The sequence below is a fragment of the Drosophila navojoa genome, chromosome 5, assembly GCF_054131105.1.
Source record: "Drosophila navojoa isolate 15081-1374.11 chromosome 5, UAZ_NAV_1.0, whole genome shotgun sequence".
In the NCBI taxonomy this organism is placed as follows: domain Eukaryota; kingdom Metazoa; phylum Arthropoda; class Insecta; order Diptera; family Drosophilidae; genus Drosophila; species Drosophila navojoa.
The window spans coordinates 5,177,468-5,249,556 of record NC_142893.1 but is presented as its reverse complement, the minus strand read 5'-3'; the positions used below and the strand labels follow the sequence as shown (position 1 = coordinate 5,249,556).

Sequence of the window (72,089 nt, the reverse complement as noted above, 5' to 3'; positions counted from 1 at the left end):
GGCTGAGCCAGAGCTGACTGTGCTGACTGCCTGTTTTCACGTCCAGTTTAGCCCTTGGCTGATTTTTGATGAAAAGTTTTCAGTTTCACATTATTCAAGCGCACTAAGGCGGCCCCGCCCCCTCCAACTTTTGTTGTTGTTTGTGGCAGCTTTGCGGCTGAATGGAGCTTGCATTTGTTGTTGCCTTTATTTTCTCTCCCTTTTTTTTTGTAAACAGAATTTTTGTTGTATTTTAATTTAGCCGCAAATGGAAAATAATAATCAAGACAAATAATAATAAAATGGACGCAGGCGAAAAAGGTGTTGGCACTGTCTAACAAATATGTATATATACTTGGCTATGGAGTGTGGGCGTGGCATTGACGACGACGCACGACAAACGACCCCGCTGTGGCAGCTGGGGGGAGGCGGTTGGTGGGGGGCACTGTGCCCGCAGCAGCTCTTGGCTTTGTTTCGACTGATACTCAACAAAGCGCAGCGCACTTAATTCTCTTTACGCACACACACACACACGCACACATATGTCGCACTGGGCTGGCAGACATGGTATGACAGGCTTTTTATGCCTAAGTATCTTAAGTTGTCAGCTTGGCAGAAGGCACAAGAAATCCTTTAATTTGCAGTAAAATGCAAAATGTCTATTTGTGTGTGTGTGTCGGTGTGTGTGTGTGTGCGAGGCAACAAGTCAGCGTGCATTGGACTTTGCCACTTGCTGCCATAGCGGGCAAGCCCCAGCTCGAGTCGCCTCAAGGTATGCAGTAAATTAAAATGCACTGACATTTCAGCGAGCCAGCCAAATGACATAAGTGTGTGTGTATGTGTATGTGTGTGTGTGTGTCTGCACTTTCTTTGCACTTTTCACATTAAAAAGTTTTGCCCGCAAGCTAGCTAGCTAAGAAACACAGCTCGGTTTTGACAGCACACACACACACACACATACACACACACACACATATGCACACACAATGCAATGCATTGAGCCATAAATGCATGACTCTGATTCAACTTGAGCTGTTTGAAAAGTTTGTCAACAAATTGTTATCTAGACGGGGCAAAGTCTTGTGACCACCCTCGCATGGCACTGTTTTGCATATGAATAGCTGGCAGGCAGCTCAGCTTGGCTCGAGTTGGCCGGGCGTGTGGCCAACGCTTATGGCCACGTTAATGGCAAACTAAACTGCAAACTTTTGCTGCCGCCAACGACGCACGCATACGTAATAAAAGGTGTAAATGAGCAAAAGAGCAAAATGTGTGGACGAGGACATGGGCACGGGCGGAGGGGTGGACAGGCGGACGGGCGGACGGGCGGGGGTGGTGAAGAGGTGGCCTGCCACTGCCCTGGGGTTGGCAGTCAGGCGTATAGGCGCACGCGGACAGGTGAACTGTGAGCGTAGGGCTATGGACTTACGCCTTGAGCCATTATAGGGGCCACTTGCTGGGGCCACATGCGAGGCGTGGCAGTTGAGCTATTTATATTGCACATGCACAGTGGGGCAAGATCCATTGTGTAAAGCTGGCACCCTATTTTTTTTAGCTTTGTTTGAAGTGGCCGAGAGCGGAAATTTGTAGAGCCACTAGAAGCTAACTGGAAGGTAATGTGAGTGGAGTTGGATAACTAAGTTGGACAATAGCTAGATTGGAACTCGTGTGAACAGCTCTGGCAATGTTGGAGTGGAATTTATTTGTTTAGAAGGGAGTGAAGCTGTTTATAAATAAAACAAAAATTTAATTATTTGATACATATTTTTAATTGATATTTTCTGTTGTAATTAGATAATAAATTCATTCTCTATGAACCTATTAAAATACTGTCAGTAATCATATTACATTAATGTATTATTCAAGAGAGGTATTTAATTTATTTTAGACCATGTTTAATAAACATGGTAAATATTTGCAAAAATGGGAAAAAATATTTATTTAATTTTATTATTTTGGTTTTTACTGATTATAATTATCATTTATATTTTGTTTATATTTTTTAATTTTTTTTTAATATTATAGGAATTTTTAAATTGTGTATTATACAAATTTTGTCATCGTGATATTTTAAATATTTGTTTTATTATTAAAAATTTGTAATATATTGTGTAATACATATGTAAATTACACAGTCCATTGTATATATACATATATTTATTTATTTAAAATTTATAATTATTTCAACATTATTTCATTATTTATTATAATTATAATCTATATTTTTTATACATTTTAATTTTTTAAATTTGTATTATTTTATATTTTATTTACTTTTAATGTTTTAAACTTTTTTTGATAATAAAAAATGTACAGTAATACAAAAAATCATAAAACAATTATTTATTTAAAATACTACGAATAGAGTCATTCTACATTCATTTAAAATTAGTTATTAGTGTACAATATATTTATTGTTGGTAATTATATTCTTTATATTATAATTATTATTAATTTATTATTATTTTTACCATTTATTATCGCGCATTTTTGGATTACTAAAACTTAAGCTAATCCCCCTATCACAACATTTCTTTCTTATCTTAAGCACCTCGCATTTAATAATCTTATTATCTGGCTGTTTTGGCCCTAAACTAGTTGCGAATTACAGCACAACACGCGTTGAAAAAAAACTGCTAAATTATACAAAAATGAGCTTTTATTTCATTTCGCCGCAAGCAGAAGTCGGAAAATGTTCTATTCCACAGTGGGTTTTCATGTGTATTAAACTAAATTTAGCGTCACTTTGAATTACGGCCGGGCGGCGACGTCTAGTGGAGAGCCGTGTGGCAGGCTATTATAATACAAGTAGTGCTGCCACCTGCCACCTGCCACCTGCCACAAGCCACCTGGCTGCATGCAGCAAACCTAACAAATTATATATATATATACATTATATATGTATGTGAAACATGATGTTTGCAAATTTATGTAGTTGTAAGTCGCTGCTGCAGGAAATGCCATACAAAAAAAAAGCGTTGGCAGCGCAGCGTTGGCGAAGGCGAATGGAAAATAAGAGGCGAAACTGTGAAAAGCGCCAGCAAATTTGTACGGGCCCGTCAACTGCGAGAAGCGAGCGCGGCACGATGCGGATGCGAAGCGTTGCCCGTTGACAAGCTTGGACGCGTTTAAAGTGCAATTAGCGCACGTAATTGTAATCGAGTTGCCCCGCCAGCGGCAACAGTGCCACATACTAAGCCTCAAGGTGGTCGGCATGGGGCATGGGGCATGGGGCGTGACGCCGGTGGCAGCTGCCGGCATAAGCCGCTAGCCCGCTGGGGGGCTTTGCCCAAAAAAAAAGGAGTTTTGCATTTATACGTATTTCGTTTTTAAAGTCAACCAGGGAGCAGTAAATAAATTTGACACTTAATCATATTTACGGATTTGTTTGGCGCATTTATTTATGTGTCCCACTGTGGGTGCGGGTGTATGTGTGAGTGAGTGTGTGTGTGTGTGCAGTCGCATCTTGACGCCGGACCGTTTACCACTTAAGGATTTTGACAACGGGCACTTTTGCTTTTTTCTCGTTTTTTTCCATTTTTTAGCTGCTGGCTCCTGCCTTCCGGTCGCAGCGGAAGTGCAGTCGCAGCGCACTGTGGCTCAAGTGTGGGCGTGGTTCATGAGACCACAAAACCCGCCAATTTGCGCTATTTCAAGTGTGCCAAACAACAACAACAACAACAACAGCAGCAGCAGCAGCATTTGCCTAATTATGCGTTCTGCCTTTGTTATTTATAGTGGCCGAAGCATTCGGCCTTTCTATGCGCTTCTCATGACGCCTGTTTGCCTGTTTGTTGGATTTTGGGGCCGTTTTGATGCTGCCCACGAGGCTAATTAGGCCTAAAGCACGCCCATTGTGCACACCGTTAGCCAACATTGTTATACCCAACACCAAGAAGCACACACACACCCGCACACACACACACACACCCGTACCGACTCATACTTGGACACTTTCTGCTTGGCTGATGGACCGCATTTCCGCTTAGCTGCGCTTTGGAGTTCATTAATAATTTTGTATATAAAAGGACTCGCCTCACACGCCCTGAAAAAACCCGGTGCGTTCACACAAAATGTCAACAGTTGAGGTTGCTTTACAGTTAAAGCATTTCGATTCGTTTCGATTTGATTTACTTTGATTTGATTGGATTTGCATTCATTTGAGTCCAGAATTATTTGCCACTCGAGTGCGATTTGGTAAACATGAATATCAAACAGTTTACTGGCAAATGTTGTTGCTATTAACATATATGTATATGCATTAAATATGTACCCTGTAATTGGCAGCTGGAAGTGAGAGGGTGTTTAAGACTATGTTTTATTAATATTTTTTTTTTAAGTGAATCGATGCTATCTTAATGCTATTGAGTATATTACAATACAATTTAACAAAGCATACAAAAAAGTTCTCAACCAAATCCTTCAAACTTTAGTTTGATTATCAAGGATTGAACTAGCTAAGGAGCTAACGAACTAAAGAATATAAACTATGATCAGAAAAAGATTTTTTCTATATCATATTTTTTCTGCATGAAATCCTAGTCATAAAAAGATCTACGCCAAGAGCCACTCAAAGTAAAAATCTAGTAGAAGAGCTCGATAAACTCGAGTAGAAGACAAAGCTTTTATTTTGTAAAGTGCAATTTGAAACATATTTGATATGTGTTTTTCTCCTATTCCTTGTATGTCCTAGATATAAAAAGATAATGGAAATATGAAATTCTTTGCTTTTTTTAAATGTATATAAATATAACTTAAAAGATGTCGAACTTGTAGATATTGAATTTTATAGTTGTATTTAGGTAGAGAATAGAGGTATATTGAAAGTCTAGTAAGTCCTTAGCTGTATACATAACCGATTAAATGTTATTTTTGTGCAATTCGGACTATATCTGGATGCGTAATGCAATTTGAGTAAGTGTTCCACTATCACAAACAAAACTAACTTGTTTTATGCTTAATATAACCCAATTAGCAAAGGCATTTAATGGAAGTGAATATCATAAACATACATAGATATATTTATATTAATATAAAATGTATATATTTATTTGAATATATGTATATGTATGTTTATAATCTGAGTTTCTGTTGCAAATTCATTAGCAGAGATTGCATTGAAGTAGAAGTTGAATGAAATTGATATCTCCATGGATAACTTGTTATATGACAGCAGATGTAAGCTACAGTTGTTGTTGTTGTTGCAATTGTTGCTGTTGATTACGATTATTGTTAAGTGCAGGTGGAAAACTGTCAGGCGCAACACTTGAATGCATTTTCATTACACCTCATTACATTTCACTTCATTGCAATTGTGCGTTGTTCTTGATGATTTTTCGTTATTTGTTTGTTGTTGTTTGTTGTTGTTCGTTGTTGTTGTTGTTGCCGTTTGTTTGTTTGCTCGTAAGTCCTATGAATGGATCGAGGCACTCGTTTACATAGATGCGCATGTTTTTGCATGTAAAATGTTTTTAATTGAAAACAATAAAGTTTCTGGCTTTGGCTTTTGCTGCGCATTGCCAGCGGCATGGCGCCTCCATCTCCATCTTGCTCGTTGCCTATCCATCTCCCGTCCCGCTCTCATCTCCTCAGATATATATAATGCATAAAATATTCCATAGAATTATGAAATGGCCCAGCGAAATGAACAGCTTTTCCTAGTAATAGAGCTTGCTAGGCATAACGACTGCGGAATACACTTATTTTTTCTTTCAAAAGGGAAATTTGATTCGCTCCAGAAAGTATGCTGAGTATTATTACACCTCTCCATATTATATTCTATATTCTATATTCAATATTTTATATTTTATATTTTATATATATTTTATATATTTGTTGAGATTTATTTTTTGATATATTATATTTTATATGTGAGATATGTTTAGATTTTATATTTCCTAGTTTATATTTTATTTGTATGGTGTATGTTATGTATTGGATATTTTATATTTTATATGTTATATGGTATAGGGTATAGTGTGTATATTTTATATTTTATATTTTATATTTTATATTTTATATTTTATATTTTGTATTTGATATTTTATATTTTATATATTTTATATTCTATATTTTATATTTTATATTTTATATTTTATATTTTATATTTTATATTTTATATTTTATATTTTATATATTATATTTTATATTTTATATTTTATTTTTCATATTTTATATTTTATATTTTATATTTTATATTTTATATTTTATAATTCATATTTTATATTCTATATTCTATATTCTATACAGTCCATAGAGTCAAAGAACTTGACTTAATTGTGGTACTCGACTTTAATTTTGTTGGTGAGTGTAAATACACTTGGCAAAGCTAAAAGCTGAGCATTCACGGATTGTGTTTCTTTGTTCCAGGCGTGAAAGCGAGCTGAATGAAAATGGAAATGGAAAAAGGCGCTTGATACCCAAGCGATAGATAGATGCAGATACAAATGCAGCTGTGTGTGTATGTGTGTGTGTGTGTGAAATGCGAAAGTGATAATTAAAAATCGCGCTATAGACTTGCAGTTGTTGTGCTATATATATTTACATTTATATATGCATGTATGTGTGTGTGTGTGTGTGTGTGTGTGTGTTGCCTGGTTATTGTGTTGCATCTGAAGTGGGATATTGCAATCAGGCAACATGGGGCAAGATGGATGTGGCAACATGCATGAAGTGATCAATGTGCCTAACAATGATTGACGGCATTTCAATGAAGTGCTAGAGCTGGAGAGGGAGGGAGGGGGAGAGTCAGTCAGCCTGCTCTGTGAGAGAGAGAAAGAGGGGAGAGAGAGGGAGGGAGACACTGGCTGCTGATGACAAACAATTATGCAGAATTTTGCAGGCGTGCGCAATTTTGTGCAAAAAATTAATTTTGCATTTTTAATTTTGCATAGATTGCTCGACGTGTGTGTGTTTGTGTGAGTGAGAGGTTGGCTTGGTGTGCGAGCGCTTAAAGACTCACAGCGAGTCTTTAAAAACGCAGAGCGTTACCCCTCTGATTAATTGCTGAGCCAGCAAACAAAGCCCTGCCGGCTGCTATCACAAAGGATTGATAAGTGCTCGACTTCGAGCTGGCATCAGGCGAGCCGCCTCGACCAATAATCTCTCAATAGTGCTCGCAATGCGGCCAGAGGGCCACGTGTCCATTGTAGCCAACCATGGGCGATGAGCTGATGCTGCCGTTGCCTCTGCTTCGGCTGCTGCTGCCTCTGCTGCTGTTGCTCAGCTCATTCGCAGCGCGCTGCCCGATCACTAAAGATGTTGACCAGCAGCAGCTCCAGCTACAGCAACAGCAACTGTTCCAGCGCCAGTTCCAGCTCCAGCGCCAGCTCCTCCTGTGTCCAGGTCAGCCGGGATGTGCAGCAGCAGCTGGTGCTGCTGCGCCTCCTGCCGGACTCGCCCGGCTTGCAGTTTCCGGAGATTTGGCTGCGCGACAATTGCCAGTGCAGCACGTGCTACATGCAACAGACGCGCAGCCGCCTGCCGCAGGGCTGGAACTATCTGGATCCCTCGGTGCGGCTGCAGCAGCTCAGCTGGTGTGCGGAGCGCCAGAGCCTGCAGATCAGTTGGAGCGATGGCCACAAGTCCAGCTTCCCCTTGAGCTGGCTGAAGGAGCGCGATTTCTCGCCGGCGAATCGCGCGCTTTACTTACGCGATACCTATCGGCCGGAGCAGCGGCTCTGGGGCGGCACGGAGTTCCAGCGCATACAGCGTGAGTTTCTCTACGACGAGCTGCTGCACAATGATGAGGCGCTGCTGCAGTGGCTGCACCAGCTGGCCGTCTACGGCCTGGCGCTGGTCAAGCAGGCGCCGCTGGACTCGAATGTGCTGCGCAATCTGTGCAATCGCGTGGGCTTCATGCGCAGCACCACCTACGGCGATGAGTGGAGCGTCAAGGCGCAGCCAGGTGCCAGCAACTATGCCTACCTGGCCGCACCGCTGCCCCTGCACACAGACATGCCGTACTTTGAGTACAAGCCGAGCATCACGCTGCTCCACACGCTGCAGCAGTCGGAGTCACCGGGCGGCTGGAATCTGCTCAGCGATGCTTTCCATGTGGCGGATCTGCTGCGTCAGCGTTATCCGGGCGCCTTCAAGGTGCTCAGCGAGACGCCCGTCGACTGGGCGGACATTGGCAGCGAGAAGAATCTGAGATTCCACAACATCTGGCGGGCGCCAGTTATCAAGTGAGTGAGGCAAAGCTGTGATGATTCTCTTATACTAATCTCTCTCTCTATCTCTGTCTCTCTCTGTTTGTCAGCTTGGATGCCAATGGCCGTTACGTGCGCATCAACCTGAGCATTCCGCAGCGAGACAGCCATTTCAGTGTGCCCGCCGAGCAGGTGCGTCCCTGGTACGAGGCCATGGCATTGTTTATGCGGCTGGCCAACGAGCAGGCATGCACGTTTAAGACAACGCCAGGTGATGTTCTTACCTTTGACAATGTGCGCATGGTGCACGGCCGGACGGGCTACGATGACACCGAGCAGAATATTCGGCATATTGTGGGCGCATTTCTGGACTGGGACATTGCCTATTCGCGTTGGCGTGTGCTCAAGAATGATTTGGGTCATTACAATAAATAGCCTTTATTAGCCGCCTTATCAGTAAGCATGTAAATAATTAACAAACCCACACATAAATAGTTCCCCCTTTGTGCCTGACCCACACCGCCTCTGACACTGCCCAGCAACTGGTTTAATCAGCTTGAAACATTGTATTCAAATAACATGGGAATAAAGATTATAATGTATATAATTACACATTAAATCGAATGCAGTGTTTATTTATTAATTAAATCATTATTATTTTTTTTTGCTGATAACAAATAACATAATAAAAACCCGTTCGTTAATTAATGCAATGCATGAGAGCAGGGGATTGGCAAGTCAACAAACCAGAGCGTGGATTGTGGATATTGTCTGTGTGGAAGATAATTTACTCATTCTAATTGATCCCGTTACAATTTGTCGTACGCCTGCTAGGGCAACACTCAGCTGCGCGTTGCTTGTTGTTAGTGTGAGTGTGGAATTCTAGATGATTCCGTTACAATGTGTCGCTAGCACTGCAACAGAGAGGGAGCATCGTGTTTGGTGTGAGTTCGAGGGAGAGAGCTAATAAGGCTCTGATTTACTTTTCGCATATTGGAAATGGTATGAAGCAAAAGAGTTGTATTGGAAAGGAAGAGCTAGCTTAAATACAGAAAGAGCAATTAGTCAGTGAGCGCCAGTTCTGTTGGTCGGATGTGTTCCTTGTTCGTTTTTATGTTTCGTTGCTAAATTAATAATTTGGTGTCTAATGCAAATATTTCAATAATTATCTTAGTTTTTTTTTATGTGTATAAATATGTACATACTTACATGTGTAGAATTATTTTTTTTTCTGTGAGTTAAAGTTTGTGGATACATACAACATAACTATAATATAATTTTATCATGCTCGCAAAGGTAAGATCAATACATTACGATTCTATATATATGTATGTACATACATATGTACATATCTACATACATATGTGCATATACATATGTAATTATCATAATAATTACTTATGTATGTACATATGTATTAATTATCTATTTACAGTTGCTATTATAGCACGTAATAAGTTTGTCTTTTCTCTTCTTACTTACATGTAGTTATTCTCGTTTTGCCTTACACTTTAAGTGCTACTTCGTAAATTTGCATTGGCAGCTTAACTTTGTTTGTATGATGAGTGTGAATGTCTTTTGACAGCTCATTCGCATAAATACCGTTTCTGATTGTAGGCACAGCAGAGAACACGTGTTGGGATATGAGCGAGAGTAGGAAGGGTAATATGCTTTTGATCCCATAGCAAAAAGCGTACATAGGAAATGGCATGGAGCGTGAGAATATTAAACCGTTGCATGCTCATTGCTTCTGTTGTTTGAGTGAGAATGTTAGTTTAGCGAAGACACAAATCTAATAAATGAATTGTAATCCACTTCCAGTGGAAGTATAAGAAGAGAGTGAGCTACATACGAATAGAGATTCTCAAACGCATATTTGAATTTGCTCTTTAATTAATTTCTTTTAATGAGGCTATTATGAATTGGTACTAAAATATTGAGTCTTATTATAATTATGTTTATATATAGTCAATGCTATTTACAGAAATAATTAACAGGGCATCTGCTTGTACATACAGCGAATGTTGTTTATTAATTCGATGATTAAGAAGGGAACGCATGATTTGAAGTGAAAGTCTAAGACACGTCATTGTTTACGCGCAGCTCAAAAACTGTAAATGACTGGCGGTTATTTGGGGTGCTGTTATCAGTAGAAATGAATGAATGTTTTTGCCGTTTGTCTGTATGATTTCTGTTCTGTTATACTTTGGCATACGCGATTAGCTGTTTATCAATTTATGGCCAGAGCCAGAGACAAGCATTGACCTGGCTGAGCTTTTAGTGTCAGCGTAAATCACACAGCTGTGCTTGTGTGTGTGTGTGGGTGTGTGGGTGAGTGAGAGTGTGCTGAACCCTTTAAAACAAGCAACAAACCAAGTGCGGACAGGGGGCTGGAGTGGGCGGGGTAGTTGGTATTTTTACGGCACATTTTGACGGCACCTTTTGGTAGAGCCGGAAGCTGTTGCTTGTTGGTTTTGCTTCGTTTTTTTTTTTCTTTTTGTGTGTGTTTGGTGTGGTTACCCAGTGGCAAATCCTTGGCAAATCTTTTTATTTATGTCATTGATGCTACACACACACACACACACACACACTAAAATACACTGGCAGACACATGAGAAACACACATCTACAGCATGTGATTTTGGTAGCAGTGCAATACTTGCTAGCCAAGTAAATCCCTCTAATAATCCACATAATAAGCAGCTAGAGAGTCCGCTGAAGCAGCAGCAGCAACAGTAACAGCTGACAGCAAAAAAGGGTTGCAGCCACGCCCAACCTGCCTCCCACCCTACCTGTCGCATGTTTATAAGTTCATAAAACTGAACGAGCTGAGCTTTGAGTGGGGTTTGAGGCTTGGTCTGTTGCACATAAAAGCGAAGTAAAAATAAGAGAAGAGTCGCAAATCCAATTTCTGTTTGTGGTTTGGGCCAAGTCTTTTACTGCTACCACGGCCATAATGTGTAATTGAAAACCCTGCGCTCAACTATTGCACTCCCGGGGCCCACTCCATAGCCAATGTGTGTATGCGATCTGCTCTCTAAAAACTAATTGGCACAGTTGTGGCCAGCCAAAAAGAAGAAGTGAAAGAAGAGGGGAAAAAAAAGCGAGAAACATAGAGATAGATAGAGGTTTATACGCTGTGACACTGACACCGCTGGCCATTATGTAAACAAGGCCAAGAGCCAGACCGAATGGCCAACCCTTTGGCCAAAGGAGCAACTGGGCTGCAAATAATGCGCTCAATTTGTAGACACTTTCGGCAGACGGCAGCCAGGACAGACAATCGCCAAACTAAAATGCTTATATACAATTTCCGCTAACCGCCCCCTCATTACACACATACACAGAGAGAGTGAGAGAGAGAGAGAGAGAGAGCGAGTTAGATAAAGGGTTTTGGCTATGGCCCAGTTTTTGCTTGTGCCAACTTTTGGTCTACCAACGTCTTTTTCCTCTGCTTCTTCTCCGTTGCAAAACTGTCACAATGATAAACATGCGGCAATTGACGCAATCATTGTCTGTCCATGAATTGAATTAAATCAACTCAAGTGCGACAATCCACAGCGACCCATCCCCCAGTGCTGGCAGCAACCATCCTTCAAGACATATGGATAACGTTCACTCTATGCCCAATTTGGACTTTTTATATACACTAACTCAGCGAGTTTAATGAAATTCGCATTGCAGGCAAATGTATATGGATAATAGATATATTTTATTTATTTGAGGAATTTAAGTTGAAATGATTGGAATATAATCTAAAATTAAGACTAGCTAATGAATTAAATACTGGCCACTGCGGCCTACGGCTTATATTATTTATATAAACAAGAATTTATATCATTTGAGATAGATTTTCTATAATGTAATGTCTTCATGTTTTATTTATTTATTAATTATTAATTTTGTTTTTTAATTCTTATAATTTTTAATCATTTTTAATGTTAACCCTCCTCACTAGAAATTATATTATTAGATATAAATATTATATTTTTGTATATAATATTATATTAGGTATATTTTTTCACTTATGAATGAAATAAATATTAAAAATCTTCTATAATTACAAACATACATAAGAAATATATTCCATTAATATGTTCGCATATTTTGCGCATAACTTTCTCAAGCCAACTTGTTAGTGTATTTGCTATTCGCTCAACTATGCATCTATCCCTATCTGATTTCATGTCCTTTCTCCTGCAAATGAATGGTTTCGTGTCATGCACGCGTAGACATTGAAATCAAACTAAAATAAGTATATAGAGTGTCTGTATCAAATCATATCATACAAATGATAGTCAACCCTTTTGTATAACGATGCTGCACACACTCACACACGCACATTAATACACATATCCATGCATATGTATATGTATTTGTATATGTTACATGTATATTTGTGGTAGGGGCGTATGCGTAATGCGGCCTGTAATTCCGTTTGATTTCGCTGCAGGACATTAGCGCGGGCTCAACCTCGCATTTCGCTTATTAGAATTCGCTTGTGCCGCTGGAGTGTAATAAATTTTGGAAGCTGTTGCTGGCTGCCACACAGGCTGCCACATAGCATACGCACACACACGTGCTACATTCTCTCTCTCACACACACATACAGTCAAGCAGCAATTTCGATGTTTATCACCAAAGCGTCTGCAGCTCTCGCGCTCTCTCTCTCCCACTCTCTCTCTTTCTCTGTCTCTCTCTCTGTCTCTGTCTCGCTGTTGTCTGCACGTCTGCTGTGGTTATGTGAAATCACATCGTAAAAATGTCCAAGTCCAAATGCTGTGCACCAAAGCTCATAAGTCCTGCTGGTGCTCCCCCTACCCCTGCCCCGGCCACAGTGCTGCCAACTCCTGCCACCACTTCAGCTTGCTGCTTGCTGTTTTTCTTGTGCCGTTTCACCTGTCGCCTGGAATTGGCATTAGCGCACACAACCCTTTACTTGTATAGGTCTTCTCTTCTTCTGGTCTTTCAATTTATAGATGGCGCGCATATAAATATTTATTTCCATGTGCAGATGCCTACACTTGGCTCTGGCGCCACCAAGCACCACCAAAACACCACTAACACCACCTCAACCACCGCAACCACCTCGACCAGCATCGCATGCCATGCCTTGGCATCATTATTATTTTTATGATGGCCTTAAAAGCATCTACCTGGGCGATCAATAAACATTCATGTCTGACATGTCTCGACTTGCAGTTTTCAATGTTTTTCAATAAGCGAAAGTGCCTGGCCCCAAAAGCATAACGGCTGTTGCAAGTTCAGCATGCGTGTGTGTGTGTGTGTGTCTGTGTGTGTGTACCATCAAATAATTAAAGGTCAACCAAGCTCAAACTGGCTGAGATCAGCCGCAATTCCTCTCTCACCCCCCTGTACCCTTAGCTCTGTGCGCCTATCATTTTTATCGCCAAGTAATTTATTTTTTTTTTATTATTGTCATTAGCTGACATAAAAAACATATAACAATGCAAATACGTGCCACACGTGGCGTACAATTTTAATTAGGCTAAAAAAAAATGCAGCTGCTGCTGCTGCTGCTGCTGTCTGCCTCATGCTGTTGCAACGCTTTGTGGCAGCTGTGTGACTCTCCACAAATTGATGCAACATATGTGCAAGTAATATTGATGCACATGTATTCCATAATCTATATACAAAATGAAATTCGAGTTTTCGTGCCACAAAATTATTTATGCTGCTGTCAAATGCAACTAGGTTAATATTGTATTATTATTATTTTTTTTTTAAGTGCATTTCAATAATTTTCATATTTCATATTTCACTGTTTTTCCCCCATTTAATACTTTTTTTTTTTAAATTTATTTAAATATTGTGTCTTTGTGGCTTTTTGTAATTATTTAACTTTTGTTATTTATGAACAAAAAAAAAAAATGCTACAGTAATAGCTTATGAAATTATCATTATAATAATATTGTTAATTATTTAAATGAAATATACATATATTATAATTGATCGGGTTTTTTTTATGTTTGCCGTAACTGAAGAAAATATGTGAAAACTTTTTTTGGTATTGACTGATGAAATATTTAAATGCAATGAAATAAATAAAATCAATATTCTAAGATACTTTTAATTTTATATTGAATTAAATATGTTTGTCTGATTGAAAAATGTGTTTAATTAAAAAAGGGGTTTTTTTTATGGGCTGCTGAAATATTTAAAAATTAATACAACTAATTTAGTGAAATTTTGTTAGATTATATAACTTTAAAAATGTATTACAAATGTTTTAAAAATTAGGAAATAAAAAAAAAGGAATACAAAAAAATAAATAAATAAAATAAAATAAAAATGAATAAATATGAAAAAAAAAAATAAATAAATAATAATAATAAAATAATAAATAATAATAATAAATAAAAATAAATAATAAATAATATAAAATTTAAAAATATATATTTTGTTAAAATTGCCTCCATATTATACGATAAAAGACATATGCATGACATATTTGTAGAGTATTCCCCTTTCGTTCATAATTACATATTTCCCATGCACAATTTAGCGTAGCATACTTTTGAGTGCTTAGGCTCGAATGAATATAATAGATGTATGTATGTATGTATGTATGTATGTGTATATATACACATATATTCATGTCCAATTCAGGTTAATGGCTACAACAATTTTGCTGGAAATGCCAAATTAGGCAATATGCATATGGAAACAGAGCGGAAAATGTAACAGAGAACAGCAACAGCAACAACAACAAGGATAATTATAGCAAAGATAATAAGCGCATAAATTGAGTGACATTTTGAATTAATAATATTTCCGGTATTGCAATTATAGAATGAGATATGCGAAGGAGACCGAGAGACAAAGAGAGATAGAGTGAGGGAGAGAGAGATAGATAAATGGAGATAAACATGGGGAGGGCAAGCTTACAGATATTTCAGCTGCACAATGCATGGCTGCCTGTATGCAAACAAATCCTTGGCAAATCTCATAATGAAGTTAAGAACAGAGCAGAACAGAAATTTGTTTAGCTAAATGTGGTAAAAGAATGTAAAGGAAGGAGAAGAGCAGGAAAGGGTGGTAGGAGACGCTTGGTAGCTACAATTGGCCCTGCGGTCAGCCTCTGCTCCATTTGCTGCAACCAATTGTGGAAAATTGATTAGATGTTGTTACCGGTTGTTGCTGGTTCTAGCTGCTTGCAGCACAACTTGCCACAAGCCAATTTGCAGCTCTCTACCCATGTCTCTGTGTGTCTCCCTCTCTCTCTGTCTCTTTCTCTCCCACTGTTTGCTGCCCTAAACAGGTGTTGATGTTTGCTAAGTGGCCGGCTAGGTGCCACCCCTAGTTGTTGTTGTTGTTGTTGCTTCAGCTGCTGCAGCTTCTGTTGCTTCTGCTGCTGCTGCTTCTGCTGCTTGGTTGCATGCTTGCATGCACATTGCTTTGATTATTTTGTATTTTGCAACAAATTGCATGCAAATAGCTGCGGCCGGTTCACGTTTCAATTTCGGTTTTCGATTTTAGGTTTTTGCCAAAGACATTTAATATTTTACAGCTCCAGCCACAATATTGACTTTTCACTTTACTAAAAATGTTTCTCTCTGCATGTGTGTGTGCGTGTGTGTGCTATTTGTCTGCCAGAGGCAAAATGCGGGTCGCACACTCTGCCCTAACCTCTGTAGAAAAGGCAACGTATTAGCCAAATATCGAAGTTGGGCAATATTCAGGTGCTTTAATTAAGGCCGCATTTGATTAAGCATAAACGAGCTGAGCATGTGTGTGTGAGTGTGTGTTCGTGTGTGTATGTATGAGTGTTTGCTGCAATTGGCAATTAGATTTGCAACTTGCGACTTGCCACCTGCCGCCAGCTGTTGCCTGCTAGCCAATAAACAGCAATTTGGTTAATTGCTTTATGACTCTATACACATATACATATATGTATGTATGTGTGTGTGTGTGTGTGTGTGTGTGTAGGTGTTGTGTGTGACTTCTATAAATTCATATGTGTCAAAGTATTTGCAGCTGGCTCAAAATTAGTCGAAAGCGTATTTTATGAACTTAATAGCCAATAAGCCTAGACGTGAGTGTGTATGTGTGTGTGTGTGTGTGTGTGAGCTGTCAACCCTTTGGCTGAAAGGGCTGCTGCTGCTTGCCTCATTAGAGGACGACAACAATATTTACGCATTCATGTTGCGAATAAAAATTCAAAGTTTTTTTTTTTATGCGCGCTCGTAAACACAATTGAATTGCTTTCAGTGTGTGTGTGTCAGCTATTGTGTGTGAATATGTGTGTGTGTGTGTGTGTCATACACTTGGTTGCCTTTTTAATAGTTAACGAGGCTGGCTTGCCTACGCTTGCCTTTGGCAAACTTTTTGTCAGGCCTTTGTGTTTTCTTTTCGGCGCATATCCTGTCAATCTACGAAAGAGCGACAGAGATGGAGCTAAAAGGGATTCTTGACAAGAGAAACTGTATGAAAATATGGTCAAGTTCTGGGCTAGGCTGGCCTGGCGTGGCCCGGCCGCTGCCGTTTGGCTCATTGTGTGCGGCATTGTTGCAAGTTTGGCTTTTATGGGCGCATAAAAATGGCAACACCGGAAATTACAAATGTCCATATAATGTCAATACAAGTGCAGATTAGTGGCTGTCATGTGGCTCATTTTGACTAGCTAACGGTGCCGGCTGTTGTGTTGTTGTAGGCGTGGGCGTGTCACCAACTGATTTTGGCAATTGTGTTAAAATTTAAGACTCAAATTGTCAGCGTAGAGGCCTAGGGATGGGCCTGCTAGATAGTTTACATTTTGTATTCCACATCCAATGCAAGTGAAGTGGGGGAGGGAGAATGTGAATCGCGTCCAACTCGACTGTCTAATGCGCGCTCATAGCTCATATTTTTGTGGGCTTATCAGAATATAGATATGTTTATCTATGTTATTGCTATGTTAGCAGGCAACATAATGTTAACTCTTTATTTCTTGTTTCAAAGGAATTTTTTATCTCAAATTTGTTGACTGGAAAAAAAAGCATGTGCTTAAATTTCTTATAATATAAAATACCAAAATATATATACAAAATATTTTAAAAATATAAAATAATATAAAATAAAAATTTAAAAAAATATAAAATAATAATAAAAAATATATATAACATAAAATAAAATTAAAATAAATAAAATATAAAATAATAATAAAAAAAAATATATAACATAAAATAATATAATATAGAATTAAAAAGAAAAATGTATCATAAAATTGATGGCTGGAAAACTGTTCAGAAATTTTCACTTATAATATATATTTTGTCATTTAATTTAAATTTATAATTTTTTTTTCATAATTTTGTTGTAAAACAGCAAAGCTTGATTTCAAAATAGCTCTTCCTAACAATTTGCCAAACATTTGCTTAATTTCTGTTAACTGATTTAGTACTCGTAATTGTTCGTGTCACGAAAGAAAGCACGGCACGCAACCATTGCTAAGCCTAAGTGCTTAGCTACACGCCTTTTATATCCCGTCTCTCTGCCCTTTGCTGGCTGTACTTATTTGCTTTAAACAAACAACTGACAAATGCCGGAAGTCATTTGCATGCACAGCGCTGCTGCTGCTATGTGTGTGTGTGTGTGTGTCGCCTGGGCATGTGCATGTGCATGTTTAGATGGATTTGTCGATTTGTGGCCGGACTGCAAATGCATTAAATGCCAGCGTAAACACTGAAACTTGGTAATCCTGCATAGCAGCAGCAGCAGCAGCAGACAGACGGCTCTGTGCCACGCCCCCAAAGTGCGTGTGCGTGTGTGTGTGTGTGTGTGTGTGTGTGTGTGTGTGTGTGTGTGTGTGTGTGTGTGTGTGTGTGTGTGTGTGTGTGTGTGTGCTGCTGTTGCCGTTGTTTTGGCATTTTGTGTTAATTTCATGCCAAGCGGCGAGGACGTTGTTATGCAACACACACACACACACGCATACTGAGGCAGACTTATTGTGGTCTCTGTGCGTCTCTGAATTATGTTTTTGATTTTAGTTGACAATAAGCGGGCACAAATTTATTGTCTACAACTGCAAAATCGAAGCGTTGACAACAACAACAACAGCAGGAGTAGCAGGAGCAGCTGTAGATGCAACTGCAATTGCAGCCGTAGCAGCAGCAGCAACAGCAGCAGCAACTGCAAATGCAGCGTGGGCGTTTTGCATGGTGCCAACTGCGACAAGGCGTGGCTCTGACAGCTACACACGCACTGCCACACACACACATACGTTCAGTGCGAGGCTGTGTTGCATTTGCAACTGCAACACGCCGCACTTGATATTAAAGTGCATGCTGGCTGCGCCGCTTGTGGTTGCTGTGGTGCTTCACCACCTAAATTTGGCTGCTTTTTGTGCCTTTTTAATTGAACATTTGCCGCTATTTACGAGGCGCAGCGCGATTAAACAATTAATGCTAGATTAAAGTTAGAAACGATGCTAGAAATTAAGCTGAATATAGAGCTAAAAGCACAGCTAGATATAGTAGAAAAAAAGCTAGAAATGAGCTTGACGAAAGATTTAATAGAAAGTCCTAGGACTACATAATTAAACCTGCTTAAAATAAAATAATATTTATTATTATATTTTTTTTTCTTAGTTATTGAAACTTGAATTTTAATTAAAAATTAATAATTTAATATAAAATTAATTAAATACAAGAAATAATCTTTAGTATACTATATAGAATATATCTACAAAGTATTAACTCAAGAATTGAACTGTTAAATTTTCGAATATATAAATGTGATTATTTGCACATATACATATATATTTATTTATTATAATATATTATTATTTATAGCCTATTTAATGTTGATAAACAAATTTTTCGCAGATTTTAATTTAATTTTTTGTCCAGTTGAAGGGGAAAAATTTCTTTGCTTTTTCTCAATATAGTTATTCTTTTATATACATATGTTTACCCATAGATAAATATATCCATACATACATATACATATATTTTGTGTGCACGACCTTTAAAGCTTTTATCCTTTCATTTGCAATTTGTTGTTAGTTTTTATGCGATTTTGCATGGCTGTCGAGCTAAATTAGTGAGTGGAGCATTACGCGACTTTATTTGTGTACGGCGTAAAATGGAAGATGACAACATAAACATGCAACGCTGATCCCAGTCGAAGCAGTCGCAAGTCGGCATATGGCGTCTAGCATGGGGCGAGTGTGGCATGCGGCATGTGGCATGTGGCATGTGGCAGCGCAGTGCCAATTGCTACGAGTTGCAGTGGATTTTCAGCATGCTGCAGTCGAAGATGAGGTACCAAACACGCGCCAGCAGCCGAGATGGGAGACTAGCCGTAAAGGTGTTTTTATGGCCGCCATGGCAACTGCAGATGGGCAGCATGTTGTTTGTGCGCATGTATGTGTGTGAGTGTGTGTGTGTGTGTGCAGTCGATATTTGCACGCGATGCTGTGCTGTCCGATGTGTCCTGCCCTGCGAGTGTGTCGCAAAAGCTTTGCTTTGGTCTGTTGCCAACAGTTGTTTGGCCAGGACTAAGCGTCAAGGATTGGCTGCCAGGCAACAACTACTAGAGCAACACAGAGGAGGAAAGAGAGAGAGAGATGGACTGATTGCTGCTAAGTTGGCTTGCAGGTGTGATTTTATGCAATTTGCTTTCATATTAAATGAGTAGCTGGAGCTGAAACTTAAAGGCAGCTGTGGGTGTGGCGGGGCAGAGCAGATTCATTCATTCATTCATTCATTCTGCTGCCACACAAGAACTGGGCGTGGCTGCCCCTATGCTCAGCTACTGGCAAAGTAACTGTGCAAACGTTGCAGCTGCAAATCCGCAATCAGACAAAGCAAATAATTTTGCAAAAATAAATATGAGGGATTATGCTGCAGGCGCAGGCCGGGTCGAATGAGAGAGAGAGAGAGAGGCAGTGGCAGGGAGGGAGGGCGAGGTTAGCGGGATATATCAGGCTGGAAAGTATGCTATAATAAAATGCAGCTAAGTCGAGAGTCGACAGAGAGACAGACAAACAGACAGACAGACAGACAGACAGTTCGGCTGGGCCTGCGATATTAAATTTCAAGTGCATGTGTTAAGCCGTCGTCGTGGATGCCCCACTATTTGTGCCACAGTCGCCTGCCATTGAAAATTTTGCTGCAGCAGCAAAAAAAAAAAAAAAAAATGAAAATCAAGGCAAAAGTAGACATATCTGTTGCCCCCGCTATTAGCAAGCACCCCACCTTGCTCCCTTCCCCTCTGTATATGTGAGGACTTTCGCATTTGAATGCACTTGCCACTTGAGAGATTAGCCTGCAAGCAGCGACCATTCCGCCACGAAATTTACCTTTGTCATTGCCTTTATTTATTTTTGTTATTTTTTATTGTTATTGTCTATATCTTGGGCTTAGTAGAGAACTGTCGCAGCAGCAGTTCCCCTGGCCTCTCGTGCTCTTTCCATCTCCTGCTAGCCGTCATTATTTTGATTATGTAACTTTTTTGTGCTGGTGTTTTTTGTTTTTTTTTTTCGACAGTTTGTTTGCCTTTGCCCTTCCGCTGCAGCTGCCTGAGCCCAGCTTCCACTTCAAATCATATTTTTTTTTATTATAATGCAAGCTTCACCTCTCTCTTACTGCTTTGCATTGTTTGGCTTTTGTTGCTCGCTTTTTTATACCCTGAACCCATTGAAAATGGGAAATCAGGGTATAATGTTTTTGTGTAAAAGTATGTAACAGGCAGAAGGAATCATCGCAGACCCCACAAAGTATATATATTCTTGATCAGCACGATGAGTTGAGTCGATATAGCCCTGTCCGTCTGTCCGTCCGTCCGTCCGTCCGTCCGTCCGTCCGTCCGTCCGTCCGTCCGTCCGTCCGTCCGTCCGTATGAACGCCGAGATCTCAGAAGATATAAGAGCTAGAGAGCTGAAATTTTTTGTGCATACTCGTGTATACCATACGCAGTACGAGTTTGCTTTATTTTTTCGATAACTCATCCGATAACTTTTTTATCGAGAATAATCGAAAAATTGATTTTGTTTTTCGAGCCTCATTGGAATACTATTAGACATAGAGACTTCAGATTTACTGTGTATATATATATGATGAATACAAACATTTTGTAATCAACAGATTTTGGATACCACGCCCCCTCCGCCCCCAATTTGCAAAAAACGTATTTCAAGTACTAGAGACTTGTGCTTTAGAATGTACACACATCTTGACCATATGATTACGCTCTGAAAATTTCATTAAGATTGCATGTCTACAAAAAAAGTTATTTATCAAATAAATTCTCATACTATTGCCCACACTGCAGCGCAGCCCAAGCGCAGTCGCTGCTTACTGCGCAGTTAGCAGAGCGCGGGCGCGTGAGGGTGGATGCATGTGTATGTATGTGTGCGTGCATAAAAGAAGTGTAGAATGATAAGAATATCAGCTTGGAGGGTTCAGGGTATCTCCTAGTCGAGCAGTCTCGACTAGAGTCTTCTTACTTGTTTCATTTTTTTTTTTTATAAATCTACTTTTAAAATATTAAAAAAAGAAATGAACTCTAATGTCGTATAAATTCATTGTGCAAAAAAAAATATAAAATAAAATTCTGCAGAAGAAGAAGAAGAAACGTCAACAGGCAGCAGTCGGAATTAGTAAAAATTTTTAGCCAAATTAAATGACGGCCATTAGGCGCGCGCCCATTGTTTGCGTTTGGCTGCACCGAAATGGGGCAGCAATTTCTAGATGACATTGGAGAGCACGATATGCCGAGTGAAGAGTGGTGGGTGGAGGCTGGATAGAAGAGTGTTGCAAAGGGAAGTATTAGGGTGCACACACACACACACACATTCTCACTGTAGAGTTAATGTGCAGCTGGCTTAAAGCACAGAGTTAAATAGATTTTTGATTTGCATTATAATTTGCTTATTTTTGGGTCTCTACTAGAATGAGCTCTGTTCAATATTAATTAAATATGCAACATAGATTTTGCAGATAAAGAGATGCTGAAATTAATCAGATTATTATTATTTTTTTTTTTTTTGCTTTATTTGCTGGCTCGAAATTTGGCCAATTTTGAAAAAAAAAATATATAAATATTAAAAAAATAAATAATAATAAATTAAAAAATAAGTAATAATGAATTTGAAAAAAAAATATATAAATATAAAAAAATAAGTAATAATGACTATATACTTAAATTAATGAAAATTTTTTTTAGATATAATTGAATTGATAATTTTAAATTTAAACTTAATATAAATAACATTAAAACCTTTTTATTTTTATATATATATTTTTTATATTTCTAGTTTTAAATATTTAATTTAATATTAATAAAATATTTTGTTTTTCTTCGAAATGGTTCTTACATTTCATATTCCACATTGCAAAATATAAAAAAAAATTTTTACTAATCAAATAGTACAATTATAATTATATAAATATGTATATTAAATGTTAATTAATTTTATACAGAAGTAATACAAAACTATTTGCTAAATTCCTTTAAATTTTCAAAATTAGTAATTATTATTTTTTTGTGCATATTTCGAATGGAATTTTAAGCATATTTGTTGTTGTTTTGTTGAGCGATTTGTAGAAATCGATGAAACTACAATTTAATTAACAGACGCTCAAAATAATGTGCACACACTTACACACACACACACGCAAACATACATATTGTGTGTGTGTGTGTGTGTGTGTGTGTGTGTGTGTTCACACACATCATGACAAATGCACGTCATTTGGCTTATTAGAGGTTTATTTCGCTGTTGGCACTCAACTACAATACAATTACGCTAACACACACACACACACATGTACACATACACACACACACACACTTGACGCCTTTGGTAATGAAATCCGGGCAAAATCAAAGCCACACAGTCACACATACACTCGCACACACTTACTCACACACACACACACACACTTAATTCGTGCCAAGTTTGGCATTGCGCGGCGCCAATTTGCAATTTCATTACAATGCTTAATCATCATTACTTGCGAACAGCCCACAGACGCCGCCCCCTTTAGTACAGCTATAAAGTGCGTGTGTCTATAAGGCTGTGAGCGGGTGTGTGTGTGTATGAACGGGTGTGTGTGTGTGTGTAACACATTCACAATATTGCGTTCGCACTTCCGAAATAAAAATCGCAGCCCAAAAATGGCATTTGCACTGCAATTTTGTTGCGTGTTGTTTGTTGTGTGTGTGTGTGTGTGTGTGTTTGTATTATTGTTGTTGTTGTCGTTGTTGTTTTTTGTGTGTCGAGCTGCCATGTCACCGTTCACATGGCTGGCTGGCTGACTGGCGAGCTTAACTCGCACTCGCACTCGCATTCGCATCCGTATTTGTTGCTACCGCTATTTGATTATATATGTAGCCATATCATGTGGCACGGCAAACAGCACGTTGCGCGCCACCTTGCCACACGCTGGCACACTCGACTGCCGCAGCCAGTCGCAGTGTGTGGCCAGTGCCAGTGCAGCAGCCAGCCAGCGTTCGCGTCAAATGCAGTTTATGCCCCAGCCATAAATCAAAATTTTTGGTTTCTGCTGTCAGCCACTGGCAATGGCCATGAGCGCTTCACTCGCCCCGGCCGCCCGTCCTCTCGCACCGCAAGCAAGCAGTAAGAGCTTCACTCAGAGCCGCTCGCCTTGATGTTGCCACAGCTGCTAGCTCGACTGTTGCCTAACTCGTTTATTTTGGTGGTCATAATTTGCCGATGCCGCCAAATCTGCTACGCCAGCTGCATTCCACTGCCGCAACGAGTCACGCTTCGCTTTGCTGCTGCTGTTGCTGCTGCAGTCCGAATGCTGCTAAAATATTGGTTTAGATTGTGTCAAACAAATTGAATTTGCGATTTTGTGATGCATCCCAAAATGCAGCCATTGGCGTCTTTTACACTCAGAGACGGGAGAGAGAGAAAGAGGGAAGCGAAGTGGAGAAATAAATGAATTTCCTTGTGCACTGGCAACTGTTGAAGGATGATGATGATCTGTATTTTTTGCCTGTTTTTCGTTTTGGTCAGATTCTTTTTGTTCGGCTTTTAGGCCAATCATTAACAATGAGTTTCAATCTGTTTTGTCTACTTGGGATGGAGCAAATTGTGCATCGCTTACAAATTGCATTTTGAGAAAAGTTTTGGATAGAAGATTTAAATGTGAAATTAGCATTGAGTGGGAAGTGAATATAAATATAGAAATTGTGAGCTTGTATGTATAAAATTAAGCGGGTTAATATAATATAATTTGTTAATTTAAGCTGCATTTGAAGCCTACAAAGGCTAAATCTAAGATATATTTTGGCTTCTATATATATATATACTGTAAACTCTTATTCTGAAAATCTATTATTATCATATTTAATTGATAAATAATTATGGAAATTTGTCTGTTTTTATTGCATTATTTCATTACATTGTTGACTCTAATAAATGAGATGTGGCTTTAGATTACTATTCTCTTCTATTTGCATCGCATTAAGCAATTAAGCTTGTCAACTTTAATTATTTATTTCTTGTATGTCAGTAAATCACAGTTTAATAAATTGATTAGGTTGAGTCATCTTTAATTCAATTAAGATTTAATTGCATATCAATGTTTTCAATTACAATAAAAGTTGTGGAAGAGAAAACTCTTCCTTTCTCTCCTGTGTCACACTCTGTATCTGTCTCTCTCTCTAGCTCTCCCTCTCTCTCTCTCTCTCTCTCTCTCTCTCTCTCTCTCTCTCTCTCCCTCTCTCTCTCTCCCTCCCTCTCTCTCTCGCTCTACACTTGTTTATACTTTTTTTTTTTTAATTACAAACAAATGTTTATTTTATTTTCTCTTTCTCTTCCTCTATCTTTATCCCTATTTGTATACACTCTCTTACAGTCACTGTCTCACTCTCTGCTCATATTTCTCTCCCATTTCTCCGATCCCTCATATATCTGATAGCCATCTGTTTTTAAATAGCTTTACTTTGTTGAGCTTTATATAAGTCCAGCACGTGGTTTGCGCTTAACAAGCTCTCATATCAGCTGCCTTGAGCAGATAAATACACACACACACACACCGATATAGTATATATTTATAAAATATATATTATATATTTATTTATGTATATGAGTGTATGTCTGTGTGTATGTATATATATATATATATATATATATTCTTACTTGCCGTTGAGCATCATTCGACATGCGATGTGCGCCTCATTTGTTCGGGCTTTCAACGTCATCATCAACAGCGAACAGCAGTTATGTGAATGTGTGTGTGTATGTATATGTGTTTGTGTGTGCTTGTGTGTGTGTTTGTGTAGGTGGTCAGTTGCTGCCGCTGCGATTTTCACGTGTTGCAAGTTAATAGAGAGCCAAGTTATGGCCAGCAAGTGAATTTCGGACTGCGGCCAGTTTATAAAAACATAAAATTCGTGCACAAAGCACTAGACGAAATTTTCCACATGAATGGCAAATGCCAAAAAGCGAGCGAGCGTGAGAGAGAGAGAGAGAGAGAGTGAGTTGTGGCAGAGAGAGCCAGCAAGTTACATGCATTTCTTATATTTTGGCCGTTTTGGTGGCTTTCTTTTTATCGGGGCCATCGATCTTTGGCCTTGCGTTTGACAGATCAAAATTAGAAATCAACAACAACAGAATGAGCGAGTGTGTGGGCGTATGTGTGTGTATATATGTATGTGCTATGTGCTTTTTTAATAGCTAATTGAATGGCTGGCAAATAATTTGCTGCAAGCTTTTAGGCGCAGCTGTAGAGAAAAAAAAAACTGCACAACGACAAAATTGTATCAAACTGCTTTTGTTGGGAGTCGCACAGGCAGCCAATGGAAATGGAGGAAGCGAGATTGAAATGATGGGCAAGAGAAGTAGAAGGAGAGGAGCTGCTGTGGCTGGAGGAGAGCCAGAGGAGCACAGTTGGCGCTATACGCCTTGCTTATCGACAATGTGCGCGGTGGCAGACTTTAAGTGATTTTGATTTCAGCCGCTGTGCCTTTCATATGCAAAGCAGGCCGTATGGAAGGAGGCGGGGCTCATTGGTTGCCTTGTAAAATGATGACGCGGCAGACGCGCACTTGAGTTGACGCCACTTGAGGCGCGACTTTGGGGCGTGCCGCGATGACAAAAAAAAAATGAGAATATAAAAATTGCCCGCTTAGCGGTTTATATTAATGGCAACAACCACAACAACAACAACAGCAGCAGCAACAATATCAACAACAGCCAAATGCACATCAGGTACAAATTTGCATTTGCGTTTTTTTTTTCTTTTGGCTTTTATTTTCGGTGTATGTTTTCCTCAAATGGCGCCACTTTTGAGCGCTGTTTACAAATTTGATTTTCGTGTTTGATTTGCTGCTGGAGCGTGAAAAAAGGGCAAAGAGTGTGCTGAGCGGCGGGGTGGACGGGGTGAGGTAGGCTAACTCACTGTGTGTGTGTGTGTGTGTGTGTGTGCGGCGCACGTGTCTGCGAAATGGAAAGCCAAATGGCAGCCAATGTCTGCCGGCGACTATTTATAGTCTGACCCTAGCTAAATGAAACTGTAAATTAGTGACGAGTGAAGGCAGAGCGATGGCAGAGGCATTGCAAGTGGGAGTGGAAGTGAGAGAGGGGGGCTAGCAGTAGCCAAGTCAGCGCATAATAATAACTGCATACGAATAGCGAGGCAGCAAAGTAAAGCGAGAAAAAGAAACGAAGCGAAATATCAGCAAAGCGGCACCTAAAAGCGGTAGCAGCAGCAGCAGCAGCAGCAGCAGCAGCAGCAGCAGCAGCAGCAGCAGCAGCAGCAGCAGCAGCGCAGCAACACAGCAATAGTAGAAGCGCAGCGGCAGCAGCAGCATCATTACTAGAAGCAGCGCAGAGGGGAAATGTCGCCGCATCCGGCATAGAAATGAACGCGCGGCGAATTGAAGCGAATGAACAGCACACGAAGTGCGTCAGGCACACGAGCGCCAACGAAGCGCGCACGAGCGCAGCCGAAGTACGAAACGAAACGAGTGTACAATAACGGCAACGGCAACGGCAACTGAAGCTTTTTGGGACAGGAGTAAAGCTCGAAAATGCCTTTGCTCTTACGACTCAGCGACTGCGATGCGTGCGCAGGCTGCGCTGCTATTGCGACTACTGCTGATGCTGCAGCTGCAAAGGCAGTTAAAAATATATTTCCCCTTGATGTTGCTGCTAGCTGCGCTGCCGGGCTTATCTCTGCATCTGTGTATGCGCGCGTAAGTGTGTGATTGCTTGTGTGTCTGTGTGTGTGTATGTGTGTGTGAGGGGGGCTGTTGGGTGGGTGGATGGCGCGCTGTCGTCTTTGTGCTCTTCAGCTTTCGCGCACTCTTTTCATTTGCGGAGTTTTCCTTTTTGCGTGCGTCTTGCGTTTTCGCCGCTTTTTCCTTTTGCATATCCCCACCCGGAAAATTCATCGTGCTGGATGCGACGACGTCGGTATAAAAACGCCCGCAACGCATTTCGTTGCTCATAAGTTGAAATCATTGCGTCCAGTTTGTGTCCTGTGTCCTGTGTGCGCTGTCTCCACTGTCAACTTAGTCTAACTCTAACTATCTAACTCTATCTCACTATCTCTCTCTCTCTCTCTCTGTCACTCTCTAACACTGTCTAACTCTAACTGTGTTTGGCTGTGTGTGTGTGTGGAGCGCATTCAGTGAAGCAAATGCAAAGCTCGTTAAGGAACACACACACACACACACTCACACGCACACAGAGCGACACGCACAGACACTAACACAATTTGTTGCTGTTCACGAGACGAAGAATTTTGAAACACAAGTGCGAAAATTTACTTAAAAAACTATCAAAGTGAGAAAAAAAAAACAAAACTGTTGAATTTATAAACAATTTTTAAATTATATTTGAAATAAAGAAAAATAATACAAACAACATTAAAGTAAAGTCCAGTATGTGAGAAATTGATAAATTTTGCATAAATTCTAAATAGTGTTTTTCATTTGGTAACATTCTTTTCTTTTTTTTCTTTTTTGATCAGAAACTAAAGTAATTAACATAATTTATGGGTTAACAATTATTTATTATTTATTTGGACGTGTGTTTTACACGGGTTTCCCTTTTCTGTTGTAAATACACTTAATTTATTTGCACACCTTTAACACGGGCAATTAACAGGTAAAATGTAACCTGAACCACCTACACGCAGCAACAGCAGTGGCAGCAACAGCAGCGGCAGCAACAGCAACAGCAGCAGCGACAGCATAAACAAATATTTATAAAACAATAAAAGAGCAACAAAAATATAATTAAAATGACATTTGAATGCAATTGAACAGCTTTGTTAATTATGCGCGAGCAAAAACAAATATGTAAAGAAAAAAAAATGAAAAATGAAAACTGAAAACAACATATGAAAACTATGGGAAAGAAATTCAATTGAAAATCATTTAATCATTAAAAAAGAATCCATGTAAATTCTCTCGTTAAATTATATGAAATTGTTATTATTGAAATTGCCGCCCATTGGCCGAGGACGAAGCCCATATATGTGAAGAGCAGGAGGTAAGCAAATAAATTTTGTTGAAATTCATTACATAATATCATCAGCTCGTAAAACATGGCATTAATTATATATTTCCATGCAAATTGCAATTACAAATACGCACACAAACACACACACACACACACACATGTACACATTACATTTCAGCTTTATTTAGCCAAGCGTTAAGAGCAACTAACAATATGACTGGAATTTGAGTATTTGCATTGCATCCTTGTCATGTTTTCATTTGATCAGCTGCACTCTATTGTCATTTATTAAAAAAAAAATTTAAGCTGACAGGCTCGAGGTCATAAATTGTATGGCACGATTTATTATAAATTAAATTTCGCAGGATATAGGATAGTCTAAATATAGATCATCGCATGACTCGCCAGGGGAAAACATAAATTGACAACTATTCATTCCCGATTTAATTCGATTTCATTTATTTCTTCGTTAAAGCAAAATGATTATTTCCGAAAACCTTCCGAATTCGATATAAAAATTCATAATATAAAACGGGTTCAAGTTACTGATCGTTAGCATTTGGTCTCGGTTGTTAACACGAGCAAGGTAAAACAGGTCGATCTTCTGAATATATAATTCTTTTGCAAAATGCCAAAATTTTTACTGAAATGCCAAAATATTTACTGATTCTTGCTATCACAAATGCAGTATTCTGGAAATACTAAAATATGAATCTTTTATATTTTGAAATATATACATACTTAGATAACTAAAAAAAAATTTAACAAAATTTAAAAAAAAATTTAAAAAAAATTAAAAACAAAAAAAAACAAATTAAACAAAATTAAAAAAATAAATAATAAATTAAACAAAATTAAAAAAATATAAAAAAAAGATATAAAAAAAATATAAAAAAAATTAAAAAAAATAAATAAAAAAAAATTAAATAAACAAATTAATAGATAAATTAAAAACTAAATAAAATCACATATAAATTCTTTCTTGACAGCATACTGGCAATTTTTAAATACTTGATAGTAAGAAAAGCATGACCAAAAAAAAATATATTTAAAAAAAAAAAACGAATAAAATATCAGATTTACAAGCTCAGATTTAAATAAAAAATTCCAATCTCCGCTTATATTTTTTACACATTATTAAATGTACATATAAATACATATATGAATGTATATATAACATATTTTTCTGCAAGTAAGCAACAAAATTAAATTCGAATGAAAAAGTGTCGCAAAACTTTTGTAAGCTCACATTTAATTAAAGAAAGCGCATTCAATTCAAGTTGATAATTGCATTAAAAACTTAACAGCAGCTGCAGCAGCAGCAAAAACAAACAAAAACGTCCATCAAATGGAATGGGCAAAGGTGAGCGGGCAGTGGGCGTGTCAATATAAACAATGCAATCGAAAGCAAATTAACAATACTTTGTATATTTCAAATGTTGACGGCTCATTTGTTGGCATTGGCTTGAACGAGCGAGAGTGCCAGGCATCACAGTCATCCGCATAGTCATGAATATTCACACACAGCTAGTGTGTTTATCGAGTGTATGGCTGTGTGTGTGTAACTTATATGGCTTGTGTGTTTAATTAAATGAAAGCAGAACAACCAAAATGAGGCCATTTAAATTTTATTTGCTAGTCTGCGTTGAGCGTCAAATGTGCAACAGCAAAATGTAATTAAAAAGAGTTGATCAGAGAGCAGAGAAATGGGATAGACAGAGAAAGAGAGAGAGAGAATGAGTAATAGAGAGGTATACATAGTAAAGAGAGGAAAAGAGTAGACAGATAAGATGAGAGAAATTCTAAAGTTTTCTAATGGAATGTCTTGGAAGAACTGCAGCTAAACTCAGTTTTCTGCTAGAGCTACACATTAGGGCTATAGATCAGTAGTAAACTAATAGTAGTAAGTGCTAGACTAGCAAATATCCTATAATGATATCCATTACATATGCTTTGCTATCTAATTCTTGGCCAAGCAAAAAGGGTTCCCAATCTATATGAGGATTCTTCAAGTTAAGCTTCATTTAGCTGTGCAATACGCTAATATACAATAAAATCGTAACTAACTATAGAGGCAGAGGGACAGAAAGAGAGGCAAGTAAAATCCGTTAAAAATTCCATTGCAGCGCTTTAAATTCCAATTAAAAGGAAAATGTGAATAATTGCAAAAAGCGCTTAGTAATGTAACGTCTCGCATGCTACCAATACATGCATGTGTATGTGTGTCTCTCTGTGTGTGTGTGTGTGTGTGTGTGTGTGTATATATGTGTGTGTGTGCATATGTGCACATTACAGGGCTCAAAGTCGAGGCTTTAACGCAGCTGCAGCAAAAAGCCTTGTTTCAGCTTGGCTTAATTGCATTTTAGTTGCCAAGCTGCGCAGCGGTCGAACTAATGCCACACAAATACATACACACACACACACACACTTGCATGAAATACATACCACACACACACACACACTCACAGAGCGAAATGCCAGCAGCAGCCGGCAGCATTGCTAACAAAAACAGCTAGCACTGCTTCTAAGTACTGCTGCTCTAAACCCCTAACTCACATACACACACACACACACACAGAGGCAGCCATCCACACTTGACTGCCATAAGCCTCAACGCGCGCTCTGTGGATGTTGATTTGGCGCCTTTTGGCCAACTCAGCCTCAACTGTAAAGTCTTCTTCGCCGGCTGCATTTTCCGCTGACATTTTCGTTTATTTTCCGATTTCCCTTTATGCCAAATGCCGTTGCACTGCTTCCGCATATGCCACATACACACAAACACACACACACACATATGTCTATATAGGTATGTGTGTGTGTGGGTGTATAGCTATATATATGCCACTCCCACTGGCTAAATGTGTTACTGTGTTTGGTCTCAAATCAGCTTCCGTCACATGCCAAGCGGCAAAAATAAACAGCAAAGCAAAGCTGAACAAAAAAGAAAAAAAAAGTGTAGCCAACGAAACTTAAATACACTTACTTCCATGTAAGAGATATGAGACTTAAGCCGATCTTGATTAGAATTGTCGTGAAATGTGCTCAAGTTACTGAAGAATAAATTCTTTAAAAAATATAGTACTTGGGTTGCTATGTATAGTTTATATTAGTTATGAGATATAGGGGCTCTACTCGCTAGAGTTTTCGGTTTGATTGTTTAAAGTAAGAGGAAAAATATTCTTGAGCAGGAAATGGAGTGGTTTCTATAGAGCTAAAAATTTGTTAAAATATGGAAAAATATGCATATGAATCATTTTAATATTGAATCAAATGTTAACCATGAAAATTTGTAAAAATAAGAATCCATTGAAAAAATTCAGATCACATTTTGTTTAATTAAAAAAAAAATTTTATTGTAGTTGTAATTATTTTTATTTAATTATTGCTATTTTTTAGTATCATAATTTTTTTTTTTAATTTATTTATTACTTGCTCGTTATTATTAATCTTATCATTATAATTAAGAGTATTTTCCATATTATGACACGCCCTATTTTTCTACACTACATACACAATCATATACCTCATGCATCCTATTTAAGGGCATTCAACTACCTAGAAAAAAAAATGAGAGAAAAAATAGCACCATGCGAAACTCGAGCAAAAGGAGCAGCCCGTGGTGCTAGCTGCTGGCGCTCGTTAAAGTTTGCCTTCGTCCTGGGCGCTTGGCTGGTCCTGCACGGGCAGCGATAAAGTGCAAATTTTGTTAATTATTCGTGTGTTGCCTTCAGTGCTCACACACACACACACATAGACACACCGGCTCACATAGAGATAGAGCGAGACTTGAAACGAGTGCGCAAACTTTTTGGCATAATTGCCACAATTTCTGCAAGGATATGTCTGCTAGCGAGTCCTTTAGCCTCTTTGGTTTTGCCATCAATGGACGCATATTCACTTGAAGCGAAAGCCACAAAGAATTGTTTGACTTGGCAGTTGAAAATGTCAGGTAAATCAGAGGTGTACGTGCGTGCAAGTGCGAGTGTGTGTGTGCATATTTGCTACAGCAATTAGACTTAATGCAATTGCGAATTAGAAGTATTTAAAATGCGCGTCCTCAACAAACACTTTGCACTGACCAAATATGCCAACTCATCGCAAATTTGCACTCCTGAAACAAGTGGCGAATGGAACATGCAAAAAAAGAAGTGCACCCTGTGCGAGTGTGTGTGTGTGTGCCTGGTCATGTGTATGTGGAATTTGGAGAATTTGCTGTTAGAGAGACAGAGAGAGAGAGAGAGAGAGAGAGAGTCCATGTCAACCAGAGCTGACATGGCTATCCGCTGAGATTTGCGCTTTGTAAATTCATTTGCTGCTTCATTCTCTTTAAGCATGCCACAACTGCACACACATGGACACACACATACTCAAGCAACGCAGGTCTGCATAAATTATGCAGTGCAGCGCAGAGTAGCAGAAAATATTAACTGCAACGTAACGTGGCAGCCAGCCACAGCCCCAGCTAGCTGCCTGATTCCTGCTGCCGGCTGCCTGCTGCCGGCTGCCTGCTGCCGGCTGCCTGCTGCCGGCTGCCTGCTGCCTGCTGCTGCCTCTGTTGCATGCCCCTCTTCTTCTTCGTGTTCGTGACCAGGTGGCAGCCAAACAAACCGCACACCATGTGGCAACCTCTGCGGCTGCTGCCAACATCGGTGTCTCGCTTAAATGCCCTGCCACAGAAAATTTCCACTATCTCAAGCTGTTTGACAAAAGACAGCCATTATTGGAATCTATACTTAACAGAGATCGGTTAACAAAGATACTAAACAGAGATCGGCACGTTACATAGAAATGTTAAATTTGCCAGAGTGAATGTTGAAACAAATTGGCAACTGTTTGAGCGCTATTGGAGCTAGGTTTGATTGTTCTGAGAATACTTTATAGAGTAAATGAAACTGTTAAGCTATTGCTCTAATGCTATCATAATAATCATGTTAACAGTAGCTTCTAATGGCTGTAAACTCTTCATATAGTCTAGAATTAGGAATAAACTGGGTGGCCCTTATTGGAATAGGGTACTGCTAGCATTTTGCTGCTCATTCTTCTTAACATTGATTACCCCTGTTAAGCCGATCTCAACTCAAATATATGTCTGGTATATTATTATATGCAATAACCTATACCTATGTTATCTGTGTTATGTCAACTATTTCAACAGTGTTAACTGTCAACTATTTCAGTCATATTGCTTAAATGTTAATGAAATAATGTAAATGTTTATCAACGTTTTGTTTATGAGTAGGTAAGAGAAGTCTACTCTACATATATCTTACCCAGATAAGACTATGTTAATTATAGTAAAACTCTTTTCAAATGCTCTTTAAATATTCATATTACTGGAAACTGAAGCTAAGAACTCTTCAAGAAAGGCTTTCCATTGTTTGTTGACGCTCTGTTTATTTTAGCAAGTTTTTACTAACAGAGCTTTCTCAATATTATTTTAGTGTCAAGAATGGCTTTTTTATAGAATTGTTATAAAGTTTTCTGCTAATGTTTATTATTTGATCCGATTTTGCATGCTTATACAATAATTTCTCTCAGTTTCTAGATTTATAGAAGTCAGCTTAGCTTAGCTTGATCTCCTCGAGATGAGATTATACAGGGTATAGAGCATTTATTATGCCGCCAGACATATGTTTTTTCTTGTTTATATTACCCTTACCGTTCCACACGTGTGCGTATGTGTGAGTGTATGCTTGTGTGTATGGCAACTACTTTTCTGAGCTGATACAGCAATTTATTTCGTTAGTCAGTCGCTGGCTTTGCATAGCATACTTGCAGGCGCAAACACACACACACACACACACACACACACACACACACACACAGATATATAGAGGGAGTCAGCGGAATAAGCGACTTAGCATAAAGTGGTTTTTGGCTTGGCTTTTGGCTTTGCATTTGACATTTCTTGGGCCAACACACAAAGTTTGGCAATTTGTATACGAGGCGAAGCAGAAATGAGATGAGACTCGAGTTGACTTGAGCGATAAGGTTGTAACATATATACAAATATATATATAAATATATATATATATATGTATATATTGGATTGAAGCCAGACGAATTCACGCTAAATTGAGGTTATTATAGCCTAACAAAGCTATAGAATTGAAAGCTTTGGCAACGCATCAGCTGTTGGTCCGCTTAAATTGCATGAAACGGCAATCGACATAAGTGAACGAACCAATTTGACTGGACCATGAAAAGTTACATCAATATTTATATATCGATACATGCGTGTGTGTGTGTGTGTAAAGAGGAAGTAAGAATTATGCATACAATAAGCCCACAAAAAAAGGTCTACAATATATATTAATTTAGCATACGTCAGCAGAAATCGAATGCGCAAAGGTGCGTCATCTGTGTGTCTAGGCAGAAAATAAAAGGGGCACAATATGTGCAGCATTGCCACATAGCGCGAGACAGGCCAGGAAACAGTACCAGCTGTTGCTGAGGGCTCTTAGCCATTTGTGCAGCTAATGCTTTATTGGAGTTTTATTAAAGGTGAAATTTGCATGACTCTAATGTCCTTCTAGTTTTAAGGTAACTCCAATATCAGTTAAAAGTAATCTTAGTTATTGTTTTGTTTAGAGTCTCAACTGAATTATAGACAATATATTGTATGTATTGCATTCATTGCTTATCCTATACAAATATTTTATATTTATTTGACCAACTTCAAAATCATATTTCTTTGCTTTGCTCTGCTTAAGATTTTTGTGTCATTTAATTAATATTTGGGCATTTAAAAATTGTAAAGAAATTTACCTTCAAGTGGCCTTCAAGTCCTTCATTATCCAGCTGTAATTGCAGAATTTACATTGAGTTTTTAATCTGCTAATATACCTTTGGGCAAGCCTTCATAGCCCGCCAGATGTGTCTGGGCGGCTTTTTCATGGGGTTGATTAGGTTTTGATTTATGTTGAAGGAAACACAATCGAGATTAAAGAAAGGCTTGGTCAAGGCTTAACTAATTATGATATTTAGAATGAATATTTGCATAAAATTTAAAAAGTTTGGGAGCTTTAAATATGTTAGAAGAAATTATATTTATAGCAGTGATAGCAAATCTAACTGAAAGATAGCATAGATATATATAGATAGATAGTAATCTGATATTATTTTTACTGAACAGTTTTACAGCTGCTTCGAAATATATATTGATATTATATATGCTTATACAAGCGTATGCATACATATATTTAGCTGTATAGCCCACTGTAGTCAATGGATGCCAAATTCAATTCAATTAGAGCCTTTGGAAATGCTTGCATATATACATATGCATACATATAAATGTCATTGATGGCGGTAAATCAATTGGCAGTTATGTGATGTGCTTTGCACATGCCTAATATATAGGCATTAATATATTAGATATTAATGCACAATAATTTAAATGGCATCAAAATGCAAAGTGCGGCCATAAATTGAGCTTTTGCCTGATAAGAGATTAAACTAATTTTGCATTTATGTGGAGTATGGCTCAAGGCAATCCTATCTGTCTCTCTTCCTCTCTCACTCTCTCTCTCTCTCTTTGTATGCCGTTGAGTTGTTTGCTTTGCTTATGGCACTCAGTCGTGGAGTGTCCTGCCATGTTGGCAATATAAATTGCATTTCAGTGCAGCGCTCTTAAGGCCACGATGATGGAGTTGGCTGTCAGTGTATGTTATGATTGCAAATATACGACTCTGAATGCAGTTCACAGTTGAGTCGGTGGGGTGGGAACGTGTGAACATAGTGCAGCATATAGAAGACAGACACTTCACGCTTTATCAAAACAGCAGAGCAGCGTCTTAAAGCTAAGTAACAAAGCTTACTTATTAGCACATCATTTACCTTTATTTATTTTCAATTTACTTTATTTTGCGCACGCCGGCAACAGGAAGAGCTGCAGAACTTTGGCATTATCAAAGCGAATAAGCCAACGGGGAAGAACGTTGAGCAGCCAGCTGCCATTACAAAGGTTTTATATGCAAGCCAAGTAGCAGCAGCAGCAGCAGCAGCAGTAGCAGTAGCAGTAGCAGTACTCCTGCTAACATTCCCTCTTAAATATCATTCTCTCCCTGGCAGCGCACCATAATAAAGTAAACTTGGCTTACCGCTCAAGTGCAATGGCAATTGTATTCGCAACTGCTACTTGGCCAGTGGCAGGCAGCCTCGACAGTAGCAGCAGCTAGCAAGCGAGCGCCACTCCATTTTATAAGCAACTGTAAGCAAAGTTAAGTAATTCACGCTGCATGCGCTTCAACTTATATAGAGCGGCCACGCCCACATTTGCCACAATTAGTCGAAGCTGCAAAAACGCCCAAAAAAAGATGTTGTTGCGCAACTTTAACAAAATGTTTCAGCTTTTGTTTTTGTTGTTGCTGTCGTTGTCGTTGTTGTTGTTGTTGTTGTTTCTTGTGAGAGACGAGCCTCGAAAACGCTGTACACTATACCCTACACTATACTACATTTTCGTATAATTTTTGTTTTTTTTTTTCGGGTTTGCTGCTCTTGACGGCGTCGACGTCGTCGTCGTCGACGTCGTGGAGCTTGTTGAGTGCGAGTACTCAACGTAGTTGTTGCGGCATGCTTGGAATTTGCTTTGCTTTATGCTGTAGCTTGCCTGCTCTCTCTGTCTTTCATCAGTGTCTCCTTTAGCTTGGGGTCCTTGGTAGCTTTTTACTACAATTTTTTGTTGTTTTTTTGTTTTTTTTTTTCGGGTATATTCGTAAGTGCACCTTATTTCTTTCATTTTTGCATTATAAAAGGTAGGAATTAATGCATAGAACTCTGGCTGAATAGCTTGGCTCGGCAAGGGCAAACGGCAAATGGAGAAGACGGCGAGAATTTCGTGTCCTTTCGTCGCGACTATCCTGGCGCCTTGAATGCGACGGCGGCTGCCGCTGCTGTTGCTACAAAAGTGTTTTCAGTCAGTTTCGGACTTTTTTTGTTTTATGTTTTAAGTTTTGAGTTTTAAGTGAGGCGTCGTCAACTCGAAAAGCTTTATGAAATTGAAAAACAAAACAAAAATACAACTGGAAATTCATAATTTTAGAAAACAATCAGAAAAAAAGAATTGTTTGAAATGAGAGAAATGTAAAAAAAAACTATTATATATATATTTAACTGAAGCTGAAACTCGAAACAATTTCATTTTGTTATATAAACTAGGAAGAATAGAAAGTGGTTAACAGTAGTTTTTTTTAGCGGGAAATTTAGCGAGAAAATAAATAGGCTTTGAAAGTAAAATATATAAAAGATTTAAATTTATTTATAATAAAAAAAATGTATTTCTATAACACCTTTGGCTATTCAAAAGTCATTATAATTTCGTATTCAAACAGAAATGTTCCACCATAATAACGATGCAAACTTCATTGTAAAATTCAACATTTAGATAAATAAATTGAAGACTCAAGCTGAGCAAACAATAAACAGGAAAGTATTTGTAAATGTAGTAAGCATCTCCCTTCTGACATTTAAATCTAAATTTAGATGTTTTTGGTCGTAACAGTTCAGTTAACTGAAGTGTGCAAAGTATATATTTGTGGGCGTTGCCAGATTGTCGAAATTGTTTAAATGAACTGTTGGGATGCCAAACAATTTATCACAATGTAAACAAGCTATTTATTCATAGCTAATTTAATAGCTTACAAACTCTGCTCACACAGTTCAATGCCTGTGACATAAATAGATTTTCGTGATTTTCCCCGGTTGTCTATGGGAAAATTTGGGCAAATTTGCCGCCAGAGCATCGAGCATATTGCTTATCATTTAAAGCAATCGCAAATCGTTTTACTTTGCATAATAGGACATTGGGATGAAATTATTCAGATATTGTTTGAATAAAAAAAAAGAAGAAAAGAAAATAGACAATAAATAAATGGGTAAGAGAGACAAAAAATCTAAAGTAAAGTTACAGGCAAGGAACGGTGCTGCTGCGTTGTCCTTGCGGGGACAGCTCAAAGTTTTTGGCCCAGCCATGTCATTTGCATAGTTTCGCCTGGCGCATCCTTTTTGGGCTGCCTGCTGCCGGATGCTGTTGCTGTTGTCAACAAATCTTTTATGTGCCTATTGGCAAAATGTATTTGAGACAGAGAGAGAGACCGTGCCCAGGGGATGGGGGGAGTAAAATGTTGAAATTCAATTGTCAAACTCGAAGGATATCACAGGCTTTACGCTCGAGTGCGCAATGCAAACTTGTTGTAGGCAACGGCAGCCAGGCCAGGCAAAAATGTTGGCTTAATTTATTATGGTCTAAACAAATTGCTTAGGCTATTAATGCAGATGTGCTTGAGTGTGTGTGTGCTTGGCACACCGGCGAATCAGCTGACAAATTAGTTGCAAAGAAGTGCTGCACAGTCCTGATTTATGGCCAACAACAACAACAACGAAATGTGGGTCGATGTGCACAGGCAGACATTGCTAGACAATGCAGCCAAATGTACAACCTACTTTTCAATTACAAGGTGCAACCGCAACGTGCAACGTGCAACGTTCAACATGCAACATAGAGCAGCCAGCAGGCAGGAGGCTGCAGCACAATGGACCCCGTTGCCCTGGCTGAGTGCATTTAGCTGAATTACAACTGCACTCGCGCGCACATACACCTTGAGCACACGTGCCACAGCTGCCACGCCCATGCCCCACAGCCCCTCCCACGCTATGTCCTTTTTTTTTTTGAGAGTGCATTCAAGTGAACTGCAGCTGTGGAAAGTGGAAAGTGGGTGAAGGCCCTGCTCTCCGCACATGTCGAAAGACGGGCGCCTTTTATGCCATTGTCTGCATTTAGCAAAAGCTGCTGCTGCTTCTTCTTCGTCTTCTCCTTCTTCATCTTTCATGTGATGCGATGCTTGTGAGCCGCTCTGCGGGCCGTCAGAGCAACCCACTCAATGCCAGCATAAAGTGGACTTTCTAGGGCCATTCCGCATACTCGTACAGTACGTACTGGCAGTGAAAGGCCTGCAGGCATCAGAGCGAGAGAGAGAGAGAACATTAACAACATTTCTCATATAATTTGCTCATAATTTGCACGAATTTTGCCTTTGCTAATTAGTTATGCATTTAGTAGCTTCAGCAAATCAACTGCACAGTAACTGAGTTTAGGCTAATTACTAAATAAACTTAAATGGAAATAGAAATGAAGTATTACAGCTACAGCTACAGCTAGAGCTTGCTAACGGCGTCCCGTCTCCTGCTCGGCCACAGTCTGCTTCACTCATTTAATTAGACACCCTGTAAATGATAGCATTGTCTTTTGCATAGAATTTGTACGCTACAAAATTTGGCCAGGCGCATCCGTTGGCAGTTTCCTTTGCCTGCCGCTGTTGCTGTTGCTGTAGTTCCCTTTTCCCCTTCCGTAGCTGTTTCCATTTCCACTTCCGGCCTGGGCGCCACCCCACCTGCTCCCCGCATTCGTTCCGCTTTGAAATATTAACCCACTAATGCCGCTAGCTGCTGGGCATGATTCATTTAGCGTCACGTTAACCCATTAAGCACACGATACAGTTGCGGTCGACTCTAGATGTTGTTGCCTCTATTGTTGTTGTTGCTATGTTGTTGTTGTTGGCATCCATGTTATCCTAGCTGCTGCTGTTTGGTATAAATGCACCAAAAGCTTAGCATAAATGAGGACAACGCCAGCGTGTCCGGTTACAAAGCTCATTAGCGGCACAGCAGCGCCATCTAGCGTGCCCGCAGCGCGGCCGGAAATGTCGGAACGTAACGTACTACATGACATTTACTATAGCCTTAAGAGCGGATCTTTAAGCTGGCCGATTAACGTAAAATATGATTGAAAAAGTTAAAAATTTATTAGGAATGATGGTTGTTGTTGTTATGTTGATAGTAGAGGTAGATAACTGTATGAGTAGATAACTGAAATTATATATATAAATATAAATTATTAAACATAGAGCTAATGATTGACAATATGTTAAACAGTTAATGTTTGCCCACTTATTTAGCTTTCAAAACTCTATTAAATATTTATTTTATTCAGAATTAAATACACATAAATTGGGCATCAGGCCATAAGCAGCTGCTTAAATATTTAAATCCTACACAAAATGAAATCAAGAGCTTATTTTTATGCAGACAACTAAAGCTGTGTGGGCTAATGAGTTATTAGGCAAATTGATATTGAGTAAATAATGACGATTATTGCGAGGTAAAGTACTGCAAATTGAATTGGAGAAGTGGGCTTAGAAGGCTACTTAAAAGAGATTACAAAGCCGCAATGAAACCATGCTAAGGCTTCAAGTATATATAGATATGAATATAGTAAACTTAAAACTCTATTATATTAAGTATACGTCGTGTCTTATAGAAAAAAGAAATCCAACCTCCTTCACCAACTTCGACTTGAAAGATTTTTGATAGACTGACTGTTGACTGAGCTAATTCCAAAAGTAAATAATTGAAAAACACTTTGGGCATAGTTAACCTGAACTCGATTATATATATATATATGTATATACATATCTATCTATACAAAGTTTGCGCAGGCTTAACTTTTTGGCAGCAGCAAAACTTACAGATTGATGTTGTTTATCTTTTGAGCTGTGCGCAAAGTTGAGCCAACCAGAAGCCAAGACTGACAACTGCGAATTGAGAATTGAGAATTCGAGAGAAGCGGCTCTGGTTGGTGAATCGTGAGAAGTGGAAAACGAGCGCTAAGAGCGCGTGAAATGTGTTTTTGAACAATTTGCTTGGCCATTTAGCAGCATAATTAAAGCAACTCGGCTCAAAATTAATTTAACTTGAACATTTTTCAGCAACAACAAAAGGCGCAAAACTTTTGCAGCCAATCAACAATTATAAAAATAAAAAAAAAAAAAAAAATAAATGGAAAATCCAATGAAAAAGAAATGTTTACTCAAGCCAAACAATAAACAATCAAGTTGAATTGAGTGGGTGGTTTGGGTGGCTTGGGTGGTTTGCTGTTGCAACTTTTATAATCAAGTTGCGAATGCAAATCAAGTGGTGCATGGCCCAAACTAATTGGCCAGTTTGAGGCGCTAATAATAAGTGGATAGAGCGAGAGAGCGTCCTGTGAAAATTACAAAGCAGCAGACAGCTGACGTCACACGATTCAATTTGTCAGCCTTGTTAACGAGACGTATGTGTTTGTGTGTGTGTGCATCTCTCTCTCTTTCTCTCTCTCTCTCTCTATGTGTGTGTGTCTAAGAAATGATGCGACTTTTAGCGCCTGCCAGACAGACTTGCACAATTTGAACTTAATTAAAATGCTTGTCCTTTACTGTCACTGCCCCGCCCTCCACCCACGTCCACGCCTACCTACCAAAACATGAAAAAAAGAAGAAGTAAAAGCAGCAAAAAAAAAAAAAAAACAAGTAGTTGTTAAGTTCGATTTATAACGCGTCTGCACTGCGGTTCGCTGTCTCCCAAAGTGCAAAGCGCTGTCTTTTATCCACAGCGCCGTCTCGCCTTAGTCTTAGCCAAGGCTGAGCGAAATACTCGACGCCCCCACCCCGACCAGCTCGGGAACTGTCTAATTGAGTTGTACAAGGCTATTACTAATTGTATTCGATGCTTCCCGCTTGAGTTAAGCCGGCGTTGATATAATTAAATTTTATTGCAAGTTTCTCGAGGACAACGACATCGTTTAGCGACAAGGTGTATATATATATGTGTGTGTGTATGTGTGCACAATTTATGGCATTAGGATTTTATTTTTAATTAAAATTGTTAAAGGGCCAAGCATAAACTTGAGAGGGAATATACATAGTTTGACGTTTTTTTTTTTTTTTTTTGTAAATATCTTTCACTTTTAGTATTTATTTGTCACACACACATAATATATTTATACAACTATTTTTTCAACACAAACGAAATTTACATAAAATTATAAATTAACATGAAAGCGCGAACGGACTACAGCAACAACAACAACAACAGCATGGACTTGGATGATCTGTGCGCCTTTTGCCTCGATCCCATTCGCGATCCTGTACAGCTGCATTGTAAGCATCATTTTTGCCGCAGCTGCTGGTCGCTTTATCGTGAGGCACGCAACTGGAAGGCGAAACGTTGTCCGGTCTGTCGTCGCAGTCTCGGGGCATGCCCCAAGGCGTTGCAGCAGAGCACGGCCAGCAAGGGCGTAAGTTGATGCCATTCATGTTGTGTTAGCTAGCCCAATGATACCAACCACATAATACCCTGCAGAGCTGGCGTCTGACCCTTGTCCTGATGCTGGCTCTAATGCTGTTCAGCTTGGGGCCATTCTATTTGCTGCTGATCTACTGGTAGCCGTTTGTCGCATGCAAGTCAACCCGATAACTACATTTATAATTAAATATATATATATATAGTCAGATATATATGTATGTATATGCACGTATTCACTTTGTCGCCAATAATTTGTCTGCTGAAATTTTATACCCTTTGTTTTTGTCTTTTTTTTTTATTGTGTTTGGGCCATGTCCAATAAACCCGTATAAGCGTAACAAGCATATATCTTTGGCTGCATCTCAATTCAATTAAAACTTCTTCTAGTTGCTAATTAAAATGTTTGCACAAGCCTCTGGCACCTGCCCACAGAGGGCGCCAACTTACTTGTGTGTGTGTGTGCTGCCTGCATTTATATTTGATATGAATTTCATGTATATTTTATCCACATATATGTATGCATGACCACAATCGAATTAACGCCTCAGCTGCATTTTGTACCCTTTTCATATACATATATATATATATATATATATATTTATTTTTTGCTCTTGTTTAATTGCATCGTTTTTGTGGGTTTTTATGGCCCATACCATGTTATGTTGGCCATAAACGCCAAAAACGCATTGGCCGATACGCAAACGTGAATTTTAATGCAATTTTCTGCATGAATAAATCCATCAAAATTGCGATACGCCAGCTGCGCAACAAATTTTTATAAAATATTGTTTCAATATGCCAAAATAAAATGAAACAAAACTAAACAATAATCGACAGAACAAGAAGCTCAGATGGCATTGAGCGTGATGTTAAGCCAACAGATGCCCTGTTGTTGTCAATAGTAAGTCGCAAGGGGGAGGGCAGAGAAAGGGGAACTTGAATTGGTTCTGAGATAAGATTGAGCTGAGTGTAGTGAGTGGAAGCTCATGTACTTTTTCTTTAGATAACTATTATTGAAGAGTGGGAGGGAGGAGGGAATGGAAGCGAACACGTTTGCAATCTTTACCATGAAATATTTTATTCCTATGAAGGACTTAACGTAAAAATATTTAACTTAGATTGATAAGTAAACAAAAATTTCACTAAATAAGAAGATATATTATAAAAATAAATTATATAAATGTATTTTAAGGGAAAATCTTTTCATTATGAAATTATTGTTATTCGATTTAGCTGAACTGCGGGGACTCTTATGAGTTTACAGAAGTACCCGAGGGCTTTCCAGCACTTAGATTATAATTAGATTACTTAAATTTGGTCAGCTTGAGAATTAGATTTTTCAAGTTTTACTGGTCTATTTATGTAAGTTGTTGAGTAAAACTAGAAGAATCTAGTATTATTTTGTTACTTAGAAAGTCTTAGTATTACCCAATGTAGTATAAGTGGAGAACATCAAATATATATTTAAAGTTTCAACACGTAGATAGGCACAGCACAATATAAACATTCCAATATGGTCTATTCTCTCGACATATCTTAATAGAATACTTATTGATATTCCACATTTCTCATCACTCATATACCCTTTCTCTTCCTCTCACTCTCATCGCGCTATCAATTACAGGGTAAAAGAGTATATAACATGAGAACACATATCACACTCGGTCGTTATTCATATATTTATTTTCGGTAGTAAATCAAAAAACTCGACCAGCCAGAAACAGACGGAGCAAAAAAAGCTGACTGCGCAGAGCTTTAAACGGCGCAACATTTGCAATTAAATGAGTGTTGGTAAAGGCGAACAGGCGCCGAATGGACGAACGGTCGAACGGGTGAACAGTCGAAATCCCCATCGAAGCCACAAAATGTATTTGAAAATGATTTTGAGTCGCGTTCTTCATATGCATGTTGTTGTTGTTGCTGCTTGTTGTTGTTGTTGTAGTTGTTGTAGTCGTACTATTTGTTGTGCCATGTTTGCAGGCTGTTGTTTGTTGACTATGTGGCCATAATATCGGCCTCGTCACACAGTTGGTGCTGCAGTTAGTGCTACAGCTACAGAAGCCACAACCGCATGGCCCAAAACAAAACAATATAGCAAAAGTGCGGTGAACGCTTTTCGATTTTGTTATTTTGATAGCTTTGCTCAGCCTCTGGGCTGTGGCAGCCCGCATTGTTGTTGCTATTGTTTCACTTTTGTTGTTGTTGTTTGCAGTATTTGTGCTGGTCGCATAGATTTTGATAGCACGATACGAACACCTGAGCATATAACCAAATATTGGCGCTTAGCATTGCCGAGCAGCCAGCCAAAACTCAACAAAAGTCAAATCAACTGGCCTAAAGATGAGCGCGTGATTTGCTTAACACAAAAGAAGAAATTGTATGCTAAATTGAAAGGCGTAAGAGCTAAAGCTGTATGAGAGAAAGACAGACAGAGAGAGAGAGAGGGAGAGACAGGGAAAATAGGAGAAAGAAATGTTAACTATCAGAAATAGAGGCAAAGATAAAACCGCAGAGAGGGAGAGAGAGAGCTAAAGAAATGAGAGGTAGCGAGACAAAAGGATCAAGTGAGTGAGAGCGATAAAGAACGAGAGATAAATAAACAATTAAGAAGTTCGAGACACAAACAGAAAAAAAGAAGGAAAATAATGTGAAAGAGTTAGAAAAAGAGAGAAGAACAAATTAAATTATAATTACAAACTAAATGAACACTGATATAGTTTGTATTGCCATATTTTTTATGGCCAATTGCACATCAATTATAGTTATATCATAGTATTTAATCCTTAAATGTGGCAATTTTAATATAAATTGTTTTTAACACAGGCAAAAAGTTCCTTTTACATTTAATTAAATGTGAGTTTTTATTTGCAATTTAAAATGGAAATTGAATTTATTAAATTTGATATTTCAGCATTTGATGCATTTTTTATGGCCTGCCAAAGTTTATAAATTGACCAGTTTAATATTAAAATAAACAGATATTCCGCATTATGTGATAAATAAATATTGCCTTGGAAAAAAATAACTGTAAAAGAGAGGGAAAAATCTATATTTAATACAAATCAAACTGCAATTGTTGCATGCATATATGTATGTCACACATATAAAAATTTCTATATATGTACATGTATGCACATAAATATTTATTAAATATTTATGTCATATGCGATAGTTGAGCGTCACGTGAGAGTTGAGCCAAGTCCTTCGAAGCGGACACTGGGAGAATGTGGAGAGCCGAGAGCTGCAGAGCATTGCGAAGCTGAGAAGTTGCGACAGCTGGGACACTGGGATGCTTCTAATCCCATTGGCCATGACAGAGTCAGGCTTTCGATGGCAAAGAGAAGTAGTTGAGCCCGGCGCCCGGTGCCCTGTGACCATGCCCACTTCCGCCTCGCACCGGATATGAAACGGCGTTTTTGTGTGCGCCATTTGTCCGATTTGTGGAGCATTTTCGTTGCAGCTTTTTCGACATGCCCCGCCACCCCTCTCCCTCCCTCACGCTCATCCATTGCGTTGGCTCTGCTCGCATTTTTTTTTCGGAGGGGGGTTTTCATGCGCTTTTCTGGGTTTGTTGTTTGGCTTTTGTGCGGCGCCTGTCGCCAGGCAAATTGAAATGTTTGCAGGGCTTGCAACTAGCTGCACGCCCCCATTTATTTGTGTTTGCTCTCGATCTTTGACACCCTGTAATTGAAAGTGCTGTATTTTTTTTTTACCTTCTGTGTGTGTCCTTTTAAAGGACTTTAAAATTGTTCTGCAATTGCTGCAGAATATTGGCAATAAATGCATTTTGTTTGCTCGGTCGCATGGCTGATTAATTTTTACAAGTGCAACGTGGCCACCAGGCACGCCCACACACACACACAGAGCGAGGCAGAGCTGCCCACCTGCCACGTTCGCTTTATCGCGTTGCCTTCGCCTTCTCCAACTATTGCGAGTCGTCGTCCAGTGTTCAGTGTCCACAATTTCATCGATAGCAAGCACAAACTTTGTCCCCCCACACACATACACACACACACACATGCACACTCGCATAGCCTTTTGCCTTGGCTCATTGCCAATGCATTGTGCGCGATTATTTTGCCGTTTATTTTGCGCGCATTTCTTTTGCTCGTGTGCGACTCAGTGTGTCTGTGTATGTGTGTGTGTGTGTGTGGTGATGGCTGTGCGGTTCCATATTAAATTTTTGTCACTTTGCCATGTCTATCGTCGCCGTCGCCGTCGTCGTCGTCGTCCTTTTGCTGTGTGTGCACCAAATTGGCTGCTTTTCAACAGAGCTGCAACATCTGTTTCATGGCTTGCATATCCTTTGCATATCCTTGCCCTCAAATTGCAGTGTGCTCCCTCGCCTCGCCGCCCCCGACCTTGCCTTGTTGTTATTGTGCCCGCAAAGAGGCAAAATCCTATTCATTATGTCACCGTTACGGCAACAACTTTTGTGGCCCCGTTGTTTTGCCAGCCAAGAGATTTGCCCAATTGCCAGTTTACATGTGCCCCACCTAACCAGGGGGCGTGGCACCCGGCTGCTTTCATTAAACGAGCCTCAGCCGCCGCCTGCTGCCGCATCAAATTACCAATTTATTTTCTTGGCTGGCGCTTGTTTTTGGCAACGCTTTTGGCCAAGATACGAAACATGCAGCTGATAAATTCTTTAGCATTTTTTATGCAAACAGCGCGCAACAAAGCCTCGGCCACACCCTCCCTCTCCTCATCCGCCGCCCCAGCAAAAAAAGGTGCAAAACGTTGCTGTGCGCATTTTAATGATAATAATTAATTAGTCAAACAGACGCCCAACTGGAAATGCACACGCATACACCCACACACGGGCATGATATATGTGTGAGTGTGTGCGTGTGTGTGATTGTGTCCTTGCTGCATTCGCAGTGATTGCCTGGGCTGGATGCGAGGCGACGACCTTTGGGCTGCTTGTCAAAGATTAAGCAAACTAACCAAACGCGCACAAACAAACCGGGCCAAAGGGGCGTGGCTGGCAGCCAGGACACACGCACATAGACACACAAAGGGCAATTTGTGCGCAGGATATATGTATGTACATATATGCAGGCGCTGCATTTAGTGCGCTATAAATTTAATTTTAATTTAGTAAATGTGTTTGTTGTCTTTCACGCAGTGACAAAAGGCCAACCGCCATGTGCATGTCCATGTCCTGACCGTGTCCATCTCTCCATCTACACATATCCTATATCCTTGTTGCATGTGTGTGTGTGTGCGTGAAAGAGACAAATGCCTGCAGAAGATGGATGTTGCAATTGTCTGGCTTCAACATGGCTTCACTTGCGAGATGAATCTCTTTCACTTGAAGCATGCATTAATTGCTGCACATTCGATAAAGCACCCAAATGACACTGGCTGCAAGTGCCACTTGGGCATCAGATTAATCTTGACGAGTTGTGGCCAGCGTGACTGAAAGGAGAGAAAAAAACAAAGAGAGAGAGGGGGAGAAAGCAGGGGGACATGTGGAAAAAAACCTAGTTGAGATATGGACGTTTGCTTTAAGTGAGTTTTTATTGGTTTCATGCGTTAAGTATTGTAAAATATTTGCAGATGACGGCATTGCTTATCAGTGTTGGTCAATTATCAAAAGATTTTTTAAATAATTTGTTTTTAAATTTATTAAAGACAAGTAAAGCAAGGTTAATTTAGTAACTATTGTTTATACAATATAAACCTAACAGCAAACTTAAGCAGTACTGTAAAATACTACAAATCTAGTGTTGAAAACGATGAATATTAATTATAAGCAAATGTTTAAAGAGGTTAAAAATACTAGAAGATCAATATAATCATTTTTCTTACTAAAGATTATTTACTAAAATATGTAAATCATGCATTTTCTAGATTTAGTACTATCCGGCGTTTCTTCTAGTGCTGCAAAACAAATAAGAGGCTTGGCTGACTTGGCAGCAATCCAGACAATTGGCAATAACTGGCCATAAATATTTCTAATATTTTATTGTTTAAAATGCATATTGCTTGCAAATCATAATAATTTTATTATTTTAGAATCAGTGTTGGCAAATGCCTAAAAATAAGCCAATTATGCAATACAATAAAGTTGTATCAAGTTAATTGGCTTTTGTGATGGCCAAAACAAAATTCTATAAAGTTTGTCTTTATGATTTTGTGCTTCATTTAATTGAACTGCCAGCTTGGACATCAACACACATCAGAGAGAGAGAGAAGCTTTTGATTTAATTCTATTTTGTTTAGCTAACTGAAGTTTTGTGCTGAAGTTGCCTACATAAATGTTTGCTTATTGCACTTTATTTTAATATTCAATTATGCAAATTGTGTAGCCAACAGCTTGTGATTTTAGCCCAAATTAAACGGGGTTTGCTCACTATCTGTCTCGTTCTCGCTCTATCTATCTCTCTTTCTGTCTCGCTGAGTGTGTGTGCGATTGCTTGATGGCTTTTGTGGTTATCATGATTTGTTTTTGCGGCTGCAATTGCATCTGGTTGAGTTTTGTGACCGCACAATTTCCTGTCATTAGGGTCAGCCAGATGTTGTCCAGGAAATCCAAATTTGGTGCCTCATCATGGTGGCGAATTCTTCAGCGCAGCTGATTGGTTTATTAATTGCAATTTGTGAGCCAACAATATGTTGACAAAATAGCAGCATATCAAGGGCATTGTGTATTTATGTATTTATGAAATTGTGCCTGGGCATTGTAGTTGCACATTAACCCAGTTATACACACACACACACACACACACACACATGTATGTATATACACACGGTGAGTATTCATTCAGGCTCATTAGCTGACAACGGCTCATCAACTATGTGTGTGTGTGTGTGTGTGTTTGTGAAGGGGTTGCAGCAGAAAGGTCCTTGGTGTCATTTAATTATGTGCCGTTGTCCTTATCGAAGGGAGTTACCATGTTGATGTTGACATATGTGAGCTGTTGTTTGTGATGGTTGTTGTTGTTGCTGTTGCTGTTGCTGCTGATGTTGTTACAAAATCAACCTGGAACGTCATTCAACATGCAGCGAAATTGCTCCCATTGGGACACACAGTTTTGTTGCCTGCCGAGTCGTCAAAAGTGTTGGCCATAAAATATCCAATTAGAATTTCGCCCACAACAGATTTCATTGCCTAGGTGTTGTAACTGCAGCTCAAATAACTCTCTCTCTCTCACTCCCTCGGTGTGTGTGTGTCAATCAATTTTTAATGAGTTTGAAATTGTTTCGCTTGTTTGCCCAGTGCAGCGCAGTGAACGGCAAAAAGCTAATTTACGCGTTTGCCAACACTGCAAGTGCCCAAAAAATCATGCTAATGACACTTTTGTGAGCTGTAGCAACTGAACCAACTTCTAAAAGCTTCCTCAAGCACGTTAACCAACATTGGTATGAAGAAAAATGTATAGTAAAACACAATTTAAAAAAAAAGTACAATTACACAGCACTATATACAATACTCATATCGCATTGGTCTCCAAATGTAGTCTCTGCAGTCATCAAGTGTATAAAACTAAACATGCCAAACAATTATGCAACACTGCTCAGCAGTTAAATGTTACACAGCACTGTTTTATAAATTGTTTGCCCTCGGCTGGTCGTCGCTTTCAATTAACTAACAAATGGGCTCTGGTATATTGAGCATACAGTTGTCTTAATTGCCAACTTGGTTACATCAGCATCAGCCCAGGGAAATCGAGAAATGAGTCTGTGAGCTTTTTTTTTTTGTGGCTGAGGTAGAAAAGTCTGGGCGCAGCAACAGCAGCAGGTGGCACGACTGGCACTGGCTCGACAATTTTAATGCCCGCCTAAGCCCGCGCGCATTGTAAACATCATTAGCCAATATTATATGCATTAAATTTTATGCCGAAACGTGAAAAAGGCAAAGGCACAGGCACAGGCACAGGACCTTGTCTCTGCGTCAGGACAAACTTTTGCCTTGGCTTGCCTTGCCTTAGTTAAAAATGTAAACATCAGTTGTGGCTTAATGCGGACGGTGGTGCTGTTGGTTGGTTGCTTGGATGGCTGACTGGCTGTTGGTGTTGGTGGTGGTTCGCTTGGAGTTATAGCCACACAACCACATGCCGCGACCCACAGCGCTTGGCATACAAATTGTCTAATCCCACATAGTTCTTGCCACCTTCAACTGGCGCACAAACTTTGTCATGGACTCGACTCGACTCGACTCGACTTGTTTGTGGCTCTCTCTCCCACTATCTATCTCTGGTTGTGGCATCCAAATCTAAGCCACTTGGCCAATGCTCTGGCTTTGCTTTTGCATAAGCCCAGTTTTGAGTTGGGCGCAGAGCTGACTGCATATTTGAAACAAATGTGCAAAGTTTAAATTGTTTTCCACATCAATTTTTGGCACATGAAAATAAAAATTAAATTAAATTAATATGGCCAAAAAAGTGACTCTCAAGTGTGTTAGTGTTGCAAAAGACTCTGTAGAGCTAAGAAAAATGTGAGTGCTGGGTATACATTTTGATAAAAGTAATTGCTAGATAATTGCATATTTACTATGCAAATAAGTGGTAAAGCTTTAATTAGTGTTGGTTAATGTCAGTACAAATATTTATGCTTGGAGCTCATGCCCCATAAAGGAATATTTAATTTAAATAAACTTGTGGTATATAGTAACCATTATGTTTATGTCAAAGTGTGGTTAAAAATATAGTTAAATTAGTGCTGTAAAATGTTTAAAATGTCCTCTAAAATCCTTTTTACAAACTAATAGACTATTTGTAATTTATTTAGAAGAAAGCTAACTATAAATTTGGTAAAAATGTAAGTACTTTGAGTGGGCAGCTTGAAATCAGTTTCATTAGTGTTGTCAAATGCTCAAATATAATGTCAAATATTAAAGCCCAATACTTTCAAGCACAAAACGAACAAAATTTTAATAGAGTTTAGTAAACTTTTAAATAGAAACTTGTGAATGAGCAGTGTTGCAAAATGCTGTTTAGCCAGAAGTTTGCTGTATGGCAAACATGCGCCTGCATCTAAAGAGCACAATCTGTGAATATATATACATAGATATATGTATATATTGCTTCATTGTATATTGTTTATGTACACATTTTTCATTTTATTTCATTTCATTTGGTTTTAGTTCGGTTTCATTTCGTTTGGTTTATTTATGTTTGCCTGAGTGCCTGCCGCCGGGCGCAAAGTGTATTAAAGTTTGCTAATGATGTCAGTTATGTTTTTGCCTTGGCTTTCACACACACACACACACAGAGACACATACACACAGACACATACACCCATATTCATTTATTTAAAACTTTTGCACTTTGGGGCATTTAACACGAACTAGAAGCGGCGGAGAGACTAAGTGAGCGAGTGGCACAGATTGGTTGCAAGGTAGACGCAGAAATACATAGACACAGAGGCACACACACACACACACACACACACGCATGTGGACTGGGCGAAAATTTATTATTGCATGTCAGATATTTTTAATTAATTATGCCGTGGCGAAATATGCGCTGCGCGCAAAAGTATGCAATAGTTTTTGCCGTTGCTTTTTTTCTATGGTACGCTTCATTGGGCTAAGGCAGAGACTGCTGCTGCGCCTGCTGCTGCAGCCCACACAATCTGCCTCTCTCGGCCTACCTCTCTCTCTCTCTCACTCTCTCGCTCTGTCTTGCTTACTCACCAAAGCGCGTCGCTTTTTAATTAGAGGCAACCACAAAAGATTTTTGTCAACGACAGCGCAGCCACGCCCACGCCCACACCTCACTCAACACCAACTCAGCTTCTATGCCCACTTTAAAGCGCAGCGGGGCGCAAGCTGTTTGGCACACTTTAAAGCACACACACACCCATACACACGCACATAAACACCTCGTTATGCACACACTCAAACAAACGTTGTCAAAAGCTAATCGCAAATATGTTATCCTTTTCCATTACAGCAAATGCGCAGCTGGCTAGCGTCGAGGTCCTTGCTAATTAAAATAAAAATAATAATACAAAGAAAAAAAAAAAAGAAAGAGAGAGGAGCGAAAATAAAAGAAGTAACTGGGTAAGTTTAGCTGTTCGTTTGTTGTTTCTCTGATGTTGTTTTTTACACTTTTGCTTTTGTTTGTTTATATTTGCACAGCTCTTGACATAATTTGCGCGTTATCCTTGCTGCGCCAGGTGTACACTGCATATCCTTTTTGGCACAGCTCAGCGCAAATATTTGCGCATGTTTAATGCGTCGTTCGACGTGTTGGCCATCTATTTGTTTTCATCTTTTGTATGGCTGCTCGACTCATTTAAATATTTAAAAAGTTGCCGCTTTCGTCTAGCAGTTGTCCCTTTTTTCTGCCTCCCTTACCCTCCACCTCCGTCTCTTTTTCTGTTTCAGTGTGAAAATTAATTTAAGTAATGCGTTGTGCCTAGGCACATTTATCTGGCGTACGGCAAATCCTTTTTAATATGCCTGAAAAGCATTTTCATTTTTCATTTGTCATTTGGCCGCTGCGACGGCTCGTTTAACTGTAAAGGACCCCAGGACTTGAAAGGATCAAGCCACTTTACATTGAGAGCAGGAGAGAGAGAGAGAGAGAGAGAGAGAGAGAGAGAGAGAGAGAGTGAGCGAGAGAAAACATGTGGGCAAACCACATCAAAAATGCCCCAACAAAGTTTTCGTCGACTGTGACCTGTGACTTTCTCGTGTGGCTGGCAGTGTTGCTAAGCGTCTCACACAGCTGCAGTGTTGCACAGCATCGGTAGTGGCGACTGCCTCAGCTTCTGCCTTATCATAGAGATCTGCTAAAGCAATCAGTATCAAACATCATCAACACTTTGTCAGTCAATTTTTTGCAGTTGTGCAGTTTCAGCTTTTATTTCATCGCTTTAGTTTTTTATTTTTGTTCTCTTGATTCGCTTTTCCACACTGGATAATCCGTGAGGGAAATTGCGCTGCCTGTTGTCGCATGCTCTTTGTGCAGCAGCCTGGTGGCTGCCGATGAGTTGCCAATGCTTAGGTTAGTCAATCAACTTGCGGCGCCTGCTGTCGAACAGGCTGCAGGATGTCGGAAGGGATGTAGGTTGCAGGATGCAGGATGCAGGAATTCGTGTAACTCGAGTTGTTGCTCGTGCCGAGCCCTTGGCGTTGAAATCAAATTTCATTTGCAGGCAAACTTTTGGCTTTTACTTAGTTTTACTTTGTGCTCTACCTCATCGACTACTACTGCTTCCACTACTGCTTTTACTTCTTCTTCTTCTTCTACTTCTTCTTCTTCATCATCATCTTCATCTCATCTTCTGCTGACGATTTCTCATCTACGTTGCGCTCTGCCATCGACAACTGTGCGACGCTCTGTTGACAAGCCAAGTTCCCATCAACAACAACAATGGAAGAACGTAACGCAAAATGGTCATTAATCATTCCGAAGCTCTATTTCCATCAGTGTATGTATGTGAAAGCGAGCGAAAAAACATAAACTACGTGCACTGCAAAGCTGAGAAACTGTGCGAAACTTGATGCTGTCGAACTGAGATTGAACTTGCGCTTCATTTTCTTCCTCTTCTACACTGTGTTTTTTTTTGGGTGCTGAGGAAAAATCAACAAAAATATATATGTATACACATACATACATATATATGAATGTATACATTCTTTTTCTGCTTGGTAATTGATTAAATTATGCGTTTGAATTATTGTTCCTTCTTGCGCAACATTTGATGTGCTCTTAACACAGTTTACCTTTTCCTGCTGCCTTTACTTTTCCTTCTGACCAAACTTTCTGGCAACTAAACAACTACGTCTGTTTGATTCCGAAACTTTTTGTTAGCTAAAGTCTGCAGTCTAATCCTCAAAATCGGCTTTACTTAAGTGCTGATAATTTTATTAATATATGCTCTGAACATAGTTCAGATTCACCCAAATGCAATTATCTCTTTGCCCTCTGAGTTCGTAATCTTAAACGCAAAATCGCATTTTCCTAGCTTATATAAACAGCAGTTAAACATTTTATAAGCTGCGTGAAACGAATTTAATGCTTTAAATGGACAACAAGCTGCTCGATACAGGCGTCAACATGAAACAGAGAACGCATTGAAAAGCTGTTCCCAAACTAATTTTCGCTGTAATTTCGACGAAGCGTCTAGGTTGTGGGTAATCATTTATTTTATTTTTTTATTTTTTTAATATTGTCAGAAAGTTTTCCTGTCAAAATAAAATTCAAAGCCTAAAGTAAGTCTTATAAAAAAAAAGTTAGTTTAAAATAATTTATTTAATAAAATAAATTAAAAAAAAAATTTTTATAAATATTTTTTTACATTTAAAAAAATAAAAAAATAATAATTCAAATTATAAAGGAGTATGAACATAATTTAAAAAAATGTTTGGTTAGTACTATTACTACCACACCATAGCCTTCTTTTGGAAGGCTATGCTCAATTTTACTTTCGCCTCAATTCCCTCAACTTTTAGCGCATATTTATCTCAAGCACAATACGCACACTTCATGGCACGCAATATTGGCAAGACGTTGGGCCATCAAGGCCATGCGGCAATTAGTAGGTGCTTCCGAGAGTCAAACGAGGTCCGAAAGTCAACTTTGACTTGCTTTATTCTTACTCCATATTATTATTGTTGTTTTGTTGTCTTCTCTGCTTTTTTTTATTTTGATTAATATGTGCGGCTAAATTTAGGCTGTTCAAATCTGTAGATGTGTTGTTGTTGCTGCTGGACAAATTTGCCTTCATTCAGCGTTTGACGTGGCCAAATTAAAGCGGCTCGGATTTCACCAGGCAGTGTCGGACAAGGGTCTGCGGCGTTGCTAGAGTCCTTGGCTGGACGCTCGCTCAGCTTGCTGCCTTTTGTCTCTGAGCGGCTTTTGTTTGTTGTGTAATCTATGCGCTTGATGGCACAGCTGTTTGTCCAGACAGCACAAGAAAAATGCCAACAATTAAGTGGGCAGCTCGGCCAGCACTATGAGAGGAGACGGGAGCGAAAGAGAGAGAGAGGAGGAAGGAGAGTTGGACTGTAGTAGGCAATGCATTAATTTAATTAAAAGCAGCGCAAGTTGCGGTAAATTTGAAATTTGTGTAAATTCAACTTGTTTAGAAAACACTCGAAAGCATTTAATTGGCATTTAGTTATGCCAGCGGAGCTGCCAACCTGATTTGTGAGTGTCTGCCTCGGTGTGCGTGTGTGTGTGTGTGTGTGGCAGGCTAAGCTAAGCCAGCTGCAGCAGCAACCCCTTGCGCAAACGACGCCACTGCACACACTGGCACAGAGGTCAGTAGCCTTATCAGCAGCATTTGTTATTACACTCACCCACACATAGTTGGTCTTGGCAAAGCTCTCTCTTTCTTTCGCGCTCTCTCTCTCTCTCTTTCTCCCGCTCCATCTGTCTGTCTGCCTGCCTGGTGCTCTCTTAATGCAAGCTCTCTTAGCTGCTGAAATATGCAAACGGTGGCTAATTAAAAGCCACAGCATCCCAATTTTGCCTTGTTTACATTGCCCCTCTCACAGCGATGCTGATGCTCTTTGGCCGTTGCCCATTTCCCCTCGGCTTGCGCAAGCCATTCATTCGTATGCGCTCTCTCCTGCTGCAAGTGCGACAAGAGCCGAGTCGAGTCGAAGCTTTTGGACAGCAGCTTTGTCGTGTTCGCTTGGTTGGGGTTCTGGTTCGGCTCTGGGTGCTCGTGTCGTGTCGTGTTTTGTCGTCTCGTGTTCGCAGCATCTTTCGAGCGAAATTCACTCAGTTTCATTATTTCAGATTCATTTGGCTGCAGACCTCGCTCGTGTCCAGTTCTTTGGCGCGGCAAATAGATGGCGACAAAGGCTGTTGGCTTTAACAGTTATACAGTTATACAGTTAACCCATAGACTACAAATTGTGTTAGCAGTTACTTATGCGTGCCAGAAGAGTATGTGAGTGAGTGTGCCTGTGCCTGTGTATGCGTGAGTGCCGCCGACAAGCAATCAATACGAGCTAGAAAGAGAGAGAGAGAGAGAGAGCGAGAGTTGAGTGCAAGAAATAAATATGTGAGTGTGTGTGTGTGGATGAGTAAAGGAACAGCAGAAGCGAGCAACAGCCGTCGGCATTTTATGCGGCCCGGTAGAGCGCTGTTTAAAGTTGACGTCAATGTTGATGTTGATGTTGATGACGTATGGACAGTGGATGTCGCCACTTAAAGCCGCTAACCAGCGACCACCGAAGCAGACGGCGGAAATTTTCAAATGCGCTGACAGCGTCAACCCACAACCAGAACGGCGCGGCGGCAGCCAGCGACTGCAGCGGTTAACATGTGAGATGACTACGACGCAAGTAAGTAGAAGTGTCAAGATTTCTATATAGGAATGAGTAGCAAATGAAACGAAATGACAGTGTGTGCGTGTGTGTGTGATTCTCTTGCGTGCAGTTATGTGTTGCATACTTTTATGCTTAATTTTCACTGTGCGTATTTGCGTCTGTGTCTCTCACTGTGTGTGTGTGTGTGTTTGTGCTGCCATATGTGTGCATAAGTTTTCGCCCGTTTAAATATTAATCTGGCAACTTTTTAATGCGCCTGCAAATTGTTATGTATGCGAGTTGTGCGAACTTTTGCAGCAGCCACTGTAAATTGTTGCCAAGTTGTAAATTGTGAAATTGTAAAATGGTAAATTGTAAATCGTAAATTGTTATTTACAGCCAGCATAAAAGCAAAAGAAAAAAGGAAAACCGTTTAGCTAAAAAACTTTGAAAGCCAATGAATTAAATAAAAATAAAAATAAACACAGACACCCACACACACACACACAGGCACAAATCAGGGCAGTCAATGACGTAGGCCAGGGGGAGGTGTAGTGGAAGACGTTGCCATGAGCTGGCAAACAAACGCGTGAGAAACCAAATTGAATTGAATTGCTTGACATGACGACAGTCTGTTTGTAGCTCCCGCCGCCCCGCACCCCCCCTCTGACATGCTACCTATTCCCCAGCAGACACACATTCAGACACCGCAACCCCTGCAGCTAACGTAACTGTGCTGCAGGCGTATCCATACATGGCCCACCCACTCCAGCCCCCTCTGACTGCCCTCTGGCGTGCTGTTTGGTTTTTGTATGCGACTTTTGGGTAAAATTGTATAGCAATTTATTTGCTCTCAGCTTCGATGCTATCTTTTGCATATCTCTCTCTCTGGGAGTGGGAGCTAGTGGGCGTGGTTGCGTTTGCTTCATTACAATTTAGCCAGGCTAAAATGCTGTTCGTGCACTTAAAGCATGCGTATTTGCATGGTCCTGGCAAACAGCAGCAGATCCACTCAGCCCGGCTGCTGCCTGGGTAAATCATCATTATATATTTATGATTATTTTATTACATGTGCGTGCGTGTGTGTGTGCGTGCCTAACGGCTGCTTATGGCCGCTTATGTTCAGATCATATCTTTTGTGTATACATATGTACATATATGTATGTATGTATATTATTATATTGCTGCTGTATGCCATATACATACACATACATATGTGTGTATATGATTAGCATTAATGTTAATTAAATCAATTATTTAAGCACAGTGACTGCAAGCATTCTGTATAACCTGTGTGTCCTGCGTGTCCTGTGCTTCTTCTAGCCAAAGGCCCTGAGCCAATTGGCTGCCCCCTACACAACGTCAATGTTTGTTATTTGCGCAACAAATAGACGACACTTGCGAATTGGCAGCTGGCAACAAAACCACGCCACGCCTCCTCTCCCTCTGTCCCTCTCCCTCTCCCTCTGTGTGCGTTGCTCTGGCTGCCCGCCTGCACTGCCCTGCCCTTGGGTGCGTTGGGTCCCCCTGTACGGCCACTTGTTGATTGATTTTTATTTTTATTTACTTTTTGGCCTGCCTTTTCTTCCTTCTGCTTCTCCATCTACTTGGCTGCTCTTCTCTCTTTACGTTTTTTTTTTTTTTTTAGTTTAGAGATAATGTGTACTCCGTTTCAGGCTTCACTTCCGCTGCGAAGGGTGGGCTCTGCGATAAGCCCTCATTATCATTTGCAGGCATTTGGCGTCGCTTTGCATATTTTCGATAATGAAATGAGAAGACATGCACCCGCACAAACAACACACAACAAAAAAAAGAAGAAGAAGAGTGAAAAATGCTACCCAAACCAGCAACAATGTGTGCTCATTGTCGCAGCTATATAGATACATCTGTGCATAGCTACAGATACAAAGATACTACACGCACTGATTTGGTTAGCGAACGAGTGTGTGAGTGATTCTATGTGTGTGTGTGTGTGTGTGTGTGTGTTTGTGTGTGCGTTTGCCAATTGTTGGCAGTCACGAACAACGAGTCTAATCTGAACGCATGACGCATGCAGATACAGATACAGATACAGATACAGATACAGATACAAGAGCCCTTAGATACACATAGAGACGCATAGCACTAGAGCTCTATGGAGGCAGGCCCACGCTGCATTTGTTATAGAGTAGCAGCAGTGGCTGGGCAGGGGGAGGCTTGGAAAATACAGCGGAAATCATTTATTAAACAAGCCCCTCAACTCACTCGCTCATGCCATCTCACTCTGGCCAACTCTTACACTCTCACTCACACTCGCTGTGAGCGCATGCATACATATAACTGTTCTCATTTATTTCAATTACTATATATACATATATATACATATATATGTATATGGATTGACAGCATAGCTAGTTCACTCGCCCTCTCTCTCTGTCTATCTCGCTCCCGCTTTTGCTGTTTCTGTCTGTCTGCCTGCCTATTCGCCTGCCAATTTTCCTATTGAATTGTCTTTAATATTTTAATAATACGGAATGTGTCGCGTTTCATTGCCTGCGCTGCCTGAATTGCTCTGCCATGGTCTGGGTCCGGGTCTGGGTCCGTGCCCGGCTCGATTGCCTCGGCTGCTATCAGGGCAACTCCTTGTTCTCGTCCTTGGCAAGTCGTTGGCATTTTCTAAATCAGTGCTTGCCTCGTGACTGCCGCAAATTAGTTACAATCGATTTAGCTGCTCGTTACAGCAGCCGCCAAAAAACGACAGCAACAACAGCAGCAACAGCAACAACAACAACAGCAAATGAACACTGCAAATGCGTGAACTAAACTAAATCGCTTCACGCATCAACAAAATTGACTTGACTTCTAGTTGTGCCACACAGTGTGTGTGTGTGTGTGTGTGTGTGTGTGTAAGTGTTTGGTTGAGTGTGTTGTTGTTTTTTCGGTTTTTGGCCCTAATATTTTCAGTCACAGTTAATGTAACTGTGACTAACTGTAATTGTTGACTGCACTAAACATAAATTGCGAACAATTCTCAAGCCTTAGCATAAGTGCGTCTTGGGTCTGATATATGGATTGGATTTAATGGAAATTCCATAAATATTGTAGGATAAATACGAGGAAATATATAGATAAAGAAGAGAGTTTTTTGATAAGGTGAATGTGTACAAGAATTCATTAAACTAGTTGCAGATGTGAACAACTAGAACTAAGTTACTACTACAACTATTACTACTACTATTACTACTACTCTTACTACTGCTCTTACTACTACTCTTACTACTACTATTACTACTACTCTTACTACTGCTCTTACTACTACTATTACTACTACTATTACTACTACTCTTACTACTACTATTACTACTACTATTACTATTACTTACTTCTATTGTTTACTACTATTACTATTACCCACTACTATTATTTACTACTATTACTATTACCCACTACTATTATTTACTACTATTACTCTTACCTACTACTATTACTATTACCTACTACTATTATTTGCTACTATTACTATTACTTACTACTATTATTTACTACTATTACTATTGCTTATTACTATTCCTACTGCTATTAACTACTATTACTACTACTATCACCTACTACTATTGCCTACTACTACTACTACAACTACTAATATTACTACTACTTTTACCTACTACTACTACATTTGACAGCTTATATATGAAATATATTGTAAAGCCGACCTTAGCTACTGCATTTGGTAAAATATTTGAAAGAAGCTTCCTATATTTAAAATTTATGTAAAATAGAAAGTTTCCTTAGCTCCACCGCTGAGCAAAAAACTAATTTCATACTCAATCTTCAAATTTGCTCAGCGAAATCTGTTTCTCATTGCAATTAAGTTGCATATATAAATTTGCACAAATTTCTTCTTGAAGCTGGGGCTTGAGAGTCTCTATATATGTATTTTGCTCCAACTAATATATAGTATATATTTTTCGTGTTTTGTTTTTGGTACTTGTTGTTTTATAAACCCATCAAAAATATGGCAAACTTTTCTAAGCTTCGGGCTTAACAGGCATACGCATAATCACAGGGCTGCCGCTGCTTTGGCTTCCTCTGCTGCTGCTGCTGCTGGGGCTGCTATTGCTCCTGTTGCTGTTGCTGTTGCTAATCCTCTAGAGCAACAACAAGAGCAACAATAGGCAAAGCGCCCACAAAAACCCAACTGAAACCGAAAAACCGAAAAACCCTAAAAACCGATGCTCATGCAAACTAAATACCGTTATCGTTTTTTGCGCGCTCTCTTTCTCTCTCTCTCTCTCTCTCGCTCTCTCGCTCTACAAAACTTTAACGAAACAAACTGTGCGGTTTCACTTTGTTAACAGCTCAGAAAATGTTTTTGGCCAACGGGATAGGGAAATTGTTGAGAGGAGGAGGATGGGTAGAGAGAGAGAGAGAGAGAGAGAGAGAGAGAGAGGGGTAGGGATGAGGCACCTTGTTGGTGGCTCTGGCAAGCAGCCACAAATAATGCAAACAATCTTTTAAAAGACCACAAAGTTGCACGCCCCGCAATGCACGTATGTGAAGGAAAGAGTAAAAGACAGGCAGAGAAAGAAGGAAGGAGAGAGATAGAGAGGGAGCATGCCCTGTAATGTATCCTTTTGTATAGTCAACAACTATTGGCATATTAAACAAAATTCATAATCTAAAATAAATTCGTGCACGAACAAAAAAGAAACCAAAGACTTTTTACAACTTTAGCTCAACTATTCTTCCGGCTCTGCTTTAGTTTGATTTTCTTTGTGGCATTTACCAACACTCAGTTACAGTGCACGTTCATGCAGCAGATGCTTAGCCTGTTATTTTTCATCTGCGACTTTCTTTTTGTTTTTGTGTATTTTTTCCAGTTGATTTCTCGCTCTCTGCACAATCATCAAACAACTTTTCACGTGCCTTTGCATAATGCCTGCACATTGGTCCGTCGCTGCTGCGCTATATTTGGTCAGCAGCAGCGGCACGTTCTGCGTTCAGGTCCTGGTCCTGGTCGCTTCTGCTGCTGCGGCTGCTGCTGCTCCTCCTGCTCCCGCTGCTGCTTGTTTTCGCCTTGACTTTAATCATATTTCCATCAGAAACATGCTGCGCATATTGAACAGCATCAGCCGTAGCAGCAGCAGCCAAACAAACATAAAAGTGAGCACACATACCCACATACATATATATAGCAATACTCTGTCTCTCTCTCTCTCTCTCTCTCTCTCTCTCTCTCTCTCTCTCTCTCTCTCTCTCTCTCTCTCACGCACACACTTGTATTCCCTTGGCTTTTGTCAACATTGGGTAATTTTTTAATCTCCGGCTTTGAATGCAGCTTAAAGCACACAAGCTGCACATGACTTGACAGCTTTGTCGGATACCCTAACAAAGCGTGCTGAAATTGAAATACTCTTTAACTTATGGTCGATTTAAAAGAGTATTTATGGCTTACTTTTATATAGTGTGTTCGCTGTTAAAAGTTTGAGTAACTCTTAGAAATATTTACTTGAAATAATTATTAGAGTGAAGCAAAAAAAAATTAAGGAAAATACTAATACATAAATAAATATATAGAGAATATATGATAAGTATACAAATACAAATAAAGAGAGAAAATGGGAACTTAATATAAAAGAGTGAACAATATAAAAACAACAAATTTTATATTAAAATAAAATAAATAAATATGCAAAAAAAATTAATTTATATAATATATATACTATATATATATATTAAAAATGCAAAACATTGACTCAAATTATAGTTCAATCTCTAAAGCAATTTGTAGATTTCTTGCAATAAATCTTCATTCTTAAATATCAAATATCAAATGTAATATTAGAGTATTTCGGAGTCGGTCCTTGCACACTTTTAGCCATTCACATTGTTGCAAAAATTTGCCGGTACCAAAGTCAGCGTTAAAAGTTCTCTTAAAAAAAAATAAATAAACAAGTAAAAACTGAAAATAAAATTTTAAAAAATAAAAAAATAAGAATGAAATTTCAAAATGGCGTCGTTATGCCACATATGAATGCACGTACGGCCTTTGTGTATGGCAACAATAGAGCCATAGATCTGGCAACTCTAGCAACTTGCCACCAAGTCAGGCAGCCAGAGTTGTGCAACTGCGTTTGTCCGGCAAAAGTTTTTTTTTTTTTTGTTGGGATGCATTTTCATTGAATTTGTAAATTTTTTACTTGTTTTTCGCCTTCAGTTTCTCTTCCGGGCCTGCAAGTAAATTAACGTTAATTAACGGAAGTTTTACAGTAAAGTGCGCGACAAAGTGCTGCCACCTGAGGCTGTCTTCCGCAGCCCCGTTACCCGGTCGGCTCGTCTTAAGCTGGCTCAAGTTAAAGTAACTGCTTGTCAGCTGAAGTGCGCCCCCATAGCCGGCAAATTAGCCGTACCCCCGCATAAAAGTCGCTGGCAAAGTACTTGGCTAAAAGAGAGCACATGTGCTTCAGCTTTTGGGTTCAGCACTTTGGCTTTTGCTTTGCCTGCGGCCCCAGCTACAACTTCAGCAGCATCAGCAGCCTCGGCTTCGGCTTCGGCTTCGGCGTCAGCTTTTGCATGCATTCAATGCGCTTTTCATTTTTGTCAGGACAATGGAACTTATACTCGTCGCATGCTTCCAGATATACTCGAAACACGCTCAACAATGCCCGACAAACAATTGAAATCTGTGTGCTCTTTGTTTTAGCCAGGCACAAAAAGGAAGAAGAGGAGGAAGGAGAAAAAAAAAAAATGAAAACCTTTAGCTAGGGGTTGTCGCAGTCAGCAATGCTTTAAATATCCACTAGCATTACCCCTCCGCCAGTCCTTACCCCTTGCAATTTGTACAGCTTTTTAATTAAGACCAGCCAAAGACAAGACCACAGAAAGGCATTAAAAAACAAAAAATAAAAAAATAAAAAATTGTGGAAAAAATGGGAAAAAATGTGCTCAAATGCCCAGCCAAATGAGCCCCGAAATAAGGAATCCAGGCCAGGCGACTGGCGAAGGACAATCATAATTGCGGAAGCATACCGGGGTTCGAACTGCGCTAAGGACTCGCACAAACAATGCACTCGACTGAGAATTTACGCCTCGCTACCCGCTCTCCTGATATCTACCTTTTGTCTGTCTCTCTCACACATACACACACTCTTTCTCTCTCTCTGCCTCACTCTTTCGCTATTCGCTGTTGCTCTCCTGTTCCTTCTTTTTTTATGAGGAATTAATTATCGCATAATTTTATGGCTCAGTGACATCTGAAGAGTTTCATTTACCACTTTTTGACAGATTTTCGCCCTCATTGTACACGCATTTCGAAAATTCGCATTTCGTATTTGTATTTCTGATTGATTGTGAGCCTGATTCGGCTTGAGTGTAATCAAATAAGGGGCGGAGCTCTGAAATATGCGTCCAGGTGTCGACCGTTGAGCATTGTGAACGATTGGTATTTTCAAATTAAAATTCATTAACATTATGTGGCATGAGCCACAGCTGGCTAACCATGTGCATAAAGTACAGTAAAAACTGGCAATGATTGCTGGGAGTTTTTGAGAGAATATTTAAAAATTGGCAAATAGTATATATATATGTATGCGATATAGATAAATCTTTATTAAATATCTGAAACCTGCAGCATCTTATATATAACTTCATTTATGTTTACTCTTGGCTGCAATTAAATTTACCAAAATATTTATATTTTTTTTTAAATATTTATTTATTTTCTTATTAAATTTCAACTTTGCATAGTCTAGCATAAATTTCATCTATATTTTTAAATTTTTTTAGCATATGTTTTAGTCTTCTGAACATTTTTAAAATGTTGTTCTAAAAATCAAATGATTTTAAATAAATTTTTTTATTTTAAATAATATTTGACTCGTTTTCTTTAAACAGTTTCCTTAAAATATTCAAATTTAATTCATATTCGAAATATTTCCATAATATATGTATGTCTAGCCAAATTATATGTCTAGCCAGAACATAAGCCTGCCCAAATGTGGGCAATGAAGCTGTTTCCAAATAATTTATGATTCAAAGCTCTCGGAGCTCTCCTTAAAGCCCTATTACTTAACGATGAAATGCAGCCAGAGAATTGAGACTGCCTACAGCTGCAAATAAATTATGATTTATAGAAAGGAGTCTATCAAAAGTCTTAAATATGCTTCGATTCATTTTAAGCTTCAGTTTATATTATATTATATAAGAGTTCAATTTGAATTCGTCACCGCAAACAGTTTGGCTGTTTTGATAGATATATTTCAACATGGAAAACCATCTTCAATCAAGACATTTATATTGAAATTGATATTCCCCATTGAAATCAATATACATACATACATACATATATTTCTACGCTTAAATTCGACACGCTGCTGTGTGTCAGCCAGCCCCCATGATTTAATGTCACGCCCACATTCTTGTGTGTACTTTTTTTCATCTACTTGCTCTGCTTCTTCTTCTTGTTTCGCCTTTCTTTTTTTTTTGGGCATCATTATCAAATGTTGTTTGGTAAATCATTGCAAATGTTAATTCAATAGCTCAATCAAGAATCAGGAGTGGCCCCAGAGAGTAAGAGTGAAGGGGTAGACATATCAGCATCAGCATCTATGTGATAGATAGAGAGAGGACATACAAAAGAACTGCGCCTAAGTTCAATGCCAAGTGCCCATTGTTATTGTCGTTGTTGTTGTTGTTGTTTTTGTTGTTCGACTGCCCTTAGACTTGAGCATTTCGCATTTCGCATTGTACCCTCATCTGCCCTAACATGCCCTATCCCTCCATTACCCCCTGGCCCATTCCCTTTGCTTGTCTTCTATTTTATCTGTTTGGCGCTTTGTGTTGCCTAGTGAATGAACAAAAAACGCCGAGAAGAGGAAGACAAGCAAAAGACAGAAAAATGTGCGATTTCTATGGAGATGCTCTCATTTTTCTGTCGTCTGTGTACGAGAGGGTGTGTGTGTGTGTGCGTGTGTGATTCTCTGTGTGTTTGTGTGTGTGCGTCTCTTTTGCGATATTCAACAGATGTTGTAATTGCTCATAAAACTTGATGACGCTGGCGCGTTTAAAGCAGCAACAACAACAACAACAAATACCGAGAACGAAAAGGAGAACGACGACGACAAGAGCTCAAAGAGCAAAAAATATTCCAAGACTTTGCATATGGCAATGGGCAATCTCCAAGTGTGTGAGTGTGTGTGTGTGTGCGTGTGTTTCTGTGTGTTTATCTGGTTGTCTGTGCCTTAAAAGAAAATACACACACTTTGTATTGTGGAGGCGAGTGTGCATGTGTGTGACATCAAAATTCATACGTCACACATTCAGATTTGCATATGTTTATTTACATATGTACATACATGAAAATACTCAGCGTTCTCTTGCCTTTTGCTCATGTGTTTGTGCATTTAGCTAAAGAGTTGCTGTATTTTGCTTGTTTTCCTTTTCTATTTTCTAATTTGACTGCATCGATGGCCAATCAGTGCTCGCCGCTCGCCGCTCACTGCAATGCAGATCAAGGACACGGCACTCTCTTCGACGCTATCTATCTCGCTCCCACTTGCGTGAGCTCAGTTTGCTCTTTTGCGTGGCCTGGGCAAATTTGGCTATGGCCAGCGTCAGAGGAAACATGCCGTTGACATGTGTTTTGCAAATGTTGCGCGGCTGCCTCCTCTTGTCTTCAATTCGGTGTGTGTTTGCTTTAAAACACAAACGTTTTTTATGCCCAACAAAAAATACCCACACAATTGACAGAGCCGCAGCGACTGCAGAAATGTGTACATGTTCTCTAATGCGCGATAAAATGAAATGTTGATCAAATGTGTTTGGTTTTGGGTTTGCGTTGCTTGGCAGTGCCGTCTCTTTTGCGCACACACACAGCAACAAGCGATCGGCGTCGGCGTCAGCGTCAGCGTCGCTCACTGATAAGACGGAGAGCGCATAGGCACAGACAGCATGGAAACGAAACGTGTTCAGGCACTTTCGTTACTCTCTCGCTCTCTCCGTGCGTCGTTCTCTTTGTTCTAATACACTAACAGCGCGCCGAGCCCAGCGGGCGGCCGTTTGACACACATTTACGCAATTAAATAATTTAGCTGTCATAAATGCTCGCCGCTGGCAGAAGAGTATACAGAGTGCGACGTGTCAAAGTCAATTTGTTTGCGTTTCACTTCATTTCGTAGCATTTCGTTCGTTTCAAAGTTGAATTCAATTTCAATTGAGCTCTTCAACTGTGTTGCTGCTTTTTTGTTTGTGGTTCTTTCTTTCCTGTTCAGTTGTTGTGCGTCAGCGTTGGCGTACGGAGGCGACAGTGTTGCTCGCGGCTGCTCAAGGATCTCTGTATGTGTGCCTGTGTGCTGGCTGTGCTGATAAACATTACAAATACATATACACATATACATATACGTATACGTATATATTTCAATATATATACAACAGCTTGTATGCTTTATCAAGTGTCTTAGAACGAGAATTCTGTGCTCTATTCATTTAACAGCTATGGCCGTGCGACACGCGTTATCATTGGACACATAATTGCCCTCAATCGGGCTAAATGACAAACAACTCGTTGCCGCCCCACAAAAAAAAAAAAAAAAAAAAAAAAAAAAAAAAAAACAACAAAAGAAAAAAAAACGAAAAAAAAATAATGATATAATAAACTATCATCTATAAGTATACGCACATAACAATTAAGCGCCCCGAGACTCTTAATTGAAATGCTTCCAAGGCAAACAAATCAACAGCGCCGGAAGAGACGCCGAGTGAAGCAGCCCCAAACAACAACAAATTGTGGCACGCAAATTGGAATTTCATTGGCGGGTAAGTTTTCGACTTTCCATAACTGTATAGCCATGATATATGTCTTTAAGTGTATCCATAGCTCATTCTCATTTAGATGGTCTATGCTCCTTTTTGGCATTACGCCTATGCCACATGGCCATCATTAATGTACACGTACTATATGTGTGTGTATATATGACATATGGAGCCCCTACTCATTATGCATACATACACACACACACACACGTACATATATTCATATATACCCACTTATTTGGTCGACTAATACCATAAATACATATGCTTATCGCACTCCGCTACCATGAGCTGATAAGAAGAATGCTACAAACACAATACATACATAAATATGTACATATACACACACAGAGAAACATACTTGCATGTTTCACTCATTTCATGTAGATTAGAAAACAGTTTTATTAGAAACTCATTCTGATTATTCAAAAGTGCTTCATTGAGCATTGTCTTTCAGCTATAGGCAAAGTCCTCTAGCAACTAAAGTAGTTTCGGTTCATGCAGATAGCTGAGAACCAAATCAAAACGTTCTGTCATAGAAGCCCTCCAAGTACCCAACCCCAACCCTGAAGCCCACATAAATGATTTCCTGGAAAACGGAATACAATAGAAATACAGAGTAGAAAAAAATGAAAGAAAATAACTATTTGTGGTTAGGAGCTCTGCTCTCGTATTCCTTTCTTTATTTCATGTTCTAATTAGGACAAAATATTATGCTAGGAAAACTATGTTGCATAATGTGAACTCTTTGCTTTAGCTGCCACACACCTCCAGGCGATTTTCTGTGGAAACTTTGTTGTTTGAAAAAAGAAGAAAGCTGAAAAACAAGGAGCAAACTAAAATGAAACGCAATGAGAAAAAAAGGTATCCTTTGCACAGGAGTCGCGTCGCACAGGAGTAGCTGGCCAAACAGGATATTCGGGTCGTGTTCATTAGGCCAGGGCAGCGAGTTGCGAATTGCGTTGCATCAACTTTGAACTGCCCCTTGCCACAGATGCCAACCACAGGCAGCAAGTACGATACCCTTTGAGCGAATGCGCTGTGGGGTAGGCTTGAGTTGAGGAGCTGAACATTTTTGACTAGACAAAAGTGAGTTTTCCTTGAGGTTCTCTCCTAAATGTACATATGCTCTTGCAATATTACAGGGTATTTATGTCAGTTGTCCTTTCGCTAGATGTAGTTCAATCAAGTAAGAAAAAAAATTATATTTTTCTTAGCTTTTTTTTTTTTGTATTTGTGAATCGTGCTGTTCTCTCGTATGTGTCATAAATTTCGCTTTTATCATATTATTAAATTTCGTGTTGTGCGGCGCGCAAAAATTAACGGAACACAAATGTATATGTGTATATAAATGTATATGTAAATATATACATACATATGTATATAGAATAAACACTGCTCCAGTGGGAAATGATAGCGACTTGTACACACACACACACTCACATATATATATAAAGAGAGAGAGAGTAAGAGAGAGAGATAGAGAGTAAGCAAATACATGTGTACAATCTGTATCTGTATCTGCAGCTGCATATGTACACATATGTAGATACATTTATATTTATATGTCTACATAATGCGCGTCGTGGGATTGTATTTGTGTGAGTGTGCGTGTGTGTGTGTGCGGCTGTTGTTGCGCTTGTCGGCGTGGCATGCCGTAGCAATAACAGTTAATTTATTCCAATTAAGGGATTTTCCTGTTGAATATGCGACTCTTTCGCTATGTGTGCCTCCACACACACGCACACACACATACACATACGCAGTGCGTCCCCTCTTTTGGCGCTGACTGTGCCCCTAGTCTGACAAAACCCCTCAGCTGCAGACCCCTTGACATTTGCAAGCTCAATTCACTGTGCAGCTGCCCTGCTCCCATTCCCAACCCCATTCCCAACCACCCCCCCCCCCCCCCCCCCCCCCTCTATCCAGCTTTGACAGCTACCTTGCCAAATGAAATTGTCCAGCTGGCTGCCGCCTACCTCTCAGCTCGCTGTGGCAACGCCCCCTCTAGCTCGCGCTCTTTTGTTGAATTGTTTGCCTTTTGGGATTTTTGTTGTCTGTTTGTTGTTGCTGCTGTGTTGTCAGCAGCCTTGTCGCTAAATTTACAAACACACACACACTCTCATACATGCATATGATTTTTTCATTATATTAGAATGGCGGAAAAAAATTAGCAACATGTCGCTGCTGTTGTCCTGCCTTCTCTTGGAATATATACATATATAGTCATATATATATTTTTTTTTCTGGTCCTGCTTACTTAATCCTTGCGGGATTTGCGCTGCATGGTAGAACCGTGGCGAGTTGCCTGGAATTCCTCCATATATGTCCTTTTGTCCTTGTGCTAATTTTGTGCCAGCTACCTGGCGAGTTACGCCCCTCAGCCCCCCGCTACGCCCCATTTGGCCCGCTGTGCGCATTGTCTAATTGTAGTTATGTATGCTTGCATTTTGAAGCTCCAGCTGAACGCATGTGGCTTGAGGCATGTGGCATGCGGCGTGTCCATCAACATTTTTGATAAATGCCCACAGAAAGCGTTTCAAATAAATAAAAAATATAAACGGAAGCGATATGTATATACACACACTCGCACACATACATATACACACACACTCACTCAGCTTCGATTATTAAAATTCTAATTGAAATTCAAATGTGCCTCGCGTTTGTTGTTGCTGTTTGTTGTCGCTTATCGCTCAAAATTGTTGGCGACGACGTCGCGCCGTCGCTGTCATCACATTTGCCCCACATGCCGCCCCCTGTCGCCCTTCCGCCTCGCCCTGCAACAACTCAGTGCCCACTTCAACGGCTTCCGTCATGCGGGCCTCAGGAAGTGGACAGTTAAGCACAGTCCGTTTCTCTTCGCATATGCCTCTGCCCTCTGCCCTATATGGCATATGGTAAATAGCTTCCACGTAGACTCTACAGAAGTTGCCAGAGGGGAGGACCGACAGTCAGCAGCGACTTTTAGCTATCACTGCTGAATGCAATTGCCTGCAAACGAGGCGCCCCAAAACAGTTTATTTATCAACTAACGCTATTGTTGTTTTTGTTGTTGTTGTGGCTGCGTTTGCCTTGGCGCTTGTCCAAGAGACTTTTGCGTTAGGCCAAACATAAAACAAACAAAAAAGGAAAAATCACATTGAGTCAATGTGAATCGATCAAGCATATGGACATATTGATTTGTCTTTCAGTGGAAGGGAAACGGAAAATATAAATCTACAATAATGTTGATGGATTAAAAGTGCGTTCCAAAGAGAAGAATAATCTGAGAAAGAAACTACAGAAATAATCAACCAACTTAGTATGAATAAAATTAAATAAATAAATAAAAATAAAGCAATAATAAAAAAAAATTAAAAATAAAGAAATAAATAATAAAAATAAAGAAATACATAATAAAAATAAATAAATAAATAATAATAATAAATAAATAAATAATAAAAATAAATAAATAAATAATAAAAATAAATAAATAAATAAATAAATAATAAAAATACAAAATCAAAATAAATAAATAAATAATAATAAAAAAATAAAAATAATAATAATAATAAAATGAAAAAAAAAAATAAATTAATTAATACAAAATAAAAAAAATTAAAAAATAATAAAAAAACAAAAAAAAAATAAAAAATCACTGGAAACAAAAAATAAATTAGAAAGATTCAAATACGTTTTTTTAAATAAAAATAAAATAAATAAATAAATTCTGTAACAGTAAATAAATATAAATATAATTTAACTAAATATACAAATAATAATTACATATGTGAATAATAAGATAATAAATACAAACTAAATAATATTTTCAATATTGAAATTTCAAGTAATAACAGAAACTTGAACTTCAAATATTTTTTTACATTAAATATATCTTATACTCTCAATGATATAATACTCTCAATGATATATAATGTATTATATGTATATATGTATATCAAATACCAGTTCAAGTTCCACATGCTTTAATTTCAACAATTCCTTTCAGTTGCAATTAATCAATGTTCGCTTGGGATTTGTTCGACTCATTAAATCTATTTTCTGGGGTTGCAATATAGCAATTTGTATTTGATTTTTGTCTCATTGTTCGCTTGCCACTTCACGTGGCATGCGTCCTCAATCTGTGTGTGTGTGTAGCTAGGCGAGGTAATCTGTCAAATTACTCATGCAAATCACACGGCAAAATTTGGCTGCAATCGTAACGGAACCCGCAAACCCCTTGTCAAGGGCTGATCAGCTAGCTAGTTGTAGTTGTTGTTGTTGCGGTGGCAGGGCACACATGTAATTGAGCCTGCGGTTGCTTGTGTCCTGGCCAGGCTTAGGCTGCTGTTCGGTGGTGGATTTTCTTGGCCATTTCGCAGGCATCGGCATTGGCCCATCAATT

General features: G+C 39.2%; 2 protein-coding genes and 2 long non-coding RNA genes across 4 annotated transcripts; 3 read left to right on the top strand and 1 right to left on the bottom strand.

Annotated features, from left to right (window-relative positions):
- The first annotated feature begins 7,190 nt into the window (after positions 1-7,190).
- Positions 7,191-8,748, top strand: LOC108655202 (gamma-butyrobetaine dioxygenase). Its single transcript, XM_018106938.3, has 2 exons — positions 7,191-8,165; positions 8,240-8,748. The coding sequence occupies exons 1-2, from the start codon at positions 7,237-7,239 to the stop codon at positions 8,562-8,564; spliced, it is 1,254 nt and encodes a 417-aa protein (XP_017962427.1). The 5' UTR covers positions 7,191-7,236; the 3' UTR covers positions 8,565-8,748.
- Positions 8,749-26,911: 18,163 nt separating this feature from the next.
- LOC115565727 (uncharacterized) lies at positions 26,912-62,450 on the top strand. The gene is made up of 3 exons (XR_016197183.1): positions 26,912-28,605; positions 52,596-52,705; positions 61,774-62,450. It is a non-coding gene; the product is annotated as an uncharacterized LOC115565727 (long non-coding RNA).
- LOC108652700 (RING finger protein 112) lies at positions 42,340-43,039 on the top strand. Its single transcript, XM_018102893.3, has 2 exons — positions 42,340-42,685; positions 42,751-43,039. Exons 1-2 carry the CDS (start codon positions 42,443-42,445, stop codon positions 42,832-42,834), a joined length of 327 nt encoding a protein of 108 aa, XP_017958382.3. The 5' UTR covers positions 42,340-42,442; the 3' UTR covers positions 42,835-43,039.
- LOC149090968 (uncharacterized) lies at positions 55,337-57,022 on the bottom strand. The gene is made up of 2 exons (XR_016197182.1): positions 55,955-57,022; positions 55,337-55,606 (listed from the first exon to the last, which is right to left on the bottom strand). It is a non-coding gene; the product is annotated as an uncharacterized LOC149090968 (long non-coding RNA).
- Positions 62,451-72,089: the final 9,639 nt, after the last annotated feature.

Bases quoted from the DNA above. Each gene is read 5' to 3' on its own strand.
- LOC108655202 (XM_018106938.3), top strand. From the start codon at position 7,237: ATGTTGACCAGCAGCAGCTCCAGCTACAGCAACAGCAACTGTTCCAGC. The intron at 8,166-8,239 runs GTGAGTGAGGCA...TCTGTTTGTCAG, and splicing joins TGGCGGGCGCCAGTTATCAA to CTTGGATGCCAATGGCCGTT.
- LOC108652700 (XM_018102893.3), top strand. From the start codon at position 42,443: ATGAAAGCGCGAACGGACTACAGCAACAACAACAACAACAGCATGGAC. The intron at 42,686-42,750 runs GTAAGTTGATGC...AATACCCTGCAG, and splicing joins AGAGCACGGCCAGCAAGGGC to AGCTGGCGTCTGACCCTTGT.